The sequence below is a fragment of the Dunckerocampus dactyliophorus genome, chromosome 3 (genome assembly GCF_027744805.1).
Source record: "Dunckerocampus dactyliophorus isolate RoL2022-P2 chromosome 3, RoL_Ddac_1.1, whole genome shotgun sequence".
In the NCBI taxonomy this organism is placed as follows: domain Eukaryota; kingdom Metazoa; phylum Chordata; class Actinopteri; order Syngnathiformes; family Syngnathidae; genus Dunckerocampus; species Dunckerocampus dactyliophorus.
In genome coordinates, this window is record NC_072821.1 from 15,150,793 (window position 1) to 15,222,881 (window position 72,089).

The following is a 72,089-nucleotide window of genomic DNA, read 5'->3' on the forward strand; positions in this document are numbered from 1 at the left end:
AATTAAACATTGTGTTCTCACAAAGCTTGGCCGGTGCTGTCACACCTACAGCTAATTTTCTTCCATCTGGATCAGTTGATTGAAGACTGTAGACGTGGTGCATTTAGCACTACAGTCCGTCCATTCTGGTTTATTTGTAGCAATATCAGTGTCACTGTGCATAGCCAAGCTGACACCGTTCACAGATATGGCCAACATGCCGCAAATATAGTCGCTGTTGGATGAGGATTGGATGTGCCTTTTGTAAAAAAAAATAATGAAATTAAAAAAAGGAAAAAAACATGTCATCACTTTATTGCAGCTTTGTAGCGTCACTTCTTGACATGCTTTGTTGTGTGTTGACTTCTCCCTCCTGTCGTCACACACATCTCTGTTAATGGCTTCAAAGATAGCCTTCAATTGTACTTAAGACACACACTCGTGCGCGCTCCCCTTCCTCCAGTAGCAAGGCAGTAAGAGCTGCTGGCTCACCAATGGCATGTCGGTGTGTTCAGTGACCACGCCGTCTCATTACAGAGCGATCAAAGAGACAAGAGGTGCACAACAGCAGGGTCTCTTCAGCGCCCCGAGAGGCGCCGCGCCCTCTAATCTCAAAGGGCACGTTTAGTCATTCAAATATAAAACAGCATCACATTACACACATGTCCTGCAGCCGACCTAACCACATTCAGACAAAAACCTTACATCTGATGACAATTTATCCTTCAGCAACAATTAGTCAGCAATGTTTCGAAGAGTGTAAGGATGATTTTGTGAAGTTTTGAGGTTTGAAATATCCATAATATTCGGAGGACTATACACACATAAAACATAACTTTTTATCAAATGTGGAGACATCCATTCTGGAGGACACATTTTGTTATTTAAACCTCTCCATTCAGTACTTGTCAATTCAGACTCCACCGTTCAAAGTTCAGACAGAGTGAGAACTATAGTGGAACCTGAAGTGTCTTAGCCTTGGTTTAAGTAGGTGAATGTTATTACTGCACGCTTTAAATCTTCAACGCCCCAAAATTTGTACAGCAGACCTAATTTCAGCCAGCTTTTTCAAGTAAACCCCACAGTACTTATTTTCTTATATACCAGGTTTTTGTGAGAATCCTGAGGGAAGTGATATTACAATATTACACTCAACAAAAATATAAACAGTTGGGTTTTTTTTTTCCACTCCCATTTTCCATGAGCTCAACTCAAAGATCTAAAACTTATACTACGGGCACAAAAGGCCTATTTCACTCAAAGATTGTTCACAAATCTGTTGAAATCTTTGTCAGTGAGCACTTCTCCCTTGCCGAGATAATCCATCCACCTCACAGGTGTGGTATATCAAGAAGCTGATTAGGCAGCGTGATTATTGCACAGGTGTGCCTTAGGCTGGTCACAATGAAAGGCCACTCCAACTTTGCCGTTTTATCACACAGCACAATGTGTCAGATGTTGCAAGTGTTGAGGGAGTGACTGCAGGAATGACCACCAGAGCTGTTTGCCCATGAACTGAATGTTCAATTCTCTACGACAGTGGTTCTCAACTGCCTTGGCTGCGGGACCCACCATCATCTTTCAATAACAAGTGTCAACCCAAATTGCGGAAATGTTTTAATGTGCATTTTTCAAATATTTATTGAATAAATCACATTTATGGTTACTTGGCTGCCCTCTGCCTATGTCCAATAGAATTGGACATTAAATAATAGCGTCATAATGTACCTGGTTGTGTCTATTTTTGGAGGGATCCCCCACAACATGTGAGCTTTTGCTTTATGCTGTGCTTTTTCTCCAGTAGATGGCTAGCTCTCAAGTTGTGTGTCGGACGGACAGCGCCTTAAAGGAAAACGTCACTTTTTTTTTGAATTTTGCTTGTCGTCCACAATCCTTATGTGAGACATTAGCACGTCTTTCTCTCTTTTTTTTGTTCTAAAGATTAAAACAGATAAAAAGAGGCAGCTCATTAATCCACGTAATGTGACACACCTATTCCACCTACAAAGCCCGCTATTAAAACGCCTCCAATATTTTGCCGTACTTTGGTCATTTTAAGCATTAGCGGAACATCCTTCTTGGGTGCATTGATTTCATATAGCAACATAGCGTTAAGTTTTCCAAGCTCAAAAATGAAAACACAGAAGCAGATCCAATATGTAGCGTTAGCTTTCGGTAGTGGCTTGATGCATTGTGAGCGAATGTGTGGTAAAGCTAGTCTCTAGCCGGCTAGTAGCGAGCCGGTGTGGTGTGGCGAGGTCACTATACGACAGTAACATAGTTCTTGAGTGTAACAATGTAAATAACATAATTGGTTAATATGCAGGTCACATTATGTCAATTGAGCATCTTTGGCAGTTTTTGGAGTTTTTCTCACAAGGCTTTATAGGTAGAATAGGTATAGGTGCGTTCTTTGCTGTCTCTTCATCTGTTTTTATGTCTTCAGAACGTACAGAAAAGAGAAAGACACGTGTTCACGTCTCACATAAGGATTGTGGATGATGGCAAAATTCCAAAATAAGTATAGTTTTCCTTTAAGTCCACACTTAATGTCCTTCCCTTCCGCTCAAGCTTGACCAAGTCTCACCAAACATGGCACGCACCTCGTGGTGACATAACGAGCGAGTAGCACAGATCTTCCAGATCTCCTGACTGTGTGGCCAACATGCTAACCACTCGGCCACCAAGTGTATTCCAGTTCTTGCCAATATCCAGGAAATTCGCCCAGCCACTGAGAAGAAGGAGACCAACATTCCAAAGGCCACAATCAACAACCTGATTATACGAGATGTTGCCCTGTGAGAGGCAAATGGTGGTCACACCAGATGCTGACTGTTTTTTTTATCTGCCGGGACCCCTACCAATACAGTAAAACTGCACATTTTGGAGTGTCCTTTTATTGTGGCCTGCGTAAGGAACACTTGCGCAATTTCTAATCAGCATCTTGATATAAAACTCCTGTGAGGTGGATGGATTATCTCGGTAAATGAGAAGTGCAAACTAGCAAAGATTTAGACAGATTTATGAACGATATTTGCGATAAATAGGCCTTTTGTGTACGTACAAAAGTTTAACATTTTTGAGATTAGCTTGTGAAAGATGGGAGCAATAACCGACGTTTATGTTGTGTTAGATATTAATTCAGTGGTGAAACTGAAATAATAAAGCAACTTCTTAATGCACGTGTGCATGTTAATGCAGCCATACTGTAAAGCTCAACATTAGTTGAGTCCGTTGAGTAGAGTTGATGCTATATTGGCAAAATTTCTTATTGCACAGACGGCATGTCAAAGCACTTGCAAGTGTACTGCAGATTACAGCAGCAGTCATTGAGTCAAACACAGCTGTAAAATAAACCCCATAATGTTCACAATTAAAATCACTCCAGTGATTTGAGTCACCTAATTTCGTTTTTCATTCTTGAAATGACACAGTGAGTGGACAATGATGGTGGCAGCTAATAACACTGCAGTGCCAGCAGCGGTTCCTCGGGATCTGAGCAGCTGTTCTGCAGTCTATATTGGTCTGTTCTTCAAGTGAAGAAAAAAGGAGCAAACTAGATGAGAATTTTGTGCTTCAGTGGCTATTGAAAGATGAGGCAATAAACTGTTAAACTTGAGTAATCGCACAGTCCCCGAGGAATTTCTCAAATGGGGATGGTCAAAAACCTTGAAATTTGAGCTCTTCACTCGCCGCCTCGGCTTTAACATTTGATGAGATTCATTATTGTTGGGAGCTGAATACAAGTGTCGTCTGATTACAGGAGCCAACATTAAAAGTTCCCACCGGTGGGCATTTTCATGCGAAGACGTCAATGGGATTAAAATCTCAATTCACTCAGTCAATTCTCCGGTAACAAGATTTCATTAAAAGCAGGCAGGGAGGAAAATGGACTCGAAAGCACTGAAACAGCTGGACTATAAATTATATAAATGTGCTTTCTGCTAACTGAACACACCTTCAGCTTGCAGATGCATTATTATTTAATGTTCAGAGGAGCTGGTTTTATGTAAATTGGAGTCTCCCATTCTCCTCTCATTGCCAGGTACTTCCAAACCAAGCAAAGGGAGAGATTATGCAAACCAATTAACATATGAAAATAACGTATTAATATACTGTCTCTGAACTGTATCCAATCAGTTCCTTTTCACTGGCGTGTGTACAAAACAATTAAAATTGAATTTATACAGCTCTTCCTTAACATATTCCGCAGCAAATGCTGACAAAAGTTTTACAGGCTTGTGTTCCTCCTTAAAGGCACGCTGACTTTAAGAATGTTTATCAGAAGCCATGCTAGTAAATTACAGCCTTTGTTTCGCCCTAATGATGTGCGCATCTGAGACAAAGCAATGAAATCCATAGCGGTAGCCAGGTGCTAATGAATGGCTTACATTATACTGCCCGCTAATTACTAGTGCACCATAAATAAAACACAAGGCAATCAATTAGTGTTCAATGTGTGTTTGTGTGTGTTAGGTCATTGGCAGTGGCTTCAAGTCAGTGCCACTGTGGGATGCAATTTTAAAATGGACAGGGTGCGAATTTGCATCACATTTTCAACGGCGACATCTCTTCAGGCGACCAATTTCTGCCTGTATAGATCGTGGGTAGGTTAATATCTAGTCATTTTCAACAGGGAGTTCAGCCAAATGTTAAAATGCACATGGCACAGCATGCCCTTTCCACTAGATGAGACAAAAGACATGCAAAAGGCCGCTATTACCTCACTGGCTTTAATGGAGCTTTGCAAAAGCCTTTCTCTTGCACTTACGCCGGCTGGCTGACGCATAACACTTGATTGGAACCAGAGCAGGGGAAATCATAGTCCATTAACACTGCATGTACAAGGCCCTAACTGAATGATCCTGACATTATGTGGTCTCTGGTGCGGCCTATCTGTGTGGTTTTATGCATAATTTGTGCATTAATGTAATTTACATTTTAACACAGTTCAAAACGTAAACTGATTAGTTGATCGCTATCTACTAATGTGCCAAGAGAAGGTGCACAGGGATTATGTGTGACATGGTTGGTTTGCTGCAGGAAAAAGAGACAACATGGGTCAAACACACAGCTCAGGTGTTGTAAGGTAAATTGTGCTTGAGGTTTGCTGGAGTACATTTTCTGTTTACAGTGTAGAACAATGTAGGACAGCTCTTTTCTTATCAACAACAACAAATGCTTGTGGAAACTTTCAGGTGCAGATGGTCAACACTTTAATTCATTTAAAATTCAAATTAAAGCTAGTTCTGGGACATCAAATGCTTTTATCTTTCTTCCGGCACAATTCGTGGGACAAATTAGTGTTCTCATTGATGACAGAAGCGCTTAAAAAAGAAAAAAAGTCCAACAGAGTCCCATGATGCAACACTCCCAGTGGTTACATCTGCTCTATTCTTTCATCTCCCTTCATTGTTCAGTAGGAGCTGTCACATTAGGAGGAGAATCGTGGCTCCCACCCGCCCCCAAGTACCCCCCTTTTTCCCATTCCAGCAGTTGGCAGGGTGGCAGGCCCATACAAAGGAGCGTGCACCGGGAGCGCAGAGGGGAGCACCGTTAAGAGGAAAAACAGTTTGGGAATTAAGGTCATTAATTTTCCACTTTCAAGGGCTGCCACACAGACGGAGATAAAGTCAGCATAAATATTCCGCCGAAGTTTCTCCTGTTTTTCTTCTCTCCCCATTTCCATCGGCAGCCCATTTATCTCCATGCTGTCAATTAGAGGCAAAAGCAAAGAACTAATTAGGAACTGTGCAATTTTAATTAGCTGTTTTGATAATTAAACTAATTGGTTCCCTTGTGTTTCTGCAATGTGTGCTGAGAACTTTTTTGATATCTGGGCAGCAGATTTCCCATCCGCTGCTTAATTAGTCACTTTTGCATTAAAAAGGAGCCTTCCTTAATAGCCTTAATTTGCAAGTTGAAAAAAGAATCTACCATCAATAATTTGTGTAATTGCTAACCGTTTGATTGTAATTTAGAGGCACGGCCGGACAGCTCTGCATGTCTAATTCCTAATGACTGGGATTAAAGTTGGATTAACTGTTTGGGAAAAGGGATTCACTCTTCCCCTCTTCCCTGCCCACCAAATGACACCTTGTCTCCGTTTGATTGGACATGAAATTCAAATTGACTAGAATGACTTGAACAGCGGGGGCTTATAGAGTCTGGATTACTTTCTATATGGCTAGCCTGTCAGGTTACATCAGAGAGATTTCACTTACTCTTTTTTGCCACCCACCACCTCACTACAAGGAGCGGAATAAAAAGTGGTTACAATTTATTACGGGATGCGTTAAACCTCTGCTGTCAAGCCCATCTGTGGTGAAACATTGCAAAGATCAGCCGCTAGGAGGAGCTGAACCTTGACTTGAGAGTAAATAAAGGCAGAATAGGTCTGGCATTCAGTGCACCTTTTATTTAGGAGGCTATTTCTCTCTCTCTGTCAGTAGAAAATCGCATCCTGATTACACTTCAAAACAAAAAGTGCATATTTACCCAAACCAGCCTTGGTTCCTTCAAAAACTTTGATCAAAATGTTCCAACATCACGACATAATGCATTAGAAAATGGACACTAAAAGCATATTATTCAACATTTTAACTATCACACACCATCTCTATACTTTTACAGCACACAGGCCCGTCAGTGGTCTGATTAAAAAGCACCATTCATCCCACTTAGCCAGAATACAATTAAGGGACACGGCTTTAAAAGCCCAGCCCCAAGCCGCTCCCCATCCTACATAAAAGGGGCACTCTCCTCCGAGCTTTGCCTGTAAATATCATGTTTGATATGAGGTTTTAATCTGCTTAGCCATTCTGAACTATAGAATGGACTCATCCTTTCTCTGAAACCCTCTGTCCAATGGCCATGTGCCGGAGGACGAACAGGAACACAACACTGGCGCGCTATCTGATTATGTGGGGTTAATTACAGAGCACTGTTTTGTAGTGGCTGCATTTGAGAGCCACCCATAAATAGACGGGCATGGCTAATGCATGCTCAGAAATGAATTTTAATTAACTGTGTATCAGAGAAGCACACTCAGGGGCCTGTTTCTAGTATGCACTGACCCCACTATTGGATGTAGAGTGGAAAAGGGTTTGCACCCAAGACAAGCAGAGACACGGCCTACATGAGCCATGCATCATAGTGAATGTTATGTCTTTGCGCAAAGGTAACCTGGGCAATTCATAATAATGACAAGCGCCTTGATTGAGAGCTGCGATGCAACCTGCCCATGTCTCCATATCATGAAATGTGCTAAAAACAGGATCTGTATCAAGATACATGGTGTGAGCAGGTAACACCATCACTCCAAATGTCACTTCACTCAAATGTCACTGCGACTGAAATATACATTAAACATCTTCCGTGACATAATTTATAGTCTCTGATGGTATTGACTCCAACATTTGCCGCACTTGTCAAGTAATTGTGGTAAATTCACCGCTCACTCCTGTGTGGTAACCCATCATTTCGCACACGTGCCATTTTCATTCCCCTTTATGAATCGCCTTAATAGAGTGGCTTTTTCACATCCGCTTGTCTGATGGCTATTTGAAGTTGATCCCCGTTCCTTTCCATTTTTTTTCTGCGTGATTGGATTAATTGTGTGTCACTCACTTTGCTAGAGGTCAGCAAACATACACTCCTGGTCATAAGTCATCAATCTATGTGACCGTGGAGATGAAAAGTCAAGCATGTCAGCCAGGAAGCCGGGCAGACGGGGATCAGACCATTGATTTCAGGGCCAACCCAATCTCACCGCGACCTGAGAACTCAAATGGTCTCTATAAGGGCTGACCACTGTAAGCTTCAAATCTCATATTTGTGCATGAGTGGGGTAACTACAAATTAGAAAAACCGCCTGTGTACGTCATGTCGTGATTATTATGTTAAATGCAGTTTTGTGTTGATATGATTGCACTTATGTTTAAATGACTTATACAAAGAAAGCCGAGACTGACACTTTATAGGGCACTCATTGTACTTCATCCTTCAAATTTGTACAGCTACTGTAGTGTGTATGTTCTTTATACTTACACTTTTTGATATATATATATATATATTTTTTTTTTTTCAACAGAATATAATGAAAAGTTAATTCATCTGTTTCAGTATCAAACTCGCACTTCATACACTTCATACACTCATACTTCTACACTTCATATAGTGTAGATCCCCACTTTTCACAGGGGTTACGACTGTAGTAAGTAAAGTAATACTTTATAACTTTACGCTCCCCGCCAAACCTTCCTGCTCACGTTATGTGTACGTTCTCCTCCGATTGTGCATCAGCAGTTGCAATAAAGGTGACTGCTGGAATTATTAGATTAGATTGAGCTCCAGAACCCTCCCCTTCTTCTCTCTTCAATTGCTATTGTTCACTCGTGATACAATCCAGGTTTAAGCCCTAAATATGCCTCATACACTTATTACATTCAATTGGAGTATGCATTGTGTAGGCACTCGCCACTAATGGATGTTAATATAAAACGATCAATGAACAGATGGAGTCTGAGTCAAGGTGTAGACTTTAGCCTGAGGCTAGCAGGCTAGAGAAGGCGTCTCTCCAAGCTGCGTCTACATAATCTTCACTGCTTGCCTGTAATTCCAGTAACGATTTAGGTTCATTCAGTAACTTGTGTTCACCACGCTTTTAATTTTGAGATTGACTGCTGAAGTGAGCGCTTCCGCAGCCAAACAAACTTCTGGGTCTCACACAGGACACGGCTATGGTGCTTTCAAGGACCGCCAAACAAAGTTTAACAGAAAATCACAAGGAAGATCCAAGAGGCTACTGAAACTCCCCTCGACTTGTTCCAAGAGATGGGGGAAAAGTTAACCCATTCATGCGAATGGTTTGCTTGGATATAATATATTAAATATTGAACATTTCAAAATTTTCGCAGACCCGCACAATTTAGGCATACTTCACAACAGTTTTCGACCAATATAATCATTGGCACACCAAAATTGTGTACTACTAAGGGTACAAAATGCGTATAGTGCACTGTAAATCACTCTACCTTTGGCTAACAAGTAAGGATACCTATTGCAGCTAGCTAAGTAGTTAGCTAGTGGCTAGCATTTCCTCCTAACATTAGCAGTTGACTTAACTGTCTGGAATTCACCTACTCTTCAGGCTACATCTTCACTTCCTGCTCCTTCTGCTCACTCGTCCTGACAGCCAAAGAAGAATCCAAAGAAAAAGCAAAGGCCTTGATCTTCTGATGCTCGTTGAACTGAGGTGAAGTATAGTACACAGAAGCCTATGCTGACACAGGATAACAATACCCGCATAATTGTGTGTTTTAAAATATATATTTTCAGAAAATGTTGGCAGTTCACATTTGTATAACCTTTGAGACATTAAAATTTTGAGGGCCTACTGTATTTCATTATGAATGTGTCAGTATAGTCATCCCCGAGGTTCGAACATGGTGCCCTCACTCTATTGCGGGTTTTCAAGAATCAATTAGGTAATTAATAAATTATCCCTTTTTGTTCTTGAACAAGAACAAAAAAAAAAGAAGGAAATATTATTGGCCTAAATTAAGCATTTTGAAGCATAAAAAGGGCTAAATGAAAAAATATATAATTATAAGGCATTCAGAAGATGTGATATGCTGTGTAATACTGTGACTTGTGGGCACCTTTAAAGGAAAACACTTATTACAATTTTAAAGCCCTAAAAAAACCCTCCAAAGAATGCCAACAATGTTCTATTTACAGAACTGACCTGTATATAAACCGAGCTACAACGACATTGTTATTGTAGCAGCTAACTAGTTTTCTGGCGTAGTGACGCATTGCCTCATGCCACAACCGAGAGGTAACGGCCCACTCCAAAACAATATGATAGGACACCAATCTGTACTGACTGGGAAACAAGCATATGAAAAACTACGAATAGACAAATAAATTAACTGTAAAGTATTAGCCCATATTCCATGTTTTGTTTGTACACAGCTAGATGGACTGTGTATATGTCTGTGATATCATGCAATATGTGCTCCATGTATCACAATCAATATCATGGTGACTTACTCGATAGACAGTTATCCGTCTCGTCCAGCTGGTCTGGGGCTTTTCCACTTGATTTTGGGTAGGTAGAAGAAAGTTTCTACCACTGCAGGGTTTGTTAGCCCCAACAATTCTTCATTCGCTTTGATGCAATCTCTTGGAGAAATGTCCTCCTCGCTATATAAACGAAGCCTTTCTTTCGATTGTAACACTGTACTATATGCCACTAAGTGCAGCAGAAACACTCCATTTCTATTGGCATGGCTTGGCAAGTCTCAACATTTACACCACCAAGTCGTGCCGGTCTTGACTCTCTTGCCGCCCGACGTTTCACTCTCTCTTCTTGCCTGCTCAGCCTCTAAATCCTGTAGCTCATCCTCTGTATATTCAGGCTCAAAAAGATAAGGTTCTGACTCCTCATTTGTCCAAAAGTAGTCAGTGGCAGCGGCTCTCACGAAGTCTGCCATGATTAGTAGTTGCAAACAGACACGTGCTTTCTATTCATCTATTGTTGACCGAAGTAGAGTTAGTTCCTATTAATGGGCTCTGTGAAATCAATGGCGCCCAGGAAAGAAGTTCCGGTAATGTTTAAATGTCAAATGTTAAAATTGCCTTAACAGTCTATGGCTGCAGCGCCCCCCTTATTTGAGAATGCTCATGACAGCCACAAATGCTCCCAAAAAGAAAATCATATTCTGCAGATTACAAGCTGCAAGTCGTGAAATATGCAGTTGAAAACAGCAATCGAGCAGCAGAAAGAAAGTTCGGAGTGAACGACAAACTTGTTAAGGACTGGCGAAAAGCGGAGGATACTCTAACTGCAATGAAGAAAACAAAGCTATGCTTGAACAACGTGCTGCCAGGAGAGGCTTGTCAACAGTGCAGCTACGTCTCCACGCCCAGGTAGGTGCCAAGGCGATGAATATAGATGACTTTGCGGGTAGTTATCAGAATAACTATATGTTACGTTACCACACCACCTATTCACGTTACGTTAACAGACACCTATTTAGCCTGTTGTTATTACTATAACTTGCCTTATAACCTGTTATAACCAGTTAGAGTTGACAGTTGTGTTTCGCTGATGTCAACGTCTTTGGTTAGCAATGTGGAGAGCCCAGATACTGGCGTGAGTTATGGCTGACACCAGCTCCTGTGGGAATGTTCACTGCATATGTGTTCTCTGCTCATTAATAAAGCGATTGAAGTGCATTGTGGATCTGTCCTGAACTACAAAGAGTATTCTACACTAGTCACTAAGTGTCAGTAACGTTACATTGGTAATGGTTTATGTTGACCGTGCATACAAGTTACACTGGAATACATCACATAGTACAATTTACAGTTCCATGGGTCCAAAGAAGTGCAGGAAGAAGCAAAGCTTATTTAATCCTACCACCCAAACATTTTAAACAATTACAATACATTTGTATGCATACACAAATACATTTATATGGTAACACTGTTTTTTTTAAATGTATTCTTTGCCAATTTTAAATACATAGGAAAATGATAAGGCAGTATAACAATGTTGTTAAATAGGAGTCAAGGTTTGTAGTCACTGTAAATACAATATATAACAGTGATAATAAATAATGTCATTTTAACATTATTATATAATAAATGTATAATAGTAATACCTGATGTAAGTGTTAATGGTTGACAGAACATTGTTGGTTGATGAGTGACTACAATGTTCTCACGACAAACGAAGCGTTAGTAGTGCAAGAGTGATTAGACATAGCATTGTACATACACAGTGGTTCAGGACTGTTCTTCCTTGTACTTTGGAAACATCAACTGTTTTTGAAACTGCTCATTGTTTAATGCATTGTCAATCTGTTCCACAATTTGATTCTACATAGTGAAATGCTTTTGAGCTGTTCTTGCCTATAAGTGTTTTAAGTTTTAAGTTAAATTTAAAGGTCATATTTCTCAATGACTATAGGGGTGTTATTGCATGTCTTGGCGGCTCTAATAATTCTAAAAAGCGTATTTACAAGGTCATAAACAGGTTTGTATTCTAACTACAATAAACTAAAATATTCCATTTATAAACAAGAAATGCTTCGCGGAAATTCTACTATTGCAGTCGGGCCTGGAACCAATTAACAGTGATAAATGAGGGATTACTGTATATGTACAAAATTAGGACATCCCATGGGTTGTCAAATGCTTTGGATGACATGGTAGCGTACATATAATACAGATAACCTCAAAATTGCATAATCATGAGATAAATGGTCAATGACTCTGGTCAATTAGTTGCTAAGACCCGCCCTTTCCGCTTCAAAGATGATTTGATTTATGGAGGCCATTTTTTTCAACCAGTCCTGCTCAAATTTTATGGACATGTGCTTGTCAGTCCCCTAAAGGCGTGTGCCAAATTTTGTAGTGATTCAGCAAAACAACAGCGGGCATTTTATAGAGCGCATTGAGCTGTGTGAGAAATTTCAAGTCATCAGGCTTTTATGGTCAAACTTTAATAACAGCCCCACCATGTTGTGTATTTGTCCTAAAAATAATAATAGGACAGGCAACACACCAGCAGGAAAGTCACTGAAGGTCTCGTGGTTGACTAGCCTGACTTGAGTTGCAGGTGGTGTGGGTTCAGTCTCCACAGTGACAATGTGAATGTGAGTGTGAATAGAGAACCTAAATGTCCTCTGTGATTGACTGGTGACCAGTTCAGGGTGTTGTCTGCCTTTCACCAGAATTTAGCTGATTGGATCCTTGTGCCCCCTGAACAGGATAAGCATTAGAAGATGGACACAGCATGGTTTGTTGACACAGCGCTTTAGGAGTAGATGAGTTAGCTTACACTGTCCTCATTTGTTCACATGACTGTATTGTTGTGTTGTTGACTCACAGTGAGTCATGTAGGGTCACCTATTTAAGTTACTAAATATGGTACCCTGCCGGGTAGATGGCAGCAAGGCATTCAGCAGTGCCCCAAAAACAAACAGAAAAAGTTTGCAGTACTTTTTTTTTTTTTTTTTGGAAAGGATGGCTTCTTTGTGTGCATAGCGTAGATCTTGATAGTGTGCATATAGCTTAAAATATGTGGTGCAAAATGTAACAGAAGGCATGGACAGACTGAGCAAACTCACACCATAGACGGCCTGCTGGCTGCTGACAAACTAACATTCTTGTCGCTCTATTCCTCCCCGCTCTCCTAAATGGCTAATCTTTCTTGGATCTCACCATTAATTGGTTAACAGTCTCTGCAGGGCAAGTGAAAGTGCTGCTATTTAAGGCCTCACCATGCAACAGCAACACTTTCATCTTGGCAATAACAGGCAACAATTATATTACCAGATTTGAAAGTGAACCTCCTATCTAGGCACTAATCAAAAAGGCAGCCCATCTGTTGTGTGTATCTGTGCAGCATGTATGATAGAACTGTCCGGACGCTAATTAACTGGTAAGTAGACCACACAATTAGACACTTTATTTCTATCAACTTCTGCAAGAAAAGTAAGGAGAAGAGCACAATGAAAGCATTTCATTGTGTACAATGGAGCAGCATCTCTCTCTCTCCCTTTCTCGCTCTCCTTGACGTGCACGCGCTCGCGCACACACGCATCAATACAACCTTACGTGCGTGTGCGTGCTCTCTATCACGCGCACACACACGCACTTTCTCTTTCCCTTAGCTGTGCTTTTGTGTTTTGTCAGAATTAATGAGAAAAGTTCCCTTGCCCTAGGGGTAATTAGTGTCCTTGGAGTTAAATAAGCTAATACTTAGACACCTCTGGCACAAGCAATTATGTTTGTGTATTGAATAATTGATTCAAAGAGGGGGGAAGGGCTGCTAATCAGATCTGAGCATAATGAATTGATTTAATTAACAGGGGAATCCTTGGGTCGCTGCAAAGAAGCGTGCGCGGCGCATTTATTGCGCAGAGCGAAGCAGGGCGCGCACAGACGCGGGCAGAGAGGCGGCGGGAGTGGGCAAAGCTCGGCACTTTGTCACATTTGCAATTGGATTTGTTTGAATGTAGTTGTCGTCTCGGAGCAAATGAGAGCGAGAGGGGACGCGTATTAACATCCAGGAGAAGAGAGAGCTCAGCCCTGCTCGGTGTGCGCGCCTTATCCGCCTCCAGTGCGCACCTCACGGCATATTTAGTCGAGATTTACACCGCCTTTTCATTTCTTTATTCGCATGGAAGTCATTCAAAGCGGTTTGGGGCTTATTTATTCGGGCTGCAGCTCCAGTGTGGAAACGTGCATCCGGCCACGTCAGTCAGCGTAGTCAGCGTAGCAACAATTACTGCCATTATTACAGAAAGGTGACTCATTTAAGCGTGAAGATTTCGCCGTATCCCGCGCGTTGTAGTACAAGAAAGACGTTCCCAGTGGGAAGCTCCGAGCGGACCGAGCCGCGCAGCCTCCTGGAGCCAAGGACGGATCGGCCGGGGAAGGACTCCTCGTTCCTCAGGACGATGGTGCTGGACAAGGAAGAGGGTGAGTAACGTCTCCGTCTCTTGGATGTCACATTCTGGACACTTACACTGCTAACCGGTCACATTTTTTGAACATATTTATAGCACCCCCGAGTCTAAAACAACAGCAACTCAATCCAGATTTTGTTTTTACTCAAAAATGAATGTGGTGCTTATGTATCGTATCCCCACCTGCACCCTGAAGTTGAGGTGCACCCACGCCAAGCTGCTCTCACAAATGCACAAAGAGAATGGACTGTTTATTTACACTTGATGTGCAGAGCTCGAAGTCTCCTCCTAAGTGCTTTTTGCCTGGGTGAAGTTGTTAAGAGGCAGGCAGCCTCTGACATCCTCTCCGGGATGGCACATGACAGCAGAGTGCTTTTAACTTGATTGCAAATTATGGATAACGCCGCGCAGCCTTGACTCACTTTTCCCATTCCAAATAGGCCCACTTGCATTACTTATCTATTCCAATGTATTTGGGTTAATGGGCGAGGCAATCTAATTAATTTAAATTTAAATCAAACTCGCCTCTCTAATGACGTTCCATTTTGGATTGAAGCTGACGTGGAGACGTGCAGTGCATTTATCACATGCTGGTCCACAGGTCTAAATGATGCTCAGTGTAGTGTGAATGCATTAAAATCCATTAATATGGCATGCTTTTAATATTCTAGCAGACACCATATATGCATGGGGAAGAGCACTTTGACATCTCCAATGAAGTTTTCTTGCTCCTGACACTTTTTAAGAGTCTCCTTTTGCTGGCCACCTGCTGTGATGCCTCCATAGATAACTATAATTTGTGTTATTTCACAAAGTACTGCATATAAAGGCTTTTGCGCATTTTAGGGCTTATCCTCTCCCAGTAATGGATGCATTTGGAGCCCATTACTTATGTTTGAAAATGGATATTTCCTATCTTTTAGCAGTGCATCCTTTCACTTACACATAAAAAAACCAATAGATTTTGTGGCAAAGACATAAATTGGCCTCTCTGGCCGCATCCATGTTGTGCTGCTAATGTACCCAAATTAACTGAACTGTAAATTGTCTGCTTTGAATGTCTGTCTGGCTAAAAGTTCCTTATATGATTCATGAGTCGGATTGCTTTTAACAGTTATTGGCTAAGCAATATGGTAAATGTACAAGGTGATGCAAATGGCATTAGTGGGAAAGGATGCACAAGAGCATGTAATGCAGTCAATACTACATTAACTACTGATGCCCAATTACAGAACCAGGGAGAGTGGCTTTTAGGAGCATTAGGACTTGCAGAAAAGCTGAGATCACCTGCTGCTCATTGCCTAAAAGCTTCACCCTTTATTTGCTGGACCCGACCAGCGCCTTCCGCAGTTTGGCCGGGTTGGCAACAGAACTGCTACGATCTGGTCTCACTCATTATGGTGCCTCTTAACGTTTATTGGCTGTAAAGTTATAGGCTTGTCAATTCAACCTTCTCGCCTAATGTATCCGCTCAGTGCTTGCACGAGTAAGTGTGCACATAGGAGGGGAGTTTTGGGTGCCCGCAGGATGACTTGCCCTTAATAGTTCCTCAATTACTCCTATGTGTTTTTGTGCATTTATCTTAAGTGTTTATATTTGGGTCCAAATGTCACCTACAAAAGTCCAAGTGGATACTGGCACCACAGCAAAGCATGCTTCTTTGGCAGGCGTCAGGTTCTCTTAGAAAAGTCCTGCCTAATGACTGTCAACATTTGTTATAATATTGGATCAAACTGAAAATAATTAATTGTAGCATTAGTAGCTGCTGATATTTCCTCCGCCGTTAAGCAATGAGTGTATCTTGAGAGTCAGAGTGAGGACAACCATGGAGGAGTGTGACCTGTCACTGCAAAGCCCCACACTCGATTCCCCTCAACCCACAGCTGAGGTGCCTTTAAGCAAGGCATGAAAGTTGTGCAAATGTGTTTGCTACAGCTAAATGCAAAGGTCAAATTCTGGGCACCACATGTAAAAATAATCCTTTATAAAACTGCCCAATATGCAAGTAAACATCAGAAACGAATGTGCATGTGTACGTAAATATACAGCCACTCTGGCAGCGCTGCATATTAACTGTCCACTGACCTTAAGCAGAAGCCAAATCCTCCAGCAACTGATAAGTTTCTGGTTCCCCCGTGCTAGTTAATTTACGGCTCCCTTATCACACTGTCCAGGAAAATGTGTACACTCATAAAGCGTGTGATTGAAAAGCAATCCTTCAGATGAACACAGACCGGTGATCTGTCAGCTGCCGTAATAAACCTTGGGCTCCGGGCTCACATTTTTATTTTGAAATAATAAGAATTGCTTCATTCTTTACCAGTGTTACCATGGTAATACTGTCTTGTAGCGATGTTATATTGATTCAGAAAGTGGACAGTAATATTTCTTTTCTGTTATTTGGTTTCTCGGGGTTGATTTCTAATTTCCAGTTGGAGATTACTTTTATATGTTCCTTAAGTCTTTTCACTTTTCCACTGAAATGTAATTTGCTCTCTGGTGTTTGCTATTTTCTCAGTTTATTGGTTTGCTCTTACTTCAAAATTAAACTTGCCCATTTCAAATATTGAAATTACATCAGGTTTGTGAGCTCTGGGGCCTGTACAATATTACAAATAAGTCACCACCACTTTTTAATATTTTTTTCCCCCTCAACTACTTGCATCACATTCCGCATTAACCCTTTAGCGTTCCATGTGCAACTAGCTGTGAAGAAAAAAAGCAAATTTACGTAACAAAATAATACTTAATCGTACATATTCTCTGATGCACAGCAAATTACATGATTACCTTTTCTGTACTTGCTTTGCATGTCCATGCTCAGTGTTGAGTCTGTCACTCATATCCTAAGGCTGTTGTCATTATTCTTGTCAACTGGGTAGGCAACGACACATGCATCCTTTTTTGAGCAGTAAGTGTTTAATTCTGCTCAATTCTCACCAGGGATAATTTCCTCTGTCACCATTAAACCTCTTCATCCCCATCACTTCTGATTGTTTCACATCCTGAAGTATGCAAGATGTGTATCATCTCCCACAATCTTAGATGAATTCAAAGAGACTCAAATGAGACACGTGTTAGCGAGTGCGTCCGCCTGCCCGCCCGCCCGCCCGCCTTCAGTACGTACGGCTGCATTCATCAGTGAGATGCTAAAACTCAATTATGCACTCTTGAGCTGTAAGAGCATCCAGTTTATTATCGCCTCAGGTTCCATGTTAGGCTTGCTGTCATCGATGTGTAGCAGATCTCTGGGAGGCCTTCAGTGGCCATTGTCCAACCTTCTATTTTGTCCGACCACTGCAATTCATTTTGTCACTGTCCACTGTTTTTATTACACTGGTGCTTTGATTGAGAGTGGTGACGGTTTGAGGAGGAGGATTCTGTGGTTTGGCAAGTGCAGGATTAAACAAGGACACTCAGTAGACCTCCACACTATAAAGTTGTGAAAGGGCTTGTGTGTACTGTCCACAAGTGAAACAATAGAGTTTGCACTATGCAAAAGAGTCAATTCTATACTTGTTCTGCAATTGTTAAACTTAAATGGAAGTTGCCGTCAATAATGTTCCACTACAGTCCTCTTGGTGGCAGTGATCCACATTGAAAAGGGGACGGCAACTACCAAACAACTGAGGAAGAAGGCAAGTCTGTGGTCTTCCGTGGATTGGCGTTTTCACAACAATAAGACAAACTCCCAAATCTAATGCTGTTTTTCTTGGCCCATGTCACATTCCTCCTCAAAGTTCCATGGTAGTTTTTGCTGAACCTTACCAGTCGTAAAATATTACCCCTGGTGTGCAGCTGGCTGAAGTAACAAACTGTCTTTGTTGACTTGGGAAGATGAGTGGTGACTTACTTCAAAGCACAATTATACCGTGTTGTAGGTGCCAGGTGTATAACAGCATGATCTGAAGCAAACACAGACATGCTCAGAAGAAATGTCGATGTTGCACAAGCAGCAAACTTCCAGAAAATCCTCCACTGAAAAGGTATGAGCTATCCATTGTTGGTTGCAAAAAAGTGTTATTTATCGATATCAGGTAGAGCTGCAGTATGGATTATTTCCTATACAGTGTCTGCCAGCTGCTGTTCTGCTGTTGTATGGGAAATAATTATTGTTGTACTGATGCATCCACACACGCACGCACGCACACACACACTCTCAAGGCAACTTGCTTGTTTGCCTGTTGCACATTCTCTGCAATGACTTGTTTAACATTCTTTAGCACTGCTTACATGTATACACTGTCTGGAAAAGTACTCCCCTTCCCTCTGATGCCTTGAAGAGGCAAAAGAGACAAAAGACACACCAGTGGAGTCTAATATACAAGCACATTGCTTACACCAGATCATCTGATATAGAACGCTTTCAGTGAAAACTGTTTTGGGGAAACTTTATTTGTTTTGGGGATAGTCTGCCAGGACCTTTAAGTGTGTCATTTTAGCTTGTAAAGAATGTTTTTTTCAAGAAACAACCTAAGATGCTTGATCCATAATCACTTTTCAGGACTAATGCTTGTAGAAGAGTCATAGCACGGGTAGGCATTATAATCAATTTGTTAAGAATTGACTGGCTGATTGTTGATTAATTGAAGCAATTGACACAAGATAGAGACAGACACGATACAACACTGCCATGGAAACAGGAATTCAGAACATTCAGATAGCTTTTAGGTGCTGCAAGTTGTTAGACTTCACATAGTCGTTCACTCCACACCTCTATGTCACATACTGTAGATTTTTGTGGCACTTTTGAATATGATATTTTCAGTATGCAAACTATACAGACAAAAGTATTTGGCCATGCGATTAAGAAGTGTGCCAGCATACTTCTGTCTGTATATTATGTGTAAAGACTTACGTGAAGTGAATGCTTGCTAATGTGGCATACCAAACAACAGCATGTTTTTGTCTCCTTAGTAGCTGATTATTCAAGGGATAATTTACAGCCATGAACTTATCATTTATTTAAAGTAAACATGACATGCTGTTATTCTGTATTAAAGGGATAGTCAAAAAATCCGAACTATCCCTTTAATGCACACTAGGGTTGGGTGATATGACCTCAAATCAATATCACGATAAATTGGGCAGTTTTACCTTTAACGATAAATGCACGATAAATCCCTTACCACTATATATATATATCTTTGCCATCTGAAAATAATTACAGGAAATGCAAATTAACTGCTTTTCGTTGATTTATTGACCAACAGGCACAGATTACTTTCAATGGAATATAATGCACGTAACGGGATGCACCTATTCTTGCCTATAAAGCCTTCAGAAAAAAAACCCTCCAAAAAGCGCCAACAACGCCCCATTTACATAATGTGCTTTGGGTGGTTACGACAGTTTTCTTACTCACTTTGCATTTCGTGTTCTTTTGCTCAACATCATCTTTGTGGAACTCAAAATAAATCTCCCTGGGACTGCGGTCCACAAATATAAATGGTACATACCCTGGCATACGACGTCCTGTACACGCATGTACTAGGCTACACATACAGCCACATAACATGACTGACATCACGTCTCATGCAATCACATTACTAATGGCCACTTACCACACTGCACAAGAAGAACAGCGTTGATATCAACCCAACCTACCACAACCATGTCAGATAATGTATTCCAATTTTTAAATACAGTGACTCTCATTTTTCGAACAATTCTATTCAATTCCAGACATTCCTTTGCCATGTTATTTGCCTATATGTGTGTGCCATGTTGGCTTTAGAAACCTGATAGATAACCATCATCAAAATGATCATTTACACAATGAAAAGAGAATTTCACATGTTCTTGTAGTCATGTGACCATCTATTTGTGGCATCAAATAAAGCATGGAATCCTTAAAAACTGCTACCAACAGCAAACTAATCATGGTTTCCTATAGAGATGCTTTTATAATGTTTTTATGTTCTTGTTCTTGATTTGTGAACTGTCAAATTTGCATAATTGGCCATGATGTACATGTTTTTTTTTTTATTTTTTAAAGGCTTTAAAAACTCATCTATTTATTTTCTTTATTTGTTATTAGTTTTTAGTATAATTCGGAGCGGCGTTGTGAACCAAGAAAAGTTGTAGGAGACTTTTAGATTTATATACAGAGGCGCCAAAATGTTACTCTACTTTGATTCACTTTGTATGGACTTATTTCAGGAGCAAAATGCGAATGAAAGGGTTGAAAAACGTAGACGCGCGTGTGCTCCCTTTTTATTTTTTCTACTCGCACAGTCTATTTTTTGGCTCATATGCGAGTGAAATGCTGGCACTGTACAGCCGCTTCCATCAGCCGTTCCCTCATTGTCTGTTTCCCTTCTTGTTCAGGTTGGATGGGTAGAGTCACGTGACTACACACGCTGTACCTCGTCTTAAAGGGGAATGAACATAGCATACCAGCACACACAGTCAAAACAGACAAAAAAGACTTATTTTATTTTTTATTAAAACACCCAATTTACCAACATGGGCAAAATGACGTTGGTTATCGTGGTAAATTTCGGTAACGGTAATTTTGGTTTATCGCCCAGGCCTAATGCACACTCACCTTAAGCTCTCTTTATTGTTCCACTCAATCCCAGCCTTTAATGACCTTTATATGTAAACCTTTTGACAAACAAATTGGCGTATGAATTCATTCAAACCAAGACTTACTTTATAGATGATTTCGGATGAGAACTCAAGTGATGAAAACTCTGGGATCCTACTTTTATTAAATTATACAGCCATCTTCTTGGTAAATACAAAACCCTGGGGTGCTGTCGCTCAAATAAAAGCAAACATGCTGAGAACTAATCTCACAGGATGACCTTCACTAAATCAAATCTCAAACATCTAATTAAAAATTGTGATTAAGATGGTAGTTCTGACTGTGTTAAAGCTCGTCTACCAGGGTTTGGATATTGAAGTTGCTGATTTAATCAGCGCTAAACACATCATATTTGCAACAGCAAATTTGTATGCAAATGACCACAAAGCACACATATTCCCATTGGAATCTTTTCTAAATTAAGACTATAGACCCTTTCCACTCCATTGAAACACTGTATTTGGTTTAACTGGTTTTGATTGGATTCAGGTCATCCTTCATTCATGTCATTTTATTTGGCGTATAGAGGAAATTAGCGACTGGACACAATATTAGGTACATGTGCACATTTTAAGGAGATCCATGGCAGAATCTGCATTAGAAATTCTGCCTGTAGGAGTAACAAAGTCGTCACTGGCAATAGTAATGGTTTCATTTTATTTGAACATGCATGCAAGTTACAAAGGAATACGTCACATAATTCAATTCACAGTTCCACATGTACAAAAGGAGTAGGAAGAAGCAAAGCTTATTTAATCCTACTCTCCAGGAAGGTAGGTAATCGTGTAACAATATGATGATGTCATTATTAAGATGTTTTCATAATACAGTAAATAGAAATCATATATAATAATCAGAGTAATTATAAATAATAATGAATAGAAGCAAACATAACAAAACAAGTTCAAGACTCTTCTTCCTTGTATTTTGCAAACATCAACTGCTTGTACTGTTTCTTGAATTCGCTCGTCTTGGTGCATTGTTTGAGTTCCTTACTCAATCCCTTCCATATTTTGATTCCACATACTGAAAAGCTGTGGGTTTCAAGTGTTTCAAGTTTAGTTTTTCCCTAAGATTATATTTTTCTTCTCTTGTGGAAAAGTATCGTATGACATTTTTGGGTTATAGGTTATTGTCAGAGCACTGTGGCCTAGTGGTTAGCATGTTGGCCACACAGTCAGGAGAATCTCCGCTGGGCATCTCTGTGTGAAGTTTGCATGTTCTCCCTGTGCGTGCGTGGGTTTTCTTCGGGTACTCCAGTTTCCTCCCACATTCTAAAAACATGCATGCAACTGTAATCTCCACTGTCTGTCAATCTCCACTCCATGCATTCAGTTTTTCTTTCGGATGGATTATATTTAAAGTATATCCACAGGGATGCATTGCTACATTTTAGTTTAGTTAGTTAGCTACATTGCTACTATTTGTATTTGGTCGTACATGTCCTTTCTGCTTTTGCCAAATAGCATTATTTTAGTTTTACTTGAGTTCAGGGATAATCTGTTTTCATCAAACCGTCTTTTTAATGTGGTCGTTTAATCTGTGACTTTTTTAATTAGCTCGTGTGTGCTTCCCCCAGAACAAAAGGCAGTTGTATCATCTGCAAATAATACTGTCTTTCGTCACTTTGCAGATTCTGTTTTTTCTCATGCGTTTGGCAACTGAACGAAAGCACAATTACAATGTAGTTGCTCAACCTAGTGGGGCAGTTGGTAAATTCAAGTAGTCTCACCAACCCATTGACATGTCAAAATTGATGATGAAGATGCTATTTTTGGCTTATGTTGAGGTCTCAGTTAATGTATGTTGTTGACGTATTCATTTAACAATATGTCTGCTAGAACAGTGGTCCCCAAACTTCGTAGAATACGAACCAACTTCGTTCATACAAAACTCTGACGGAGTATTTTTTTATGTATTGCGTATAAAAAAACAAAGGCAGGCTTAACATCAAATTATAAGCACAAAATGAATACGGGCGTTTACTGGAGTTTGTCTTCCAGAGAGAAGATTATGTTGTTTGTTGTGTGGGCATTGTGTTTTTAGCGTCCATTCTTTTGTAGTTGTTGAACGTAGTAGTAGTAGTAGTAGTAGTAGTAGTAGTAGTAGTAGTCTTGGACAAGAATAGCAATGTTTTCAATGCCATTGTGGATAGTTCCTTTTAACGTTAATCCAAAATGACCAAACAACAAATAGTGACTGGCATAGAAGCGGCAAAACCATATTTTAAGTAGCTGCTATCATAATTTCAGTTTGAGGAGTAGTCTGTCAAGTTTTTTCGGCATCCACAGTGAGAAAGCTTGTTACCTTACTTTTATTTTTGCCAGTAATGATTGCGAGAGTCCAACTTTGACCCCAATGTGACATCAAAGTAAAATAATAGGCCTTGTTTCCAAATTAATATACATTTCCATTAAATTGGATGCAGTTGTTTATAAAACTAGAAGAAACATGACTTTTGTTTTTAAAGTATTGCTTCTGAAAGTTTTTGGCCCCACCCACAGAGTGGTAGGGGGCCACAGCCCGGTGGTTGAGGACACCCGTGTCAGAAAACAACAACCACAAAAATAAGTTTAAAAAAAAACAACCCAGCCTTGTTACTGTTGTACAGACTGAATTTTGGTTCTCATTAAATAGTGCAGGTGTACTTAATGTAATTGCTGGTGAGTGCAAATCTTAGACAAGGTCATCACTAGTTGGCGTCTTTATAGGAGACACCGGCTATACTGTCTATACTGACGTCACCCTGAGTCTTCATGAACATCTTCTTGAATGTTCACCCAAGCAAGCGCTCTCTCATTATTTACCCCATCAGGTGTGCGAGTATGTGTTTGAATGACATTAGAAGCCCGTGCAGTTAAATAACTGCCCCCTGTGGGGAATCTGCATTATTCAGGATTAAAGTGCCTCCCTCAGTGTACCACAGTGGAGTTCCCCGCCCCTCCCGAAACCCATTTTTGACACACTGAGGACCCTGAATGACACACCTGTCTCCTAGCATTTCCTTGGGAATAATAAGTGTGCGGTAATTGCTGGGAAGTGGTGAGGATTTTGAACGCTACTTCCTGACCTCATGAATGACACAAACTTTAGAAAGCTACATTTAATTTCTCCCCAAATACATTTTTAATGAAAAAGAAGTGTTTGTACCGCTCCAGAAAGGTGGACAGTAAATGTGGTTGTAACTTTTAAAGTATTATTTTAAGATTAGCAGATGTGTTCACTGTATTGGTAAGAGACAGTTTCTTACAAAAATGGTAGAAGTACAGAAATCTCAGATCAAGAGTAAATGAAGGCTCATACAACATTTCATTTTTAAGATGCAGTGCTTGATTGTGTGCATTCTTCTATCTTTCAAAAGTTCTCAAGTCATTTATCTGTCTGGGTATGCATAAATGTTTTGCCTCCTTTCTTCAACTCATCATTCATCTTCTTCCCTCATTCTCAGCTTCATGTGCCATCTCTCATCTAATTCCTGACAGCTCACCTTGCTGAGCCATAATCTTCCCCTTCTACTGCGCAACCAAGTGTTGGAACAAGTCGCCTTCTGTAATAATTTGGAAACTGCCAGTTTCATGTCTTTAAAAAGGAAAAAAAAATGCAGCAATGGATTTAATTAGAAAGCTGTTGCATATCTCTGTGATACATTTCTTTTAATTAACCCCATGTGAATAAATTAAAAATAAGAGGGGGCTGAAAAGTGTGGAAAAAAACACCCTAATGAAGTTTTCCCGTTAATTGGGATGGAGTTTGCAGCCAAACCTCAGTTACTCGTGAGCACCAGGAGCTAACAATGCCGCCTGTAAGCCTCAGAAAAGGGCCCAGGGCCTTCGTGCTGACTTCAAGTCTAAGAAATGCACCTCTGACGTGATGGAAATGACCGTGAGCTGGGAGAAAAGGCAGTCCTGTTCCAGGCTGCTCTGCTGAGACTCCCCATGCCGCGCTTGAAGCCGGGCCAGTGTTATTGCAGCCCTAATGCGGCTGACTCATTTGGAGCGGATCAGGAGTAATTATGGTAGGAAAAGTGGCTGCAGACAGTGGGGGTCAGGACACTTGTAACATGTGAAAAGAGCAATTATTCCAGGAGACAAAACCTTCCCTTATCCCAGGCAGTGCCAGGGTCAATGCGAGGGACGGCTGGGCTCCGTTTCACCGGGGCTTATTAGCCACAGCAAGCTGCAAAGTTTGAGAGAGTGCATCTTGTTAATGAACAGTCCCCTCCTCATCCGCACAAGCCCTGTCTGCTCGCTCCCACTTACTGTGGGTGTTAATTATGTTGTAATCATAGCATGCATACAGTCCCAGAAATCACCTCACAGACCCCAGCATTCATGCAGTACCATCTGGAAATGTAGCTCGCCGTACAGTAACATAGAGGGCTCTCACAGGGTAGCATTAGAAAAAACACACTAAGTATGAAATGTAATATTGACTTGGGCCCTGTAAGAAACTGCCTAATTTAATAGTGTGTGATTGCCTCCGTGTGTTCACGCATTTCTGTTCTTTGACTCCATCCAAGGATAGAAACATGAATCATTTGGTGAATCAGTGCGCTTTATTTGACTTATCATTGCAAACGCACTCATCAGGCTGCTTTCAACTGCCATGTGTTTTGCAGCCGATATTATTAACAGATGTCTTGTGTTTTTGTCTTGGCAGTAGAGAAACGTGTCCATGGGCTCAATTACAGCAATGACAGAAGCTGAATGAAAGGGGCTGATTCATGCACACAATGGCAAGACATCTGCATGAGCTCCCCATTAACGCTGGTATAGCAGTCACTTGGGCCCGTGGATGAATTTTATTTTGCAGGCATATCTTTGACTGCAAGCACAAGAAAGCTAAAAAAAAAAAATAGCCCCTGTTCCTTCTAAATTGGCGCTATGATTTTGCAATGTGTTAACTATTTATTATAAAATGGGTTGGCGGTTGAGTAATATCAAGCTGCAGTTGGCCATCATCATGTGTGGTTGACATCTTATTTAGGAGTACGTTGAGGTGAGAGATGTTCAAGATAATGATGACAAATGCACTTTGTTTCGGCTGCATGCACCCACTTTGTAACCTATAGCATCTAATTTCCCTCAGCATCTCCATGCGTGTGGCTCATATTTGCTGCAGCTGCGGTGAGGAATTATCGGGGGCCCCTGGGAGAAAGCCCACCCGGGGGCCGGCTTCCACCTCCTCCTTGAAAGACCACCTCCCTCCCCATGTGTCAGGAAGGCTGAGTGATTCTCATCAAGATCCTTTAACTCCCTGTGAACTGGCAGAGGGTGCATCACATCGTGGCTTTTAATTGATCAAAAAGGGCCTTTAACAAAACATACAATCAGAGGCAACTGTCCCCTCTTTTATTAAGGGTGAGTGACGTAAAGAGCAGATGTTCCTCTAAGATCAAGTGTAGGGCGATATTGAGTCTGCATCCATTTCCTTTCAATTGTACTGTGTGCACAATGAGGCGTGCAAAAAAGACAGCCACAAATGATTCATTAGTTACTCACTCAAAAAAAAGCCAATTAACAGTAAATTATTCAGCAATTACTGCACCAATTTACTTATCAGGTTGGTTGTCATTAAGATGCTATATATTTGCATATTTCAGCATATCTAATGTTGCTTTGTCTCATTTTAGTAGAGTATCCTACAACAAAAGTAAGGCACTGCAATTAGTAAAAAAGTTCTCTATTATGCAAAATTGACTTTTTAATGACACTAACATGTGTCCCTAAAGTCTGCTTATGACTACCAAACATGGTTACTTGCTTGCTCCACTTTTGAGAGAAGAGCCACTCAAACAGTCAGTTTTGAAGTTCCGTGTTTTCAAGACAGGTTCAGGCTCAGGTTTCTTTATTAGTGCCCGTAGGTAAATTAAGCGTGCAGTGCAAGAGAAGCATCTCCATATCAACAACACACATTCAACAATTACAGGAAACACTAGTGCTGTCAAAAATAGTGTCATTAACGCATGCACATCATGGCAAGCCACACCTTTCTGTAATGATGGCAGACCGAGGCACAGTGTGGGGTCCCCACAGTCACACAGTCTGACGCTCTTTGATCATTTTATTTGGACTTGAACACAGCAACAGCAGCGTAATTCCAACACCATACTATATATGTATCTCCAACTCACAAACACGTCTCTACTCTGTTCAGTCTCGGAACAACACTTCCTCACTGTCAGTGGACGACCATGGGGTGCATTCAAGGGCACTCCAAACATCACAACAACACCTTTATTATGCATGTGTGTGTGGTCTACATAGCCAGAAAAACAATAAGTGGATTTTCTTATCACTTGTACGTTTTACTGCAGAAGTCCAATTTGCTGCATTTGCTCGGAAATCCCAGAAAACACATCCATCCGTTTTCTATGCCGCTTATCCTAATTAGGGTCGCAGGGGTATGCTGCAGCCTATCGCAGCTGACTCCGGGGACACCCTGGATTGGTCACCAGCCAGGGCATATATAGTCAAACAACCATTCTCACATTCATACCTATGAGCAACTTAGAGTCACCAATTAACCTATGCGTGTTTTCGGAAAAGTCGGAGGAAACCGGAGTACCCGGAGAAAACCCACACACATGCAAACTTCACACATGCCCAAGCGGAGATGCACCTGACTGTGTGGCCAACATGCTAACCACTCAGCCAAATACATGAAAACGTACCCTCAAAACATGTGAATTCAACTTGTCTGGCTGTCAGCTTGTGTCTTTGAACGCAACCCCACATTGCTCATTATAACACGGTAAACGGTAAATTCAAATGTTCTGCTACTATTAAAGAGACTAGTGTTAGATAGATAGATTTTCAGACCCGTGGTATCTTTTAACTGGATTTGAAATTTTCTGTTAATTAATACATACATTTCATGTTCTGTCATTTATCTTTCTGTTCATAAAATATAGTAAAAATGCGCTTATTTCACACATAGTTGGAAATGGTGACTAATCATGATTAATTAATTTGAAAACTGTGATTAATTTGGTTTAAAATGTTAATCATTTGACAGCCCTAGTAAATACATAAATAAAAAGCTGTAAGTCCATTACTCTTAGTGACGAGGCAATAGCTGCTGGGTTAAAATTGTCGTATCTCTTGGTTCGACATTTTTGAAACACCAGTCTCTGTCCCGATGGCAGATACTGGAACAGGAGGAACAAGGGGTCAAGACGTTGATGTTGCTGTTAGAATGTAAGTGTAATGTTAGCACTGTAGCTCGTATAGCTACAGTGTTGTTTTCGTCAAAGGTGTCATTAACGAAATCAATTTGTCGACAAAGCTTTTTTTCATGACGAAAATGAGATGTCGCGAGCTAAACATGACTATTTGATGATTCAAACGTGATGAGTCGTGTGTGAGTTTTTGTTGACGAGAGTGGACGGAAATGTTAGCGAGTGGTCTATCAGATGTTTAAAATGCATGACATGTGTGCCTATTGTGTATGTCATCTTTCAGCCAAAAACTAAAATGTAGCAATGCGTCCCTGTGAATATACATTAAATATAATCCATCCGAAAGAAAACCTGAATGCATTGTGCAGAGAGACGGCGATAATGTGGCTGCAACATCAAGGAGCACCTGAAAGGCTCATCACACTGATATTCTTTCGAAGGTAAGCTACAACAAGTTGTGTTAACATATCACGTACGTACAGTGGCAATCAACTTGTGATAAATTTCATAGTAAGCCTAAGGCTTTCCACATAAGTCCTGGTGAAAACTTTGGGATAACTTCAGGCTAACGTTAGCTTTGTTGTGTTAACGTCAGTTTATTAGATTATGTGTGTGTTACTGTTACCTGACTGTAGAACATGCAGGGATTTTTGGCCGGACATCAAGTGTAATGTTGAAAAATGGATGTAGAGGGAAATGTAGCATTTCTGACCTGTTCCCCGTGTGTTTAAATGAGCATTACAGTTGCCTTTTGTAATGTTAGCATCACACTTTGCCGTGGTTACGTTCACTGACGTTGTGGCCTCGTGTGTTTGTGTTCTGTCGGCACTTTGGGACATGTGAAACAGCTGGCGTTTATGTGCTTTGTTATCACATGTAGAATCTGCTAGATTTGGGCCATTTGGGTACGTCAATGACATCATGCAGCTCCAACCATGAGCTGTTGTGTTTGTGGTGCACATACAATAAAGTTGGGGCACACACGCACAACAAACTCAACAGTACTGTTACATTATAATTTTGACCATTGCTCAGAAAGAAAGAAAAGTCAGAAGGCTCCAGTAACTGTGTGGGTGCTGGTCAAGTGGTTAATAAGCTATCCATACCTATTTTTGCTTTGCGTTTTTGATAGTTATGCACATTGAATTTTTTGTCATTTTGTCAGAATGATGTATTGAAACACAAGATGATGTGCAGAATAAATATATTTATGTGTGCAATATATATACAGTAGCTACAGTATATATATATATATATATATATATATATATATATATATATATACATATATATTAGAGGTGTAACGGTTCAAATGGATGTATTGAATCGTTTCAGTTCTGGATGTTCGGTTTGGTCCACTTGCGTACCATTTCGGTTATATTTTATGCTATTTTTCTCATTACATTTTTTACTAGTGTTATCTAAAAGAGTTCCCATGATGCTTAGGTTGCCAAATCAGGAAGTAGTGCATTTTCTAAATTTTGAAGCTAATAACTCATGTTTTGAAGTCTTATGCGGCGATCTTGTCCTTGTTTGATCAAATGTAGAATTACTACAGCTTCTGCTTGGACATTAACTTCAAAGCAGCTGTTAAACGTGAGAAACACTGTCTTACGTCTCAACCACGGTTCTTAGTGTGTGCAAAGCAGTTAATGTGCAGTTCCAATCCTGCCTCGTACACTGATACTTAGCCATTGCGTGTGTTATCATTCACAGTGGCGATACCGTAGCTCACAGTCTGATAGACTTCTGGCGTCCCTGTTCTCGAGAGACAGCTTGAAAAGAAAAAAGAAAAATTGTCATGTTTTAATTTTGCGAGAGCTTGTGACACCCCAACTAAAAGCACTTTTAAATTCCAACATCAAGACTAGATTTTGGCCAACACACTACAATGCACTGTTATGGGACATCTGACGCTTTGTCAGAAATTGTTGGAAAAAGTATCAAAAGTGACTGTTTTTTTAATGAAAATAATTTGCTGTAAGCACATCTAGCACTTTTGTGCAGTGTGCTGTGACAGGCCTATCAAATTTTGTACAAAATTTTTCTGAGATTATTTGAAGAAACATAGGTCTTTTGCACCTACTTGATGCCTCAACCACCTCTAGGTTAATGCAGGGCTTGCTATGCCTGTGTGATCGTTTTACGTCTGCGCTTTATAACTTTTGCATGAGTGCGTCCATGGAGCGTGTTTTCCTTTAAATCCTTTAATATATCAAAAAATGTTCTGTGATTTGGTGATAGCTGTAAAGTCTAAAAAGGGTAACAGAAAATGGGATGCTATCACCGTAATGGAAAAATACATGCTCTGACAGACTGCTTGGGCAAAGAAAAAGTTACAGTACATATTGTTAAAAGATATGATCTTAAAGGAAGCGGATGGATAGGAGAAGAGAGCATTGACAGGCCTTTCGCACACACCACTAATGGCATTTTAATTCCTTCTCAGTACGGATAAGTCCTCTCTTACTCTACTTGGATGGGTAAAATGTACAGTATCTCTTGTTTGAGAATGAAAAGTGATGCATTCCTTTTGTGATACCAAATAACAATGGAAGGTCATTCATACCTGTGTATTTGTTACCTGGTCTCTTGTCTATTATTCACACATAGAAGGGGCCAACAGTGGAAGACTTTGTTCTCTGCTGCTACTATTTGTTTAGTGAGTTTGAGCTATTTGCTAAATTAGCAGGTGATTTGCAGAAGCAGATGTCAAACCATGAGAGAGGCATCTATTAAATGTGAACTCATCGTTTTTTTAGCGTATTTATGCAAGCTTTCATGCACACGGAGCTCATCATACTCAGCTTGCTCAAAAATAACCTGTTTCTAGTGTACTATAGCCTTTAACATTTTGTCGGATTTCCTACAATATTCTCAGTTGATGTTGGCTCAGTTGAGACATCTGAAGAACTGTGGCAGGTGAAAGACAAAATGAATGTGCAACTGAGTGCAAAAACTAAAGTCAGAGTTAGTGTTTTCCTTTGATGAGCTGAGCAGGGCTTTAAAAAGGAGGCAGCATCCAGGCATTCCAAGATAGGTTAATCTTTGGAAGGATTGGTCTTTTCAAGCAGGATGTAAAACAGCACACGTGCTATGTTTCAGGAGTGTGCGGTGGTCTCAACCAATTAGGAGTAGTTCTCCAGAGGTGGAAGAACGACCTTTTTGTATAATTAGTTATCTTATTTAAAGCGAAGATTTTGAATGAAATTCCTAATTAGGTGTCATGAAAGGCAAATTAAAGAGTTTTGTGATCCCCGAGGGACAAATGTTTTATTTTTCAAAAGACTCTGAGGCACGTGCGTGTACATACACACACACACACACACATTTTCTCTCTCCTCATTATGACTGCTCTGTAGTTCTGTGGAAGCCTGTCAGGCGAGAACAGTTGGCATACCTGCAGAGAGCTCCCCTAACAAGCCATGAAATGCAGGTAGAAGACACTGCCCTTAGCCACTGTGGCTTGAATCTGAAGCTTTTTAGCTTCATTTACACCAAACATTGGTATTTATAGCAGGTTTTTCTGATCCTAATGTGGCAACTTCAAGGGGTCCGTTTCGGGTAGAGTGTGATGGCGAGAAGGCCGGATTGTAATCAATGGTTCCCACTGCAGAACTAGAGCAATTAGCCCTTACATTTCACGTCTCATAAAGAAATAAGACGTCTCAACACCATCAGACCACATACTGACATATAAAACCTTGAGACTAATAGGATTATTCTATTTATTCCACCTCTAATACAGATCCATCCATTTTCTATACCGTTTGTCCCTATTAGTGTCATGGGTAAGCTGGAGCCTATCCCAGCTGTTTTAACTACCTGACAAGAAGACATACAACCATTCCCACTCACATGTACCCATATGGACAATGTAGAGTCTCTAATTAACCTCAAATGCATGTTTTTGGAATGTGGGAGGAAGCCGGAGTAGTGTACTTGAAGAAAAACTATCCACGCACATGAACATGCAAAATTCTTCTGACTGAGGCAGACATGCTAACCCCTATTCCACGATGCTAACCTAATGCAGATTGTATTGGCTAAAAACCTGCAGAAAATATGACTGTTCAAGGAGCTCATTTGTGTATTTGCAGCGTGAACCCTGGATTTTATCCGTCATACGATATATTGATCTGGGGTTCATGTCTGTGAGGTTATGCTGTGTGTTGGAGCAATGAAAGCATGTTGGATATCGCTGCTTGCCATCAAACAGCGAAGGCGGCAGTTAATTGAGGCTGCTTAACCGTTTTTTAACTGAAACAATAGTGAAGATGTACCTACAAAACATACTTTGGAGGGTCATGGAGTGAGGTTCCCCCGACTAGTGAAGTTAATATGTCCGTATGCCTTCATACGCTCATATGTGCTGTTTCATTTTGCTATAGATTGCTTGTTCATTTGAATGGGAGGAGATTTAGAGCTCCGAACCTCATCCCCTGCTGCCTTTCTGAATTGGGTTTGCTGTGCTCTCTCTTTTTATTTCAAGACCACACAGCTCATGTCAATGAAATATTGGTAAGATAATTGTTTGTCAAAACATTCATATTTTGTGGAAGAGCTCACTTTGGGTATTATTTTGTCATATTAGCATGAGGGATGTCACAAGATGTCATGTCACAAGATCTTGTGAGATTAAAATGTGTCAAAATTATTTCTCTTTCAGAAAAGAACTCTCTCGTAGGCACTAGGCCTGGGACGATAATAAATAAATTAATCATACAATAAATGAAAATGAATTTCATAAATTTGACGGCCTCAACATATTGGCATGTGCATGCGTGTCCCACCTCTAAAACAGCAGGAAGAGGTTTCACTCTGTGCATTGGTTTCAGCACCTTGGCGCTTTCGTTCCATAGAACAATGGCCTGAACGGAGTGAGCCCTTTTATCAGTTATACAGTCTTGTTTGCTCGGTGGGTGGAGGCAGGGCCAGTAGCATCCACACAGTGCAGAAGATAGTAACGTAGCAGAAATTATATTTGTGGAATGCAATATATTGTCATATATTTTTAAATATTTTTTTCATTGTACTTTTCTTAAAAGTAAAGTTAAAATCTCGTCTTTTCTTGTTCGCATAAACCCAATCTCGTGTATTGCCTTGTCTCGTGAACTGAGTGTCTCATGACACCCCTAATTAGCATAACACACTTCAGTTATCCTCATCATGTACACATGCTTATTTGCTGTCTGTGTTTAGGGACGTCACTGCGAACAATGTACTGTACAGTGGAACCTCAGTTAGCGTCTGCCTCGGTTAGCGTGTTTTTTAAAAATTTACTGCAAAATTTGGTTTAAGTACATTTTCCAGTTAGCGCACAAAATGGTGCGTGTCTTGTCGTGTTATTAATACACTGTTTGTGTCCAACTGTGTTCTTAATGTATGTTTATCACAAAACGTCCTTAGCTTCTAACAAAGAAGCTAGCGTGCTAACAAAATGGCAACCGGAAACTGAAGTCAGCTATGTAGCCCATCTATGATGTCATCAGCGGTTGACTGTCGATCATTTTAACACAAACACGTTTCTAAATTCATATAAATGACGAATGAAAGGGATAAATCAACATTCAAGATTTCCAAAGACACAATGGGGCAGCAGACACAAAACGAACACCATCTTCCTGTTTTGAGTTATTTCAGAAATTTGATTAAATTAAATCATGTTTTTCACCTTCTTTATCCAAATTTTGGTACTTTAAACTTTATTTGGCTTCATTTTGGGTTACTGAGGTGAGAAACACCATTGAATTCAAGAAATAACTCGTGGCAAAACAGGAAAGTGGTGTCCGCGTGCCGTCTCGCTGCCATATCGTGTCTTTGGAAACAGTCACATCAAGAATCACGTCTCCAATGAAGGTAACAGTAACCTTAAACGTTAATTTATCCCTTTCATTCATCATTTATATGTATTTATATGCATTTCAAATTGTTTTCTGCATGTAAAACTATCATTTTAAAACTATAAAAACTTGCTTTGTGTTAACATTTTTGGCATTCTGGAACGGATTAATTGGATTTACTTGATTTCTTATGGGAACAGCTGATTCAGTTAGCATCCGGTTCGGTTAGAGTCGGACTTTCTGGAACGAATTAATGGCGCTAATCAAGGTTAGCTACTCCAGTAGCTAAAGAGTGATTTGAAGTACAGAGATAAAGTCATTGTATTGTAGAATGGACACATTCCAACTGACCAGCTACATAGTAGTCCAACAGTAGACACATGGCCTTCTACACTTATCTTTGAAGCATAAAAACAGTGACATTTCACGCAGAACTTGATGTAACATGTCTCGACCTTTATAGGTGGATACGTGCACATACCAAATGTTACCCCCCTTCTGGGATGCAGCGTGTCCAGTTTTTTGGGCGGTAGTGGGGTGGGTGGAGAATGTGTTTTGAATGAGAGTGGCAAGTGGCGTCCACTGTGTGTTCTTTTAGACAGATCAATAGCTCAGTGTGTGAGAGAGTGTCTTAAGAGCTGTTGTGTGGTGCTCTCAGCTGTGGCAGACCTGTTAGTGCTGCAGAGGGGAGCTGCGCGCCCCTGCCTCGGTACCAGCAGTGGCCTGAGGGGGGCTTTTAGTACGAACACAAATGTCAACCACACATAGACTATTAGTGTTTAGTGTAGTTATTAAATGGACTTTATTTGTCCTTTAGGAGGCTAAAAGGCTCACTTAAAGGGGACCTGCGTGACACCGGGGCAATTTGCGAGTTTGGTAACTTTGGAGCCGCTCATTGCAGACACATGGGCGCAGATAAGTGTAAAGGCTGTAGTGCTGCGAGTGTGTGTTTGTGGTCTGTGTGTGTGTATGAAGTACAGTGAGTGTATGCTAAAAGGCACTTAGGCCATAACATATCTCACTGGGGTCTGGTAGCAGCGTGTTTTGCGGTCAGAGAGGCTTTTTAAAAGGTTAATGTTAATCTATACCAAACAAAGCCCAAGAGGAGCTTTTACAGCTCTGGACAGTTGAGTGAAATGAGCTTGATGAAATGGTAACTAATGCACTACCCGGTCTGCTGTAAGTACCACAATAAGCAAAATACATCCCATGTTGGATGTATAATGTATTGTGCTTTTTCACTGCTGCAAATCATCGTGTAACTTTGGTGTTACAGCATGTTCTCAGGCAAGGGCTTTGTAGTCCAATGTGACCTGTGTGTTTATCTACATGGAAGACTGTTTTCTTTAATGCATATGAAGCAGGTCGGCACGGTGTGCTGTGGCTGCACGCGAGGCCATGCTTAGACGCCCACAGAAGCAGCCACCTTATCGAAAAGAGAACATGAAAAGTCACTCGGGTTCCCGCCGCCGTAAATCACGCATGGTTGTTTGTCTCCTTATCACTCCAGGTGTGCCGATGCTCTCCGTCCAGCCCAAAGGGAAACAGAAGGGGTGCGCTGGCTGCAATCGCAAGATTAAAGACCGCTACCTGCTCAAGGCCCTGGACAAATACTGGCATGAGGACTGTCTCAAATGTGCCTGCTGTGACTGCCGCCTTGGGGAGGTGGGCTCCACCCTTTATACGAAAGCCAACCTCATCCTGTGTCGCAGGGACTACCTGAGGCAAGAAAAACACACAATCACTTCACCGCAGTCCCCACAAACACAAAAGACACATGCAACATGAACGGATCACAAAGCTTTTATTTGACTTTTGGTACAATCTTTGCTTTGTTTTCGTTTGCAGCGGTGTGTATTTTACCACTTCCTCCATTCATAGTAACATTCCCAAGGAAATAAGTAACATTTTAAGATATTTTGGAATCTATCACTTTGCCAGGAACAACACTCAGTACTGCTGAGTAAATGCATTTAGGAAGGAGTGGCTTACGTGCTACATTTTTAATACTTGAGACTACTTTTGAACAGCTTTGAAAATGGTGTCAATTCCCCTGTTGCCTTTTTGGAAAAAGGCAAGAACCATTGCTCAAAAACACTTTTTAAAAATTCTGACACTCCTCCTGCCTTTTCTGAAGCAATCAGTGACACAAGAAGTTCAATGCTAAACAAAAGTCCTAGCAAATCAATGTCACTTTTGCACGGGCACAACCTGGCATGTACTGTATTTCTCATGCTTTAGTCCAGTGGTCCCCAACCCCCGGGCCGCGGGTATTTTTACCATTTTTCTTTCACCTCAAATTTGGTCTCAAATGCTGATACTATGTGGGAATGCATAAAGGTAAGTTTTGATGAGCACATTATTGAGCGCTAATGTGCACATTTGTCTCAAGTTAATTCATGCTAGCGCCCTGCCTTTTACCACACACGTCAAACAGCGATGTAATAATCTCTCTGGAAAAACTTGGCTGGAACTTGAACTGGTGGATGGTGGGTCGGCATTCAATTTGTGCTTTTAATTTGATGTTATTCATGTCTTACTTTTACACAATACATAATAAATAAGATAAATTAGACTGCTATAATGTATGAAACCCCCCTCCCCGCCTGGTCCGCGGGAGATTTGTGGGAACACAAGCTGGTCCGTGGGTCAAAAAAGTTTGGGGACCACTGCTTTAGTCTACAGTGTAAGATGTTGTTTTCTTGTCCATCTTATGTGCTGTTGACACAACTTCATTTTAAACTGAAAACATAACTGTTTTGCATCTACAACACCTCCACAAAGTCAAAAGATTCTGAAAATAACACTGTCTGGACGTGCACAAGTATGTCACAACCAAAACAACAATGGAGGACCACAGTTCTTGCTTATAGTGGGACCCATAAGCACACCACCATATTCTATTAAAAGTTTGTCCTAACACTGCTACATCACTTTTGGCTATTTTGTATTTCCACTATTTACCACCACGTTATTATGACCAATGGAGTCACATTACAAATCACATTGGACATTATGGTTCCAAAAGGTACAATGAAAACCGAAACGTACAAAACTAAATACATGTTTCCTGTAAGAAATAATGTAAATTAAACAACTTAACAAATTACTTCGCTCCAGACACCCAAAAATATTAGCAAAACCCAAAACCAGGACGTGCGGTTCCACTCTACTTATACAGTAGACGCCCCTACAACGTAAATAATCCGTTCCGAGAACGTTTACGCTATAGGGTTTTTACGTTATACGAAGCCTAAAATACATGTAAATAGCCTAATCCGTTCCAAGATCTTCCCAAACTCACCCCTTTGGCCCTTCAAAATATTCAAAGTCCACCAAATATGGTGGGGAAATATAAGAAAACGTTAGCATAAACATAGTAGAGTAACATTCCAATATAAAATAAGGTAATAAATAAGATTACTGTAAATGAATAAAACTGAAAAACATAAACAATCAACTAGTTTAAGGAGGTTGAAGGGAGAAGCCTGTCTCTCACACAAACTCACGTATAATTCAGCCAATGAGATGAGAGGGTAGGCGGTGCCCCGATAATCAGCAAATGAGATGAGAGCGTAGGCGGTGCCCCGATAATCAGCCAATGAGATGAGAGCGTAGGCGGTGCCCCGATAATCAGCCAATGAGAGCGTGAAGCGTCAGAAGGCGTCACCAAGTGTACTCTGTTAGCCATGGAAAATGTTTCCCCTCTCTCTGTCACGCGAGCTATTCAAATAGAATTTCTGAACTTGCACCGACTTGACGCTTTACGTATTATGGAATTTCTTACGTTATACGATACAAAAACTTGACATAACTTATTTACGTTCAGTGGAATTTACGTAAAAGGAGGTTTACGTTATGCGAGGTACTACTGTATATGTTAAATTTTAAGCCACAGTCAATGGTTTGGATGCACCTTACCATTTAAAGCATGACCAAGTCAAACTTTTGACTCGTACTGTACACTCATAGAGTAGAAAAGAGACTACAGTGTAGTGTGTTTGTGTGTGTCATTGCCAACTACTGGTCTGCAGTTATGTTTTGCAAGGTCAATCCAATGCAACTATATTTGCCGAACACATATAAAACACATATAAACACACATAAAACTCAGGTTGAAATTTAACTGAATAATTCAGCTGCTTAATTATTTTGTATGCTCCAAAGTTTATCTAAGCACACCTCTCTAAAGAGTAGTATCAGTTCAGGCTGGTCCAACAATATTAATAAACCACGAGAGTAGATGAGCTAGGTTTACATGACCAATAACTATTGAAAGCCAGCATGCAGTACCATCAGTGGTTTTAAAACTCTTATTGCAAGGTGAAATTACTACACATTGCTACTGTAATTTTGCCAAAAGCTAAATTTTCAATAAGAATTGCCATTAAGTACTCATTTTGCTTGAGATGACATGATGCCAAATCAAGTTGATTACTCATTATAATGTTTTCATTGTTCTTTTTTGTTGTTGTCGTTTCTGCGTACATGAACACGTGAGGCATATGTCATGTCAAGAGTTGTAGGAGAGCTGTGAGAAATGTCAAGACAGCCTTGTTGCTTCACCAGTGTCTTTGTCTCCCTCCGCGCTCACACACACAAGCACACACACACACACACACGCAGACACGCACATGCACATCTTCAGATGCCCCTAACCATCTGCTAGTTAAATTAAACATGACCATTTCCTGAGCGTTAAGTCACATTCCCAATGAGATCGGACCACTTATCCGAGAGGGAATCCCCCAGAGGCTGACTTAGAGATACCGGTGCCCTTGCTCCCCCCTCCCTCTTCTTAAACACCCTCCCTGGCACTGTCCTCCCCCATTCACCAATTCCCCTTCTGCTCACAATCCCTCATTGATATCCACAGCCTACCTACTAGGTTTTAATTGGTTCATTATTCTGATTTAGAGCAACCTGTTCCAACAGCTCTCATCAATTCACTAAGATTAAAAGTTTAGAGAACCTTCATCAACTTACTTTCCTCCTATACCTAGCTCACTCAGGGATCCTTGTGACATTTCGCTTACATCTCATCTTTTCCTGTGACCCAGAAGCAGCCCTCTCTTAGTGGCGTTACGTTGATATAGGCCATTACCATCCATCAGGTCCCAGCGTCAGTTAATGCTTTTAAAATGCAGTGAGAGCTCCACTAAAGACCCGTTTTTGCCCCCAGAAGGGGCAGATGCTGCATATGAGGTAATAATAAATGGGCAAATGACCAAGCGGCGGCAAAAGTGATGAAGTGCAGAGTTGCACATGTAAAAATATATCCTCCGAAAGGACAGCACTCCTAACCCGTAAGCCATGAGAGGAAAAAAGAAAGGCTTTCACATGCACACAGTGGAGAGGCGAGAAGTTGAGGTCAGAGAGTTGGGAGTAAAAATGGAGAACAACGTATGAATTCAAGCATACTTAACAGCAAATTAGGGATTATGAAACAAAGAGTTTTTCATGATGCTCTGTTGGCCAGGATGGTCTGCTCTTCAGAATGAAACAACACTTAAAGGCCGGAGATGCTTGACTAAATGCCATTGCCTTTGCCATTGCCTTGCATAGACGGTCAGCTGGCCGTTTCACAGAAAGTGATGCAGGCTTCATCCCCTCCATCTCTTTGCTTCCGCTTCTTGTGTGAAGTAAGATGAAGGCATCCCTCACATACAGTAATGACGTTAAATCTGTGCACTGAATTAGCCTCCTGCTCTACATTAAAAACAAGCAGGTGGATCAAACACACTTTGGTTATTTCCCAGGCTTTGGAACCCTGCCATGCTCCCATTAATTATTATAGGAGCCCCATCTGTGATTGTCCTTCAGTGGCATTAGCAGCTTATTGAATGCACTCACGCATTCAGGAATCTTCACCACACACACACCTCTGCCACTTTCCCCTTCTACCTTCCAAATGGTTGCTCTACAAAACGTTCAGATGTATAAACCTTTTTTTTCGTCCACACTATTATCACAAAGGATAATAACATATTAATTAGGTGTTTCATTCATGTCAAGGGCTCCGTATCATATGATTCCACCAGAGGCTTGACAATCTAGACGTGATGTGATCATCTCCACTGCATTTATTTAATCTCCTATTTCATTTATAAGAGAGGACATAATAGTCATCCACTTATCAAAATGGCAGCATAATTAACTGTAAGAGGAAAATGTTTTCAGATAATGAACATTTTAATTTATCCACAAACTGATGACAACGATAGCTCCATCTGGATGTGACTCACTTGTCTTGTAAAATCTGTCACGTCTTGATAGTTTCGAAGGTAAATCTCCCGTGGAAGTCAACACAAAAGATTCTCTTTCAATAAGCACAATGGTCACACCGAATACACATGACTACACAACTAGCATTTAAAGTATACACATTTAAGCACATTTACAAAATAAAAGACGTGTGCACAGTAGTACACACTGCTACCACTACTTTGTACATAATCATAGACAATTTAACAAAAAATACAATATTAATAAACATTAACAACATAAACATGCACTCAAAAATATGATTATTTTCAAAATGTTTCAATATATTATTAGTTGTGTTGAACTATTTTCATTGTTTTTGTTTTGTTGCTTTAATGTGAGCTACTGCTGCTACTATTTCTGCAAAAAAATATAATTTACATCAAGTTTGAATCATTTTGAGAGCCACTGTACCTCGTTGGCAGTATTAAAGCTTCTTGCCACGTCATACCAGTAACTTCACTTTGTCTTGGCAATGTCATTCAATGCACTGCAGACTAATTAACATCAGCAAAATTGTGTTCCACCCTAAACTGTCAGCTAATAATACCTCGAAAGCTCAAACAAAAATGGCATCTTTTAATTTGTGTGAAATAAACCATAAAAAACTCTGACAGCAGCAGCTTTTTCTCGCATCAAAGGTTATGCTTTCAAGACTGTTAGCGAAGGTTACAACAAGCACACATTAACAGCTTGTTTTGTTTAATCTGACAAAACCTGAGGTCTCTAAGAGAACAGGTTAGAAGACTTCAAGAGTTACAGTCCAATCTTAGAGCCACAATGCGGCCTTGCGGGAGCTGGAAGTGTTTGGCGTTCGCAAAACAGCACATTGAGAGACAGCCTTTTTATTCACGAACAACTCCTTGAAGTTTGACAAAACAGAAGAATGAGAGCGGTTTCTCAGGTTCCTTGCTGCAACATCAACATCCAATTTAAAGCTTTTTGCCGCAACAAAAAAGAGGAAAATATAGCTGATTGGTAGACAGTTATTGGACGTCCCCAACACAATGGGTTTTAATTCCAGAAGGGCACCCTAGTTAGACCATGTGAGAAGCAAATCATGAAGTAAACCATGCATAACAAGGTTATTTGTTATAGTTTCTAATCATACTACACTGTGAAAATCCTTTGACAGGCTGACCTTTAACCCTGGTATCACGGTGCTTTTCTAATTTGAGTGACACAATCTGTGATCCCGCTTAAAACTATTCATGCAAATCAAATTAAATACAAAAACACTTAATTAACACAATTGATTACTGCCTGAAAAGTAAAAATAACATGATGGTGAGTCATATGACGTATATGACTGTATTAATTCAATATTAGCCCTGAGGTAAAGATTGTGAGGTCAGCTTTCATCTATATTGCGTATCCTGCTTATCATCCTGAGGACATCCATTCCCATTAGGTACATTTAATGATGTCCAGTATAAGAGCTGTATCAAAAATGATGCCCTGTATAAAGGAGAAAGAATTTGTTTGGTTGAAGTCTGCAGCTAAAACGTATACTATCTGAAAGGATTTTAAATGCATCTCTTGTAGTGGATGTCATTATTGTGAGGATGTACCTAATGTTGTGTCTGAGTCCACAATAGGCCAACGGTTGACTCATTCAATGTAGTTAAAATAATTCAATAATCCTACAAATAATGCTACAAACTACCACAATACATCGATTCAAAATTCTGATGGGTCCAATTTCATATGAAAGCAATTATATGTTCATGCACCCCCCGAATTAAATACTATTGAGAAACTGATATCTATTTATTTATCTGTCCTATACGGACTGAACTCGAAAGTAGGACGATGAAAATGCAACAAAATGGAGAGCTGGGAAGCATACAAGTGTATTCAAGAGTCAAATTGCATGCTGAGTATGATAAATGTGTACATATCGACAGGTCTGCACTAGCATTGAAAGTGTCCCCTGCCTCTCACACCCACCCTAGCAGTTCACCGTGGAGTAGGAAGACGTGAAGCTTATTCAATCCGACCCCATCCCATCCGTTTCACATCAATTGCAATACATTTGTTCACTTCCTGTATTCCAAATGTACTCTTTGCTAGCTTAAAATACAAAGGAAAATGATAAGGTAATATAATAATATGATAAGGTAATATAAGGTACCATATTGTGACATGGTGATTAATCAAGATTAATTAATTAGAAAAAAACGTGATTAATCTGATTAAAAATGGTAACCATTTGAAAGCTTTAGTTTTTATTACTTATTAGTATTTTATGCTTTTTTACTCTATTTGTCCACGTTTGCTGGGTTTTTGTTTATTTTATTTCTGCAATGACCCGCATTCTACTGATGGCCCCTGCACCACATTTTGGACACCTGTGCGTATTTTGCCAAAAAGGCGAGGTGTTGACAGGCGATGGAGGAGTGTGTCCAAGCTCTGTCTTCTTGGCATTGTTGTTGGTCATGGGTTGGGTTGCATTGTGGAGGGGTCTTTACAGCTTTCTGCCCTTCATTGCATGGCGGTACAGAGATGGCACTCCACTCCCACTCTCCTGTGAGGCAGATAGTTCACCTTTGTTGACCGCTTGTATTTAATTACTGGATAAATGCATGACGCAAGAAACATTTCCTGTGTTTCACTTTTAATGCGCACCCCTACTCGCTAAATACAGCGACCATATGGCAAAATTGTCAACACGGATCTTTTCCACATATGAGGTGTGTTACGAAAGGGAGTTACTGTTGCCACAATACCATTATTAATGAAGCAAGACACCCACTTCATTTTCAGTACATTGTCACCGATACACCTGACTTTAATTTCTTCTGCTAACTTGGAGTATTAGTAACTAACCTTCACTGGTGCTTGTAAAGTTTGTGTTCAGCCAAATGTAACAAGTATAAATGGAACCGCTCAGTGGTTAACGGTGCAGACAAGTTCAAACATTTGCGTGTATTGATCTGACAAATCTTGAGTAACTTTGATCAAATGCAGGTAGGCTGGATTGCAAGGTGTTCGTAAGGCACTTAGTGTGTTTCCAATACTGCCTCATGCACAACCACATCCATATTACTCGCAAGACAGCTTTTCTCTAAAGGAGAAATCTTGTCATGTTTTAATCTCATGACACCCCTAATAATTACTATCTTAGTGTGCAAGTGAAAGGAAGAAAAGCTCTGATTTGCCTGTTGGTTTGCATGTGTAAATCTCAAGATCCTTTATATAATCCTTTTTCAGACTGTTTTCTATTGGAAAAATACTGTCTTATATTCAGGTTACCATGTCTGAATTCTCATCATTTCAATCAGCAAGTAACCACAAGAACTTTGACAAGCTAAATCATTATTTGTTCTGTTGTCAACCACAACATCTCAATTGATTTTTAATCAGAGCAATATCCATGTATTTATGAGATTAAGATGATTACAAACTGGAATCAACTTACTTGTTCATTTATCAGCATTAAGGATCAATTCTTATTTATCCTTAATTTGTCTGTCAGGAAGCTAATGTCCAACCGTAGAGCATCAGGTATGACAGGCGGCTGTGTATTGTGCAGTCTTATTACTGTGTAGTTTTCCATCACGCTCCACATCAGAGAGCACTAATTTGATGTTTTGGTTCAACTTTTGTAGCGTTTTAGCTTAAACCTGAATGTAAATGTGTTTGGATGTACAGTATCTCTTCAGCCCTGATATCCTATTAGCAAGGGGGAAAAAGCCAAATTGGGCCGGGAACTGCTGCTGATGTTATAACCCGGGCTCATCATTTACTGGTGGAAATACTGCACACACTCAAATGCATGTATTTTGCCTCTCATTTGGTTGGTGGGGATAAAACAAAATGGGCAGAATATTTGCCTGCTTTTAGCAAATAAAGTAAAGAGGGAGACCAAGAATGAAGTCGTTATTTATTTTTATATTTCAAAACTATCCGTTTATTTTGGCAGAGATTGATTGATAGATCAATAGATACAAGGCGTCCAGTCACAGTATACTGGACGTAAACTATAATACCTCAAATCCAACATTTAAGAGGACAAGGACACGCCATGCTCCTTCACCCTCATTGAGCCTTTGTGTGTTTTTCACTGGATGCCTGTTCTAATACTGTACTGCTGCATTATTATCCAGTATGCAGTTATACAGTATGTGCATTTAGGTTACTCATCATGGGGGGGGTCTCACTATCATCCACAGGGCTTTGAGCTTCAATGATGTTTAGCAGGCTATATATATGTAACCTCTTAAAAGGTTATTTTCAGAGTAGGCCAAGCTAAAAGCGAATGTACACAAGTGTTGAATTGTACACTCAGTGGTGACTGAAACTAATATAACCAAGCCCCCCCTAACTCAAGGCACATTATAGCATATTCATGGCTAAATAGAGCTTATTCAGCATTGTGGACCATGTTTGTTAAGGTTTGCTATTGTTTTTGGACTGAATGAGTATGTCTTTTCACAGTCGCGTACCCCTTCAGCACGCAATAAAACATCTTAGTTTGATATATCTCATTAATTATTATATGATTATATCATTACTTAAATTGGAAAAGGAAATATTTCCAAAAGAATCTGTGGCAAGCTATGGTGAAACTGTGATCTTTATGCCCTTTTGCTGTGTTATGCTGTGGTCTGCAACAACATGACATACAAGGAATCATTTGTAAAACAGTGCAACTCCTGTTGCACATAAACCTAATAATTACAAATAATTACAAAAACAATGGCACATGAAGTACAGAAATTAATAAGGAAATTAACTCAATACGAGGCTTACTGAGCTAAATGGACATATGAGCTCAAATGGCATGAGATTATGCACACTAGCACTCAGCACAGAGCTAACAACATGATTAAACCTCACCAATATTCATTCACCCACGGCATTAACGTTTGTGAACAAGGACGAGGTGGAAGGAAGAATAGAAAAACAAATACAAAAAAGACATAATTCTCAACCTGCGTCACACGGCTGCAACGCCTAAAGAAAGACTAATTCTTGGTGAAGTACAAAGAACATAAACATGCGCAATTGTGCACTTTTTAACATAATCAGACGAAACAAAATACCGGCTCATACAGCTCAGAAAATGCACAAATTAGTCAGCACCAGCTTATATACTAGCTTATATACTAGTTTATATAACATACACACTACAATGAACAACTTGTGCTCTGGCTCCTTTCTTCAGCTCTGTACTCCCGACACAGTCCAAGCGCTGTTCATATAAGGTGTTCATGCGCATTATGAAACTTTCAGTGTTAGGCGCTAATATAGTCACGCAGTTTTTTAATTTTGATTCACATACTCCGTACCGCAAATAGTACACCGTACCCCGCTTTGGGAACTGAGGTTCTATTATATTCCATCAAGATGATAAAATGATCGCTCATGTTTTGGCCACAAAAACTGTTAATGGGAAAAATTAAGTACTCTTTTTGTGTCTCCACCAACATTTTTTTTATACTACATCTTTACCAGTGTGTCCAAAAGTGTTGTAACAGGAAGTGGAAAAACCTTCTTGAGCCTCCTCTGTTTGACCGACAACCACCAGGCAGCAAACTTGTAGTATTTTACTGTAACATCAAGCCGGTGTGACAATATTCCTGTTTTACACCCTATGAATCCCTCTGTGAGAATATTACAACGTTGTTTCTTCCCTGCAACTCCTCTGGGCCAGTGGCCTCTAATTAGAAGCAGGGCTGCAGGATAGATGTTTTCTTTAACAAGGTGAAAGCAACATAGACAAGAAAGAACATTAACACTATGACTCCTCAGTCTGGGCTTTACAAATTTACGGAAATGGTTTAACATGCAGTGGGTATTGCTTCTTCAGAAGATATGAAGCAGTCCCCTTATTCTGCAGATTATATAAATCTACCAATGCTTATAAAATTCCACATTAAACACATGAATAGAGGCAAATATGTGAGAAGTATGTGCCATTGTATTGAGGACAAAAGAAAGCTACACCTTGCTTTGTATGGGACTAATTAATCCAGGAAAGACGAACAAGCGCAGGCTTCTTTGTTCACTCAGCAATGTGTGGTGTATGGTTGAGGCAATTGGACTCCGATGGAACTAACACTGAGCTCAAAATGGGTAGGAATTAAAGGAAGAATCTTCCCTTTCAAAGAGGCACAAAAAGCAAACCTCGAGCAGGTAAAAACAAAAGAAGTAGTGACAGCACTACAGAGAAGAACAACAAAAGCTAACATGGCTGACCAGAAAAACACAGGAAATCCAGCTGGCTAGCAAGCAAGAGCATGCTGGCAGATGATTGGCTGACGGCAGAAGCAATGCGTGGCTAATGACACCAATGATGACCAATGAAAGTGACTTATTTGCCCAAAACCAGTCCAAGAGATTAGTTATTTAATTAACAAAGACATCTAAAACAAGATGACGAGTTGGGGGCGGAGTTGTTAGTCAATTTGTATTTATTTTCAAGTTTAAAAGAAGACCATTTAAACATAAATACAAATATACACATTCTGCATGAAAAAGAGCAACTATGACACCACAAACTAGCTTCGGGCTAACATTGCTACTGGTGTTGTATGTTATTTGTGTTGTCCAAAGTCTGGCTCTGGGGCCATTTGTTGTCTAAAGCTAGTTTTGTAGACTTGTACATATGAAATGAAACAGCCTGCATTAAAAATATTTGGAAGAAGGCAAAAAAAATTACATTACTGTGGAACCTCGATTAGCTTCTGCCCCGTATTTTTGGTTAGCGTAAAAAATGTACACCAAAGTTTTGCCTTGGTTTGCTTTTTAGCATACGTGTCTTGTCGGGTTATTAATACACTGCATGAGTCAAACTGTGTTTTAATGTATTTGTATGTATTTGTATCACAAACGTCCTTGTTAGCATAGCTGGTAGCATAACAAGATGGAAACTGGAACCAGAAGTCAGCTACGTCGCCCATTTATGTTGTCATCAGCGGTTGACTCTCAAAACTTTTAACACAAAACATGTTTCTATAGTTTTACAATTATACAGTAGTTTAACATGCATAAAGCAATCCTAAATGCATATACATGATGAATGAAAGGGATAAATGAACATTTAAGGTTACTTTTACCTTCATTGAAGACATGGCTGTCAAGAATCACGTATCCAATGAAGGTCAAAGTAACCAAAAACGTTAACGTAGTCCTTTCATTTTTATCATTTATGCGTATTTATATGCATTTCGAATTGTTTTCTGCATGTAAAACTACAATTGTAACTCAATATAATTATGAAATGGTCTTATTTAAAATAGTTCAGTAGTCCATGTAAAAACAGAATATGTGTAAAGATAAGAAGTAAAAAAATAAAAAAGGAAGAAGTAAGAGAACATAAATCTTCTGAACTCATGGCTTCATTATAGTTCACAGCCTTCTTTTGCACTAAACCCAGCTGGCTTTGCTCACAGACACATTAGTTATTTTTGATTTAGAAGAAGAAAAACAATTTGCCAAAATGGTTTAGCTCAGACTTGTTTTCGTTGTTTTTGCATTGTACAAGGGATATAGTCTTTGAAGACGATTAAAACCATGTGATCATTTTAATTAGATCATTAGGCGAGAATTAAGATCTATGTTTGTTTCTCCCATGAACACAACACCGAGCAGGCGCCAGGAAAGATTTGTGGATTACATACACATTGCCATTCTGTCCCATTTTCCCATTCCCGCTGCAGAATTTTCTCTTGTGCGCTCGCTGTTGTTATTTTTCCTTCTGCTCTTATATTGCATGGAGGTAAAGAGAAGGTGGCTTAATCTGTGTGTGCTCTCTGTCATCCAGGCTCTTTGGTACTACGGGAAACTGCGCAGCCTGCAGTAAACTGATCCCAGCCTTTGAGATGGTGATGAGAGCCAGAGATAATGTTTACCATTTGGACTGTTTTGCCTGTCAGCTTTGTAACCAGAGGTAAGATCGCACATCACCACCAACATCCCTTCAAAAAATGGAGCGTTAATGGAGCACATCAGAATGTGCATAAATAGTAAAGAGATGGCTGTTTGCTTGGATTATTACAGGCTACACAAGCATTAGCCAGTCAAAGAGTGTTGTAAAAATAAAGTTTAGGTCTGCTAATAATTTTTCTTGCCACACACTAACAGCAGTTTGCAGCTAGATCTGTAAATCTAATTGCAAGGGCACTGCAAAATGAGCTCTTTGGAGGTGGTAGTGTTGCTGCCTGGACACAGGTGTGAAGTGGCCTTTTCTTAGTCATGGCAACAGGTATGGTACTGCAATGAACACAAAGCCCATAAAAATAATATGACATATCCAAATATTGCTTTTCCCCCATTAGAATACTGTTGGTAATGGCGGCGGTCTGGGAGCAGAATGTCTCTCGCATGCTTGTCAGGGGTGCTGTGACCCTGTTCTTCGGCACAGCACAAGCCCATTAACCTTGTGCGGGCCACATTCAGCTACCATAGTGAACACCTGCTGTAAGGGAATTATGATCGCGGTTTCTCCTCGTCTCACTTGGCAGCCACCGTGTCACCTGGCACAGTAATGACTGTTTCAACAGCATGGCACGTAACGAACGCCAACCTATGTTCTGCTATGTCTTCGCTCCCCTTTACATCAATGAGCTGTCGCCACTGTGTCAAAGAAACAAATATTAGCATAGAGAGGTACAGTGGCCAAGGCTGCTAGAATGACAGTTGATTACTTACTATTATTAATAGGACTGTGAAAAATAACACATTCACGGCAGTAACTAATTTATTTCATTAATTACATTAAGATTTTTAGGGTAGTTAAGGCACGCGCATCATGGCAAGCCACACCTCTCTGTTACGACAGCGGTTGGAGGCAAGTGAAGCGTCCCCATAGATGTACACAGAGTCTGACCCTCTGTTATGTATCTCCAACTCACAAAAACAACTCTCTCTTCATCCTCGGAACAACACTTCCTCGTTCACCACCTCACTACAGCGAGGTGTGTTCACGGACACTCTGAAGTACAGCTGTCAGGAGCTCCAAGGCAAACAACACACAACATCGTGTCTGAATGCACTGAACAAAATAAGAAAACCACAAGCAATCTTCTATTTTCATTTTATTGAATTGTACGTAGGATTAAAGTGTGGTATCTCTTAGTTTTACAAATCTTACTATACTGTGTTTGAAAATGACAATACTGTACTAAATACCTGTAACTCCATTCTCCATCCTGTTCTGTCATTTATCTTTCTGTTAGTAAAATACAACTAAATGTTTTAGACATAGTAAGGAATCAAGATTAATTAACTTGTAAGCTGTGATGAACCTGATTAAACATTTTAATAATTCGACAGCCCCAATTATTGGTAGCAATGTGACGAAATCTTGGTATATCAAACTATTGCGATATTTAACCTTATAATGGATTATTGATGCTCTCTCCCCACGTAATGTGTTTTTTTCTTATTATTGAAATATAGTAGCCGTTACAAACTTCCGCTATAAACCGCTGCTCGCAAATCCACGGAGAGAGCAGGGCTCATTTGTGACGGATGGACTTTGAGGGCCACAGAGTTTTACATGACAGTCACTGTGCAAAAGAGTGGAGACTTGCCACTTCGGAGCCAGTTTGCGATCACTGGCTCACAGTATGAGCTTAGCGGTGGAGCTACCAAGCTACCAGCGTGTACGGTGTAGTAATTCTGTACTTGACCGCAAAATAAGGAGGAGACAGGATGTCGGCTTTCTTTGTTTGTTTTAATTCAAAGGTTGCCGATTAAACACGATCTCGTTACATCACCCCATAGCTCCGCTACAGCTTTTGGACCGTCTATTAGATCAATTAATAGCTGAGCAGTGTGCCGAGGACATGTTTTCAACGCATAGTTTCTGGATTCTGCTCACCATCATGGCGGCCTAACCCGCACAGGGCGTAATGCGGAAGTGGATGCCGATCGGCACTCCTGTTTTAACACTAGACTCCTTGGTTTACATGCCTGCTCATGCTGCTACAGAGAGCTTCCATTTTTAACAGATTTATGTGCTGAATCACGCTTCAGAATTTAAGTCAAAGTCAACATAGTGAGAAAACTTGACCGGAACCGACCAAAGTAATCATGGAAAACTTACCTACTGCTTGCAGTTCATACACTGCTAGCAGATACATATGACCTGAGAATACAATGACCTGGATAAATGACAGAATAGGCAAGATAGCTAGCTAGCTAGCTAGCTAAATAGATAGATAGATAGATAGATAGATAGATAGATAGATACCTTATATGTATCTGTGTTATAATAGCCGTAATAATTGCCGTTGAGGCAGCAGTGGTGTTCAAGATCCCGCTGTAAATGACGATGATGATGACTGGGTTTGCTTGACAGATGAGGATGAGTATCACAAATGGATCAGACATTTTGAGAGCCTTTTGATGAGCCAGTATCGTGGAGACAGGGACCTGACAAATTCTGAGCCTGGTGACGTCATAATATGCACATTAGATGAGTAAATTTACTCCCATCACAAACTTTGGGTTGTACTGATGATTTTTGTCATTTACAGAATGCCTTTATCTCTAACCATTTTCAAGTTACAACCTTTTGAAATAGTAATGCTAAAACGGAAAAAAACTCGCCCAACGGGTTAAGCAAAGCTTGCTATCTTGCTAGCTCGCGGCCCATTCAAGTCCCTGCACCATAAGAGTTGCTCAATGTGATGTAAACAATGGATAATAGGAATGTAAAGGCGACTACCAACATGTTGTCTCTATTATTTATGTCTGCGGGGATCTAATAATCTTAAAAAATATATTTAGTCATATATTTAGACAGTCATAAACAGGGTTTCTGTGCTCTAACTATGAAAACATAAAATTTATTAACACTGAATCCTGCACGTTATATAATAACAATAAACATGCACGTTAGGTTAATTGGCGACTCTAAATTGTATGAGTGTGAATGGATGTTTGTCTATGTGTGGCCTGCGATTGACTAGCGACCAGGCCAGGGTGTACCCCGCCTCTCACCCTCTCACCCTAAGTCAGCTGCAATAGGCTCCAGCGTACCCCCACTGCCCTAGTGAGGCAGAGAAAATGAATGAACATTATTAGAGCCCTCTAGACATAAAATACCACGCCTATCGTCGCCTTTACACACGTATTATCCAATATAGTAGACATAATAAGAGTAAATTAGGCATTTAAGACATAAATAAGACGTGTGTGTTGCTATACATGTGTTCCGTAGGGCAACTGAGTGTGAGTGGGGGTTCAGACTTGAGCTTTAGCTTGGCGTAGGTTACTGCAGCAACAGTAGCAAGCAGTTTTTTATTTGGTATTATTGTGCCTGTTGTGAGATCATTTTGACCTGCAGTAAAAGCCTGTTGCTCCGGCTTTTACTGGTGTTTGTGTCTCACCGAACATTCCAGTAACATTACTGACACCTCGTGTCCTGTGTTGATAATAAATATTCACAGCGTCTTTGAATGCATCCTCTGAAGGACTTATTTATTTATTTTAGTTCATTTTGCCATTCTTATACTTGAAAATGTTGAATTTAGGCAATAAATATGTTGAATTTGCTACAGTATTATTTTTTGTACTAATTGTACTTATTTTTTGACTAACGGTAGGTCGTATTCCACCACCGTACAGCATGATTTATTAAAAGATTTTTGAAAAACCGTGATAGAGTGAAGCCGGGAAATGCGAACCAGGAAGTGACAGGGGACGACTATAGAAATCTCATGTAAAGACGTAGCTGTCTTTTTCAGCCTTTTTTTGTATGGAAAGATACTGTTTTACATCCCCGTCAATACGGTATGTCATGATGAACCATCACACTCAATATAATGAGAGCAGGCAAGTAAAAAAGGTAATTTGATAATTGTCGGAATATATGTGTGTATTATTATTTGAGTGCCACAGCATTAAGAAATGAAAGAAATAACCTAATAAGACAACAATAACAATAAATAGTCCTGACTGGTACACTAATATTACATACATCAGTAAAGGAGGTGATTCGGGGTTGCTCATGGACTAGACCAAAGATGTTAAACAATGCATTATAGGAATGTATGCCATTTTACCACCAAAATGTTATTTCAAAGTAGCATTTGCACACATTGTTGTTTTACAGTTTGCAACACACACACATATCACTTTGTCGCAGCGTGGGCACTAATTATCTTGTGCTTGTTTGTCTCTTTCAACAGGTTTTGCGTGGGCGACAAGTTTTTCCTTAAAAACAACATGATTTTGTGTCAAATGGACTATGAGGAGGGTCAGCTGAACGGGAGCTTTGAGACCCAAGTCCAATAGTGGGAAGCTTGTGTCGTGGCAGCAACAATCAGCTCCACATGTTCCACACACGATGGATGTTCTGCTGCACTTGGAAAAAGACAAGCGTCTGTCTGCTTGCCTGCAATACTTTTTAAGACCCCTTGATTTGTTCCTAAGGACTCTATTGTAAATGTTCAACTTTTTGCCCCTCCCTCATCCCAACACTGAGCAGTTACAAATGTTGATGTACAGTTGTGCCTGCTTAGCTGAGCACTATATTGCTTGTATGTTTTGTGACATCGGTTTCAGGTTTGTTTGTTTTTTTCTTTGAGAAATGGTTCACTGGAGGGTATGTACAGTCTGTTTTCTCTGTATATATAAACTGGAACATTTATTTTATGAAATGTAATGCAATTTTATTACTAGTGTGAATTAAAGATTCTTAAATGTTCATAGTGAGTTTTTTCTCTCTCTTGTACCAAAACCAAAGTTGTCGAAGAGGGAACCCATCATTTGATTGAAATGTAATCATGTCTCCAAAACAGCAAAGCTGTCCAAGGCCTTGCAAGAGAAAATATATTTGAAGTACTTCTTGAAATCACGATGCAACAAAACATGTTTTGTTACATTTTACAAAGCTCTGACGGAATTAGATAAACTGTTGAAAATGAAGTAATATTTTATTTGGAATAAAAGAATGCTTCTCCAGACTGTGTTGTTGTCAAATTGCGGGTTGTTGTGAAAAGGAACGGAGGCTAACTGAGACATTCTCAGTGATTCATGTGGCGCTAATTGTCATCTGGCAATGAAGGTGAATCATTCTGGAAGTAAAAGAGAAGAAAAGGCATTAGAGGCTGGACAAAATGTTCTGCTCAGTCCAACTCTTTGGCTGTTATGAAACGCAAAAGAGTGCTATGGCCACACTGAAGCAAAACAAGAAACAATGTGATTTTATTTGTAATACATTTGCAAAGTTAACAGAAGAAAATCGGGATTTACCATGAACAAATTTGCACTACTGTATAGCTGTGCTTCCCAAACCTTTCAGTCACGTACGCCTTCAGACATTTGACGTGAAGCCATGTACCCTCCCTAAAAAACATGAACCTTTTTAAGGGAAAGACTTCTTGAGACGTCATCTGTACTTCTGTGAAGAAAGTGTCGAACGTTTCGCTCCTCATCCGAAGAGCTTCGTCAGCAAACTAACAAGTGCTGGTAGCCTAGGCCTTAAATACAGTAAGAGTGGGCGGAATTGGTGTGCCAACACCCTCCTCCTATGGTTCCTTACACTAAGACTGGGCGGAGTAATCCTGCCATTAGCACCTCCAAACAAAGGGAAGTGTAGCTCCCTGTAGTTGGGTATGAACGACTCTGATACTGGCTAGTTAGCATCTATTGTTCTGGCTTGGCCCTGGCTCTACCGACACTTCGACACTTTCTTCACAGAAGTACAGATGACGTCTCTAGAAGCCTTTCCCTCGATGGACAACTCCTGTACGACTGAGAGCCTACACAGACGCATGAACCTTTTAAAATATCTGAATTAACTTGAATTGTTGACCATGATTAATTTGTTAATTCATTTGGTAAGTATTTCTAGGTCAATTTTTTTGATTTTGCATGGTAAAATTTTGATCCGAGTTTAACTGCGCTAAGCTAGATATATTTTTCTTCAGTCTGACGTTAGGATCGTTCCGTTTGAATGGGTTGAATTTGGCCTTCACTTTTTAGTCCACTCACGATCGCTATGAGTTAAGTCTGCATATTAATATGATACCAAATTGAAGGGGGAAGTTTAACAAACATGTCAAAGCAGTATTCAAAGTACGAAAATACCTACAACCCTGGAAAAAGCCTCGCAATTTTCCGGGGAATCCCACTTTCTCCAGACAGCAGTGACGTGCGGTCATCAGTTGTCATGATGAAAAAAATAATACATGAAATAAATATTAATATTTGTCTATTGAACGGTATTATAAACGTCTGTATGATTCCAATGGGTTTTTTTAGTAAAAATTGCTGAAATGGCACATTTTTGCACAAACCCCGCCTCTCGTCTGAGTGGCTCAAGAACAAATCATCTCTTAGAGCCGGCTCTTTGCCTCATTGGGAGCCAATTGGTAGCCGATCAGTTTTTCCCTCGTCTTTCTTTCTGTTAAAGCCGACTGTCATTGGTCAAGATGTGTGGCGGCGTCTCTGTGTCCACACTGAGCAGAGGGAGGGGCGGGGTTAAACATGCTGTGGTGCTCTTAGAGCCGATTCATTTGTGAGAAATTTGCATGAAGAGATTTGACCTATTTTGACCTATTTGTCTATTGAGATAGGTCTTTGTTTTTGTATTTTATAGCAGTGGTCCCCAACCTTTTTTGACCCACGGACCGGCTTGTGTTCCCACAAATCTCCCGCGGACCGGGGGTTCGTACATTCGCGCGATCTAATTTATCTTACTTATTATGTATTGTGTAAAACTAAGACATGAATAACATCAAATTAAAAGCACAAAATGAATGGTGACCCACCCTCCACCAGTTCAAGTTCCAGCCAAGTTTTTCCAGAGAGATTATTACATCGCTGTTTGACGTGTGTGGTAACAGGCAGGGCGCTAGCATGAATTAACTTGAGACAAATGTGCACATTAGCACTCAATAAGTCATCAAAACTTACCTTTATGCATTCCCACATAGTATCAGCATTTGACACCAAATATGAGGTGAAAGAAAAATGGTAAAAATACAGTAGTAGTCTATCTGTGCGGCATGAGCTAAAGTTAGCACACGCACAATGGACATGCGTCAAGTGAGACGGATGTAACAGAGAGAATCCGGACACTTTTCAAAATAAAACATAAAAAAATGAAATAAAGGAAATTATTTTTTCTTTCTGTGCGGCCCGGTACCAAATGACCCACGGCCCGGTGCCGGGCCGCGGCCTGGGGGTTGGGGACCACTGATTTATAGTATAACATTATACTATATACAGTATTTTTGTAGCTGTTCATCGAGGTTGAAATAAATCTATTTAAATAATAAACATTTGATATCATGCATTTTTTAAATTAGTATTTTACATAATACATCAAATTTGGTAATAAATTAATTTAAGACGACAAAAAAAAGCTGAGGATCCACTTGGGAGCCGAAAGAGCCGAAATTTCCATCAGTAGTGCACTAGTCTGTGCAGGCACTGTGACGCCTTGAGGCTCACTCGTTGTTTTTCATTTTTCTTCACGTAACCCCCGTGACATTTAGCGTACCCACTTTGGGAACCTAGACACTAAAGTATAGGTTTGACAAACAACGAAGTCAATGTTTTGTCATATCAGCACCATCATTATTGTCTGCGAAAAAAACTGAACACACTTAAATTACTTTTTTTGCTGGCTACGTTTGCTGCTGTTTACTTAGGACTTTATTTAATTAATACGTGACAGGTCTCCAGAGTGGGCGAGCATGTGTTGCATTTACATTTGTGTGGGAACGATCAGTCTTTATTCCATAAATCGAACAATTGCATTGGTGTAACATTTTTCTGGTAATATTCTTTATTGAGCGTCATTACATTTTTATTGCAATTTTATATTGTTTTCCTATTTCAATGTGACTCTAACAGTATGCAGCGAAGCTACCTATATCAAAAAGTCCTTTTTACAGCAGGAGCCAATTACAAATATGGTAGAGTGGCACTTAAATACGCAAATCAACACGTCCCGGTACTAAAAATAAGTGCAAATGACAGGAGCAAAACTATGACGAAAGCATAATATGTTCACATGGTGGGTTTCAAAAGCTGAAAATATACCATTAAACCAACTTCCTAAAAGTATATAATAGTTTTGCCAATTGAATCAAATATACTTATCACTAATAGCATGGCACAATATGAAATGATGTCTGCAAGCAGTTACAAAAATAACGGTAAACAAGATTGATTAGAGAAAGACAGACATGACAGTTTGACAGTTGCCTGGGTGCTGATTTCTGGAATAAATCACCAAGAACTGTTGCAGTATGTATCACAGTGGTGTGAAGAGGCACGTACTTCATAATTAAGGTGTGGAAAATGTTCGCGACACATTAGTGGATAATCATAAAGATACAGTACGTCTAAAATATACCGATTGTTTTTATGATTTAATGATCAATCAAGTGTTCTGCTTTTCAAAGGTGCTGGCTGGCAACGCCACATTTCAACCCAGGTGCGACTTTTCTGCCAGCACAACGCAAAGCAGCAATATAATTTGCTCACACATAAATCAAGGGTGTAAAGAGCATTAATTAGAAATGCATTAAAAATTCAGACTCACCAGCAGGTGTTCAAATAAAGGATTAGGAAGACATCCATTATACTACATAAGAGAACATTTTAATTGCAATTCCAGGTTTGATTTACAGGGAGAAAACAATCAGGCGCCACGCACATTGCACATTTGATTGCACATTTTATGAAAAAAAAATCATAATAATGAGGAAACACCGTTCCAGCAATAAATTCACACACTCTCGCATAAAGATTCAGGGTGGGTCTTGTTATAAAAGCACATTTACAAGCCCGTTCTCATGAGAACTGTGTGCAGAGATTCATGTGATTAGAATAGTGTTTATTCATTAATTTCCCGAAAATAATATTCCCTATCCCTTGCTGGTTTGACATTATGACAAAATAGAGCGTTTCTGTGGCATTTTCAGCACAGTATGACTCCCATTTTTGGAGTGCATCGCTGCTGGGGTTTGTGCATGTGGACAAAGCTTGTGCACAGCGATGCACAGTGATGTTTATGTTGCTGCTGAGTTAGCTGCACACTCATCCATACATGAAACACAAACACACGCACACACGCAAGCATGTTAACACACATCAATGTGTTCACGCCCCCGTCTTTTTGTACTGGTTGCAGAAGTTCTTCAGCACCAAATGTTATGAGTCAAGTTTGTGAATTCTCTAACCTCCTCTATGTTCCTGATTACTGCATTATGGCAGCAGCTTAATTAGCTAGGCCCGTGTCATATGTTGCACGCGGCGGGGGGGTGTTAAAAAAAAGACCATCTCGCTTGCTCATTATCGGCCTGAATCCACGTGATGTTTAATCTCTCTTGACAGACATTCCTGGTGACATGGGGACAGATGTCAGCGGAGCACGCTCATAAAGGCTGCAGCTAGAATAAGAAGTAACCTTTCTCTGTCAAGAATGACATTCTAATGGTTAGTATGCATGATCGTTATGTTTTTGAAGTGGCTTTATCGGCTTTTTCAATCGACGATCAGCAACCCAAATCTATTTCTGTTAAAAAGTGTTGGAAAACCTGCTCTGAAGTAACAGTCTATATCCTGCATTTATTTATACACTATACAATGTTTCTGCTTGTGTTGTATGTATTTATTCATTTATTCCTTTCATATCTTTAATATTCATTTACCATAAATTCCTGTTTATGAGTCGCTACTTCTTTCTTAAACTTTGAACCCTGCGGCTTATCGAATCTTGTGACATCTGCTTTACTTCAGAACTATGACTAATTGTTTAAATACTGTGACGCTCGCAAGTCAGTGAGGAAACGGTAGCTCGATGCTAGCACGAGCTATCAGTGCACTCACAACAAGTTTGTCAACCCATAGGAAATCGCAGGAGGTCATTATATATAACAGTATAACAACATAACAGTCTGACTCACGGTGTCATCTTACCAACAACTCTAAACTCATCACACAGCAAGTTAACACTCAAAAGATATACCTGAGAAATATGCAAACATGTACCAATACAGGTTTAAAATGACATAAAAACTCAAAGTTTTCCCATAAAGCCTTGCATCTGAGGAAGGCATGCATTGGGGTGCTGCAATGACATCAGCCTCCCTCTGGGCTCTGTGGTCCGGGCTTCTCTGGCTCCCTCTGGTGGACAGAGGAAGCGTAGCAGCGCCATCCACCATTTTCTATGTTGCTTGTCCTCCAATTAACTGCTCTTCCTCCAGTAATGCATAATGGGTAGATGTTAAAATAGCTGGTGTGTGCTCAAATGTGTTTTTTCCTCTGAATTTAGTGGGTTCGGATTATACACCGGTGCATCTTATACTTCTGAATTTACAGTATTTATTTTTTAATTCTTTTTTGGATTACAGTGTTCCCTCGCTACCTTGCGGATTTGCTATGTCGTGGATTTTTTTAAGTTCAATTTTGCATTTTTTTTTGTGTCGTTGTGGTGTATTGGAGCGATCTGTCGGTGCTCTGTTGTATGTGTCTGTTATTGTATTTACTACTTCTACCAGTAGTGGATGTTGTATACTCATGTAAGAGTTGAAGACAGTGTAGCTCCACCTCATCTCAGTATGTGTTTACGTGCCTGTACGAGCATATTAGGAACCCACAGTAGACAATAGCGGGTTAAATATTGAGCCACAACGGTCCTTACTGGCTAAGGGAGAACCCGCCTATTGTGTTCTGCGTCCTGATTGACAATGGTCTACAGCTCAATCTTCTTCGTGCCGTTTCCTGCTGCTTGCTAACCGCCAATATACAATAGAAGAAGAAGAAGAAGAAGCTAACCGGCTAAATGAATCTTTGTTTCAAGGAGTAGGCCGAAGAGGAGGACGACAGCAGTTTCTTGTGTCCAACCTAGTAGATTTATCATCAAAATTCAATCAAAATTTGAAATTTGAGAGAGTTTAAACAAAAGAGAAATGTGAGAAAAGGTTCATGCCTGTCGAAGAAAAGTGTATAAAGTGGCAGGGGGACTTTCAGTATCAGTGTCTTCGTATATACCTGCATGCTTGGTATTCAGTCTTGAACAATACATAAGTCTCCAGGTCGGTGGCAGCAGTGCTCAAACGTCAAATCGACAGGCTGAAGAAGTGCACAAGAACACAGAGCTGACATAGGATGAGTCAGGGATAAGTTTCTGACAGAAATGAAAAGAAAAACAACAGAGACAAGTGACAAGAACCGCAATTAAAGTATCAGGAACTATGATGAAGCATACAGTACATAGTCCTTGGGTTTACCGTGAATACGGAAGGAAATAGGGAAAGACTGGTGTGTGAATCATTTGCTTATTTTATCAATCTATCTTAATAATCAGGTTGTATGATAATCAGGTTCCATGTAGAATGCTGGTGCCAGCAACTTATACAGTGGTTTGTACAGATAAATAAATAAATAAATATTATTATGTTTCCAAATCATACTTAATTCAGCGGCGGGCGTAAAAACGTTTGTCTCCTAGAGAATGCAGGACAGAAAATTATTGAGAACCGCTGGCACAAGTTATCTATCCAGTGATCCCTCGTTTATCACAGTTAATTGGTTCCGGGCCTGATCGTGATTAGTGAATTTTTTCGAAGTAGGATTCCTTATTTATAAATGGAATATTTTCGTTGTTGTGGCATAGAAAACCTGTTTACGATCTTCTAAATACAGTTTTTAACATTATTAGAGCCCTCTAGACATGAAATGACACCTATATGGTGACCTTTACACTCGTATTACCCAGCATAGGAGATAAAATCAGAGAAAACAAGCCGCTTAAGACTACGGGGTGGACTGATCATCAGGAGTAGCAGGAGTTTTCCCAGGTGGGACAGCCAAAAATGGGCCGATGGACGGCAGATCATTATTTATTTACTGCTGCGAGTCACTGTTACGCTATATTAAATGGAAATTGTTACATGCCTGGCACTAGGACCAAGTGGAAAACGGCTGCTCAAGTTGAAGCAAAGAGCGATTTGAAGCCTTTTTCCCTTTAGACTGACGACAAAAGCTCGATCGATTGGCTCTTTCCATATCTTGTTAACAAGTGATTGGCCGTCCTCGCCATCACGCCATTGGGAAACAATAAGCATTCTATACTGATGCATTGATGAGTTGCTTTTATGAAGCGCTTGTGATGCTTTCGTCAGAAGGATGTCACATTGCACATCTCCAAGCTTGCAAGTCACATGGTGCAATGCGATGTGTTTTTGCTTTCACACTTTCTACCAATAATGGCATCTTCCCCAATCATGTCACCTGCAGAGTGGAAGTGTTTCAAATGTCAACATGCACCTTTCTTAGTGCCCGCAGTTCAGTTTGTATCATGAAGGACTGAATTGATGTAGCAATTTAAACAAGATGTACACTTTACATATTTTTTCAGTTGGTAATTATGGTTTATTATCTTTTCAGCAGTTTCACATGATACAGCTACGATGACTAGAACATCACGGTTGCATTAATAAAACACATCAGTTATTGTTTTACATACTTTAGCCAATTTGTCAAAGTTCTGATTGCATGGAGACTCATTTGTTTTTGTATGCAATCTTGTTCAGAACTATTCCACACTATTCCTCTACTTTTCATGCCCGGATTTGTGATCTCCCGTGGCCATGATCTCACCAGAGACCCCAGCAGCTCAGTGTGCCCACTCATGAATGATTTCAGTTTCATTTATGTGTTAAAAGCTCCAGAATATAGAGGGATATTGTTTAATACGGTGGTGTTATTAGGGGTTTACGTGTTTTTATGTCTATGGTGCAGGATATGCACGCGTATTGTAGTGGGCCAGTCTGGACCAAAAAGTCCAGGGCCAAATGTTTTCCCAGTCTACACCTGGTTAAGACATACAACCTGCAATAAACCAGCAAGCACCAAGTCTGGTGCATGTTTCACCAAACAATTACTGACACCTAGTGACCGATGTAGAACACTACATTAACAATTTGAATATGTCTTCTTAATTTCTTGTATTTGCATTTTAGTTCATTTTTGTTAATTTGGCCAAAAATTACATAACATTTGCTTCAATATGCATATTGTTTGACTATTAATTTTTATTATTTTGATTTGTATTCATTTGACTAAAATAAAATCAACACAAAACAGCATGATTTATTAATTAATATATGTTTGAAAAACTGTGACAGACTGAAGCCATTAAATTCAAACCAATGTGACGAGGGAAATGTAATATTTTTGTAGTTAGAGCATAGAAACCCTGTTTACAGCCTTCTAAATATGATTTAACATTATTAGAGCCCTCCAGACATAAACTTCCCCCTCCAGTCACATTTATACTCAATATAGTAGATATAATAAGAGTAAATGAGGCATTTAAGACATAAATAAGACTCATGCTCATGTGTTTCACTATAAATGTGTTCCCTGGGGAATCTAAGAGGCCGGGGGACAGGAAGTGACGTCGGGGGTTCAAGTTGAGTTTTAGCTTGTCATGCATTGGTTACTGCAGCAACAGCAGCCTGGGTTTTTATTAGGGATTCTTGTGCCTGTTGTGAGATAATAGCAATAAAGGATGTACTCCTTCCTGAGCCACCGCCTTATTGTGGTGGAGGAGTTTATGTGTCCTGATGATGCTAGGAGCTAAGTTGCCCCTGGTAGGTAACCCATGACCAACAGGTGCTAGGGGAGGGACCAGACAAAGAGTGGCTCAACAGACCCCAATGATGATAAAAAACAATGAACCTAATTTTCCCTCACCCGGATGCAGGTCATTGGGGGCCCCCCATCTGGAGCCTGGCCGGGCCACACACCAGTCATGGGAGGAGCCAAAGGGGTCGGGTGCAGATCAAGCTGGGTGCAGGAAAGCAGGAACCTTGAATCCTCGACTGCAGAAGCAGAGATTCCACTCTAGGGATGTGGAATGTCACCTCTCTCGTGGGGGAGGAGCCTGAGCTGGTGCGCGAGGTGGAGAAGTTAGTTGGACTCACCTCGACGTACAGCAAGGGCTCTGAAACCAGTCCTCTCGAGAAGGGCTGGACTTTATTCCACTGTAGCGTTGCCACAAGAGAGAGGCGGTGGGCGTGGGTGGCAATACTAGTTGCCTCCCGGCTGAGGGCATGTACGTTGAGTTTAACTTGGTGAACTAGAGGGTAGTTTCCCTCCGCCTTCGGGTAGGGGAATGAGTCCTGTTGTTTGCGCTTATGCGGCAAACAACAGTTCAGAATACCCACCCTTTTTGGAGTCCTTAGACGGAGTACTGGAGAGTGCTCCCTCGGGGGATTCCCTTGTTCTGCTGGGGTACCTCAACGCTGACGTTAGCAGCGACAGTGAGACCTGAAAAGGTGTGATTGGGAGGAACGGCAGAGGCCCCTGTCAGAAGGAGTTTCAACCCCCTCTGGGAGAGCTTCGACCATGTTCTGAAGGAAGCGGTGGACACTGAGTCCGAGTAGGCCATGTTCCGTACCTCCATTGTCAAGGCGGCTAATCGGAGCCGTGGCCGTAAGGTGGTCTTTGCCTGTCATGGCGGTAATCCCAGAACCCATTGGTGGACACCAGTGGTGAGCGATGCCATCAAGCTGAAGGAGTCCTGTCGTCCTTTTTGGCCCATGACGCTCCGGAGACCCTGACGTTAGAGCAGTAGTGGAGTAGTAGTGAGTAGTAGAGCTAAAACAGTAAACACTTGTCTGTGTTGGCTGCTTTGTAGGTAAATGACAAAAAAAAAAAATCCAGGGATTTTACCAGAATAAAAATGAAATACTAAGAGAGTAAAGTCCTCCTATATAGCATAAAAATACGATAGGAAAAAGTCATAATATGAGAAACAAACAAAACAAGAATTAGTCTCAATTTTTGGAAAATTAAGTTGGGAAAAGTTACAATATAAAGTCAAAATATTACAAGAAAAAAAATGTACAAGAAGAAAGCAAAAAAGTGTGAGAAGAGAAAAAGTTCATACTAATAATACGCTTTGTCACAGATGACACAAAGCTGAGATGGTTTAAAAAATGTCAAAGTGGCCCCACATCCTTTGATTTTTCCGTATGTGACCCTCAGTGGACACCTGTGCCTTAAAGCAACCTTTACCGTTTGCGAGACCTACCAGGTGGAATAAACTATTTTGCATTTTTTATTTAATTAAAGCAACCAATATTGAACTTTCACAGCAAAATGTATTTTATCTTAACATTTATGATGTCAATTTTTAGAAACAAAAAGGAACACAAGAAAAAACATTTTTACAAAAGCCCAAGGCCCCCCACAGTGCTTGGTGCCCTGGTACACCATTCCAACCCTGGGACTGGAGACTCTAAATTGTCCACACGTGTGACTCTGAGTGTGAATGGTTGTCTATATGTGTCCTGCGATTGACGACTAAGAAGTCCAGGGTGTACCCCGCCTCTCACCCTAAGTCAGCTGGTATAGCCTCCAGCTCACCCACGACCCTAAGAAGGTAAAGCGGTATAGGAAATGAAAGGAATAACGGAAGATACTGTACAAAGAAAAGTAGGATATGTTTAGTGCTTATGCAAAGCAATTCCCCTTTGCAAGCACAAGCATTGATCACCACATACGTCACTCGTTGATGAAAGCATTTGTTTTACTGTTTTGGCAGTGGTTAACTTCTTTTTAATCTTTTATGAGGTTTGTCTTCTAAGAAGTATTCCTTCCTCTCCACTTCCTGGTACAGGAAGGAGCTGTCAATCATCAACAATGTTAAAGTTGACAACACCGGGAAAACTGATTTTAAATACAAACGCATTGGTTGACGAGTATCCCGCAACGACGGTAGAGTACTGCAAAATTCACCAAGTCACATGAGTAACATAACAACAAAAACTACCGATCTGTCCAGGGTTTGGTTTGCAAAGTTATCTTATTGATAATCTTTTACTGTAAACTGATTAAATGTCTTTGCGATGGGGATAAAAGCAAGACTCTTTTTTTGATGTTTTCCTCCCACATAAAAATCTGGGCAATACTAGATACTTTGTGACAGCTACGTGAGATAGAATGAGCACACGTCTAACCATGGCAACGATAGCGCATGTTTTTATGCCACATTTGAAAGGATAACACGCCCTCACCGGCCGCAACATTGGGTTCACTTGCATAATCTGATGAGAAGACTCTACAAGTGCTGCAGCAAAACTGTTGCACTTACAGTTGTTTTGATTGACCATCAGTCTTTTATAGTGTTTATGTTTATAGTTGTACTTTACGGCAATTGCAAGAGAAACAGTTTTCATATTTTCCCGCTATCAGATGTAGCCAATTAAAGTGAATCTTTTTAATCAGCTTGGTATAAATTGTGCAGGTATACCTAATGTTGTAAAAATGTCCTGGTTTTCACTGTTTTTCAATGGGCGCTGCCTTGCGGGCAGCTTTTTGAATTAGTGCTGCGAAAATGCTGCAAAAAGCCAAAAAAAAAGCCAAAACATGTTCATCCTCTGATGCTTGCCGAGTTGAAGTCTCAACGTCCTGCACGAGGGCAATCCACGCGCCCGTGTTTTTGCGACTTTAGAGGGCACATGTTTCCCTAACATATTGGTTATATTTCAAAACTTAACAAGCATTTGACCTCAGGTTCCTGTCACGTTCTGTTTTTTGGAAACATTTCATTTCAACAAATTTCTTGTCAGTGGAGGAAGGGAATGAAATGATAGACAGGAATCCCAACTCCATGTTCCTTCCTGATGGGACAAAAAAGGAAATTGATATTGATATTGACATTAAATATAAAGCAAAAACATCAAGTGATTGTGATGGAATTGAAATGGAAAGGATAAAAAACGCCATGAATGAGATCGCAGAACCGCTGACGTATATCAGTAACTCATCATTTCAGACTGGTATATTTCCTAACAAAATGAAAATAGCCAAAGTAGTGTCAATGTTTTTAAATGGAGACAAACATCAATTCACAAACTACCAACCAGTTTCCTTATTACCACAATTTTCCAAAATCATTGAAAAACTATTCAACAACAGGTTGGACAAATGTATAAATACGAATGCATTACTCGCAGACAGACAATACAGATACACAACTTACATTTCTACTTCCATGGCACTAATCCAAATTACCGAGGAACTTACCAACGCTATGGACCGCAGAAAGCGCACAGCGGCAGTATTTATGGATTTGATAAAAGGTTTCCATGCAATTAATCACAATATTGTATTTACAAACCTAGAAAGGTAAGGAATCAGAGGGTTAGTTTAGAAGTGGGTAAAAAGCTACTTAGCAAACAGGAAGCAATATGTGAAGCTGGGAGAATTTACATCTGCAAGCTTAAGTATATTGTGCAGCGTACCCCAGGGGTCAATACTGGGACCAAAACTGTTCAACCTCTACATTAATGACATCAGTAAAGTCACAAAAGACCTAAATTTAGTATCACTTGCTGATGATTCTACTGCTTTGTGTTTTAGCACCACACAAGCGCTAATAAAAAAAAAGTCACAGATGAACTGACTATACAAAAAATGTGGTTTGATAAAAATTTGTATTGCCGCGTATAGCAAACATACAAACCCTTTATTCCTAAAATCCCAATTATTAAAATGTGCTAATCTAGTACATTTTCAAACAGCTAAAATTATGCAAACATTAATTAAGCAAACAATAACCTGCTACCCAAAAAACTACTCAAATATGGAACGGATTGACTAAAGAACTCAATCAATGCACTAAAATGAGCAATTTCAAGAAACAGTCGAAGCAGTTGATGTTTACAAAGTATAAGGAAGAAGAGTCCTGAACCACTGTGTACATAAAATACCATGTCTAATCACTCTTGCACTTAGTACTCACTCTTTTCTTTAACTTTTTCGTTAGTACACTGTCTGTACTCACTCATCAACCAACTGTTAACCCTTTCATATGTATTCCAATGTAACTTGTATGCATGTTCACCCATTTCCGTTTTCATGCCGGTTTTTGAACGTTCTTCCTTTGGAATAAGAACGAATACTTTTGCACATTGTGTTCAAGTAACTGTACTTCCTGTTTAGAACAAACTGATTTCCACACCTCCTCTAAAAGTCCAACAGATGTTCCGCTGATGCCTAATGGGCCTGCTTGAGCAATGTGCAAGGAAGTGTGGAGGGCAATTAGTTGCATGTGGCTCTGATTAGCACTGATTTCACTACACAACCGAATGCAATATCGAGAGCAACACGCTTGATTACTGCTGAGGCTCTTTTTTTCCCTCAGTAGACAATAAAACGGATGAATATAGCAGACTTCCAGGTCATCACAGGTAAATGATTTATCTGTAACAAGGATATCCCCGGTCAGGCCGTATGCAAAGAACCAGCGCAGGGCAATGCATATGAAGCTGAAATAAGCAGCTACAGATGCATGAACTTGCCCTGAAAGAGGCTTGCTTACTCTGTGATCTCATTCTTAAATGAAACCAATTTGCCTAGAAATTGGTTCTAAGGCCTAATGCTGAACTCTGTACACCACAGCTCCACACACACACACACACACACACACACGCATCCGCTTTTGCAAACACACTTTCACAGTCACACTGCTTCCAACCCTTCAAATCATGTTTGACTTTGAAGTGCTAATTTTGGAAGTTTAGCCAATTTTTATTTGCTGCTTTGAAATGTATCCCCTAAGCTGCTGCACCAGCAATGAAATATACAGACCTTTACAATGAGGGATAAGTGACCAAAATGAGAAGCGTCTGGTTTTCTTCTCTCACATTATATAACTGTGAAAATTCCCCACATAGCAGTTTCCCCTGTGCCATCAGTGCCTCAATTCATATTCCAAAATGCTATACAGACTTTTTAACTTGCTCATCCCTCAATGCCTCCCTTGTTGGAGCTAATTTAGGATCTGAACAATACAAACAATACACTGTCTTTCATCAGTTTGGATACAAAGGCATTACCATGTTATGTGTGAGAGTGTTTTGGAGGACATTGTTACGTCCAATATTGTTGCCCATAGGCATACATTTATTCCAGTGCATCAGGTCAGTTTAGTCATTAAACTGTCTGTGACGGCCACTTGAGCTGGAGTGAACAAAAAAACAGACCGAAAAGGGTTTTAAAGCAGTACTTTACATTGCAAGTGTTTACCAGCGTGAAGGACTCTGAAATGACCTCTATCCATCATGTATGTCTTTTTGCAGCATGCGTGATGTTGTAATGTAAATAAATAAATACAGAGTCAAGTAATAGCAATAAGCTGTGGAAGTAGGGGGTTTCTCAAGGTCTGAATGGAACTGCATTCTGAAAGAACAGGTTTAAATGTAGTTCAGAAGAAGAGCTGTTATTCCCGAAAAAGGAATGAAGGAATTGATTGAAAGTGTTTATGGATTGTTGGAATTTGGGCAGAGGAGGTAGATCCAGTGCAGCATTTGAGGTCAAACACAATCTGTTCCAGGAAACTGACCAACATTGACACTTTCAGCATTCAAAACTATTTTACCAATAAAAAGTCATAGAAATACAAACATTTTCAACCTCACAAGTCTTTTAAACACCCTCACTCATTTGTCCTCAAGCTGCTGCAAACATACAGTCATCCATTGCCACTTTGCGCTTCATATTTTCACGATGACAGTTTTTCAAAAATATATTAATAAGTCATGCTGTGTTGTGGTTGAATACAGCCTGTTTTATTAGGGAGAAAAAGACATATTTGAGCAGATGAAGCAATTTCAAGCATAAAAATGGCTAAATGACTTAAAATACACATATAAAGCATTCAAAAACATGAAATGTAGTATTCTATACTGGTCACTAGGTGTCAGTGATGTTACTGTAAGTGTTCTGTGAGACGCCAGACTTGATCGCTGGAACAACAGGCTTTTGTTGCAGGTTTGAATTATCTCACAACAAGCACAATAATCCCCAATATTTGACTTAAATACTAATAAATACTTGATTAGTAGAAAAAAAAAATGCATACTTGAGCTAATGTTATGTATTTTTTGCCTAAATGAAGCAACTCTTACATGCAGGGACATAAGACATCATTTATCAAGCTAACTGGTTAGCCTCCGATTTCATTCATTCGTTCATTTTCTATCAACTGGTCTCTCCACACAATTGACAAAATCTTTTTGACGCGAAGCTCGGGGTCGGAGGAAACTGTCTGCCCTGACGGAAGGTTCACCGCCAGTCACATGATGGACAGTTGGGGGATGTGGAGGGTCATGTGCCTGGCGATTCTACGTTGAGGACATCGGAATCATCTACCTATTCGGAACCTTGATAGGGGAGGATTGTTGCTGATGGGGATTCGGCACTGCCCTGGTGTATCACCAAATTCAGAAAACGGACGCAGCTGCCTGTCATGATTGATGAATCGAAAGACCAGAATGGACAACACGCTCTGAGAGATGCTCTGCCCCTCCCCATCCTGTCCTGTCTACCCCCCTGTCTTATTGTATGGTATGTTGACGGATTATTGCACAATTTCGCTTGCATAAGTGACGAGTAGAGGCCATTCTGATTCTATGTTGCTTGTCTTCACTAGCATCACAGGGGTATGCTGAGGCCTATCCCAGCTGACTTCGAGCAAGAGGCGGAGTGCTGGACCGGTCAAACAACCATTCACTCTCACATTCATACCTATGGATAACTTAGAGTCTCCGATTTGGAATGTGGGAGGAAGCCGGAGTACCTGGAGGAAACCCACGGGGAAAACATCCAAATGCCACACAGAGATGCCCAAACGGGTTCAAAGCTGAGTGGGGACGAAGGGCAAAGTAGTAAGTCAAAAATGTACCACTTCCACATGGAATGGGAAGATGTCAGGCTGCATCTTTGGCTGACTCTATGCAGTGCAAGTTAAGGTCATGTAATGTGAGGTAATGTCTCGTCAGTGTGACATTATTGACACCTTGTGACCAGAATACTACATATGACTTGTCTGTCAATATTTTTTTACTAAAAATAGGCCATAGTCAACCATGAAACAGTGATTATTTATTAATTCATCATTTTTTCAAAAGCGAGAGTGAGGGAGCGATGTCCGCAATGCAGTGAAATTGAATTGGAAATTGAAATCTTAAAGTAAATGTTTGACGTTTGTAGTTCATGTGGGCTTAAACTGGGATTTTTAATGATTTACAATTGAAACATTTGCTATTTTCAAAGATGACATTTCTAAACATTTTCAAAAATGAATATTCACTGGCAGATTTGACTTATACTCATCCAACACAGCCAAAATGGCGTTCAAATAAACAGACTGACACAAAATGATCTCAAGTGGCATATTAGTCTAAAAATGAAAATGCGCTGTCTTCCTTGGATAGGTACTGCATGGGGTTCGCTAACTTTCGAATGTTATAAACCCATCCTCTTCCTTCTACGATGTTGCAAGCCACGCCCCCATGTAACACTCACGCTTGCGCATTAGTTATGCTTGTTGTCAGCTAATGATAGCGATTTGGCAAAGTTTTGCTCCTAACGACAGCTATCATTGAATCGATAGCCTATCACAACCACACATTCACTCCCATTTAAGACTGTTTTCGAATATGTGCATGCACTACGTACATGTGCGTGTTTTTGAGACTGCGGAGTGTGAAAACCATGAAGGACAATTATTTTATTGGGTTTGAATGAATTTTTTTTACAAAGTTTAACACTGAATTGTGACCAATATAGACATTTATGTATTTGTTCAATCTGTTCTTTTAAACCACTATTGGTTACATACTGTATGCTAGCCGGCGGTGGTGTTCTTATATTTTTTTGGTTGAAAATAGTGTAGTTTGGAGCTGAAGAGACAGCACCTTTAAGACATAAAAATAATAACACATTCTTCACGTTAATGACAAAGGCGTAATGCAAAGATGGGAAGCTAACCACGGTTAATAGTTTTATTACGGAAACAATAAAACTGCTTTAACTCTGATACCAAACCGCGACGCCAAAGTCTGACTGCTTTTGTTGTGTCTGCTTATTTCACAAAACTTCCGGACGGTATTCTTCTTTTCTTTTCACGCTTTTCTTCACACCCCTTCTTGAAACGCTTCCTTCTTTTGGAATAAAAAAATGTGCAATCGGTAAGGGAAAAACTCCCGTGTGAGCAGTGGAAACTTGATCAGATAGTTGCTCTCTGTGAATGTGTGGTTATCTGCTGAGACCGCTTGGGTGTATTAAGAGAAAGTGAGCATACAGAGTGGGATGTATTTGCTTGGGAGGTTATTATTATCACCATAATGGTTGATATTGTTAGGGGGGCTACATTCACACAATTAAATAGATCCGATTGGCCCCCGAGCGAGCGGCCCAGCTAATAACGCAGTAAGAGAAAAGCTCTGGGGAGAGAAGATTTGGAATGTGGGCCCCTTCACTTCTCGCACTGTTATGCTTTAGCACAGTCCTGCTAGACTTGGCAATAAATTGCTTTTGTAATCAGCTTTTTTCAAAAGCTTATTTACTGCTTGTTTTGTGCTCATTGTAGTCCTAAATGAAATATAACATTGGAATTTATTAATGTACAATTTTCTCAGTATGGAACAAATATATAGAGAGACGGTGACAGCATCACCTTTTTGGGGGGGTTCAGCTCTTTTCCAAACGGTTTCCGTTGGCCTTTCCCCAGATGGAGAAGTGAAATAAACCGACGTGGCATTAATGAGTGATGGATGCCCTGTTAATATTTTAAAAAGTGGTTGAAATAAAGTACATGACAGTACATCCGCAGCCGGCACAATTATTCTGGTGGCAAATGAGATCTCTGTTGCGCTGACATACTTTCTCCGCTTGCAGGTGAAGGATGCCTCATATATGATGAATTAATTGCAACAACCTGCCATCTGTGTTTTAACACATTAAGTAGCTCACAAAGTGGGATGCTGTTGGATGTGCACCGTTGTCTTGATAGTCCTTCCTTGATTACGCACCATAACAACAGCACATCCTCCAGCCCTCGGTTTCTAAGTCTGTTTTAATTTGGGACCAAAGCATCCAAAGGCATTGAGCTTGACTTCAGATGTTGACCATTTCCATTAGTCAAGGGGATGTCTTTCACTTTCATTTTTTTAGCTATCTTTTTCTTTCTCTACCACACGCACACGCACACAAGAACGGGCCAGTAAGCAAGCATCAAGCGTTCAGATAAAAATTGATTCCAGTAATTTCTCACCTGAGATCCATCACAGTGAAAGGCTTTAAAAGGTCACAGATGTAATAAGTTCCTATGGTCTCAGTCCTTCAAATAATAGGCCTTTAGTCTGCCATGGAAGGCTGGTATATAGAAATAATTGAGTAGTCTGCGGACCATTTATTTCATCCATGTGACTCGGTGACAGTGCAAGGCCTGCTGGGCTCAGGAAGGTTGTTCTGGATTCTTTTCTGCCGACGAGAAAATAGTTTGTTTCTCAAAGGCGTGCGCCTCCAACTTTGCAGCGGCACAGTGGACCACTGACACCCCGCCACCCTCCATCGCATCGCTTCAAATTGGAAAGTGAAAAGAACATGACATGACAGAAATGGATGCCTGGAAGCAGTTATTAAATTAAAAGCCTTCTTGGTATTTTTGATTAACTTGTAACCCTGACTTGGAGGCCATCAAGGCTCTTTATCTACCAGGAAGGATGCGGTAGAAGGTAACTGGTTTAGTTGCAGCTCCTCAATTTTGCCACTGTAATGTGTGTCCCTGCATTCAGTAAATGCAGCCCATCTCCAATACAGTAGTTAATGTGCAAACATTTAGGTGAATACAGTCAAAATGAATTCAACTGAAGATTTGTGGGGTTCTGGTTCTGCAATTTATTCACGTCCTACTAAAAAAAAAAAAAAGCTGACAGTTGTGTAATTAAAAACTAAAAGGTCTTACA

At 40.2% G+C, this 72,089-nt stretch overlaps 1 protein-coding gene across 1 annotated transcript; it reads left to right on the plus strand.

The window, feature by feature from the left end:
- Window positions 1–13,671: 13,671 nt before the first annotated feature.
- On the plus strand, window positions 13,672–53,008 carry lmo1 (LIM domain only 1). The gene is made up of 4 exons (XM_054771121.1): window positions 13,672–14,478; window positions 35,591–35,804; window positions 48,116–48,241; window positions 52,491–53,008. The coding sequence occupies exons 1-4, from the start codon at window positions 14,457–14,459 to the stop codon at window positions 52,594–52,596; spliced, it is 468 nt and encodes a 155-aa protein (XP_054627096.1). The 5' UTR covers window positions 13,672–14,456; the 3' UTR covers window positions 52,597–53,008.
- Window positions 53,009–72,089: the final 19,081 nt, after the last annotated feature.

Bases quoted from the DNA above. Each gene is read 5' to 3' on its own strand.
- lmo1 (XM_054771121.1), top strand. From the start codon at position 14,457: ATGGTGCTGGACAAGGAAGAGG. The intron at 14,479-35,590 runs GTGAGTAACGTC...TTATCACTCCAG, and splicing joins GGTGCTGGACAAGGAAGAGG to GTGTGCCGATGCTCTCCGTC. The intron at 48,242-52,490 runs GTAAGATCGCAC...CTCTTTCAACAG, and splicing joins TGTCAGCTTTGTAACCAGAG to GTTTTGCGTGGGCGACAAGT.